Here is a 71,854-nt window from a genome sequence, read left to right as displayed (position 1 = left end):
AGCTGCCTCCCTCTTCCCGCTCCACCACAACCACCCACACATGCAGGGCCTTGGAGTAGGGGTATGTCACCAGGGTGCAGAGGAGGCTACCCCCCCTCCCCCTCTGTCCCCTTCTGGCTGCCTCTGCCTCAATTTTATCCCACAACTTAGACATTCACATTACTCACACTCTCATTACACATACATATAGGATCTTGGGGGTGGGCACGCTACACGGACTCCAAAAGACCATCAGTGTGTACACCTCACCCTTGGCGTCGTTGCCCACCTCTCAATTTTAAATACACATAGACATTGAGGGCTAGCAGGAGGGGCTATGCGCCTACCTGCTGCTCTCTGGCAGGTAGCTCCATGCCCTCCTGGGTTTTAAATGCACCTTAGAACACACATGCATCAACACTACAATGAGCGGGTGGAGGGAGGTTTGGAGTCTTCTCTCACCCCCATTCTCTGCGGCCTGCTGGAGCGGGGGGGCTAGGAGGAGGAGTTGGCCGTCCGACTGCGGTCTGGAGTGTGGGGCCTCCCTGCTGCTGCGGAGTCGGGGCGGTCTGCCTCCCCCCACCGCAGGGAAAAGGGTAACACCACCTGGGTCTGGGTGCAGTTCCCCCCTCCAGGGGCAAGGGTACCTAGACCCAGTTCGTAGAGTACGCTTGGGGAGTGTGATCGTGCGTACAGCGTCTCTTTATGTCTGTCTCCACGTTGGTTGAGTGTGGAGTAAGTGCATATGAGAGCATGAGGGTGGGAATGGATGTTTGTATCTGTGTATGCCTGTATGTCTTTGTCTATATGTCAGGTTGGGTATCAGACGCCACCTCTCTGGGGACATCTCAGGCCCTCCAAGGTTTGGAGGTCTATCTCCCCCCACCACCACTTCCCCTGCCTGTGGCGGACTCCCTCAGACATCGGTGCGTTGGTGGTTCTTTGTGTCTGGGGATGGGCGTCCAGGTACACACCGGCTCACTCCTTGGCGGCCGCTTATCGGGGCCTGGAGCCTGGGGCTCGCTCGGGCCACTTCGGAGGTGGGGTGCCCCCAGCCTCTCGGCCTGGGGCTCGGTCACTCAGGCACAGCTGGCTGCCGGTGGAGCTCACGGGCGCATCACTGCAACTTCCCCTGGCTTCTGCTCCGCGGCTGCTGAGTGAGCCCTCATCTGGGACTCTCCTCAGCTCTTTCTGGGACAGTGGCGCGGCTGCCCCTCTGTTGGTCTTCCTTGGTCTCTTGTGTTCTGGGGGCCTCTGGATGTCTGGAGTTTTGATCTCCTCCATACCTGCTTCATGCCCTGGAGGACGGGGCAGTGGCCCCCCCATACCCTCTAGCAGATCATTACATGAAGGAACCTTTTAAAAAAAACAAGCTCGTCCATGCTCACAGGTGTACACACGGGTGATCACACCCACAAACTACACCCTTTTTGGCTCCTACCTCAAAGCACACTGTGTGCTGTCGATCTTACGTGCTGCACAATAATGTTTAATATTTAGTATTTACTGTCATATTCCCATATATCATTGTGATGTTGTTTATTCTATTACTCTTGCTCTCTTCTGCTTGTTTTCTTTTTTCTTTTTCAACAGGTGATCCAGGTGATCGATATATGCATTTTTTCCCCCCCTGCTTATTCTGTTGGTTTTTGCTTTTTGCCCTTCTCCCCCATCCCTCTTCTCAGCTGTTTCTCTTTCCCTCTTTCTTTCTCCCCTTCTTTCCTCCAGTCAAGTCTGTCCCGTATTCAGCAAGTGAAAATAAAATAAACAATAAAAGGTGAATCAAATGGACCATTATGGCAAGGCTGGGATGGTCAATTTGGTAAAGTAAATCCGTTGGGTATCTTTCTTTGCCTTTAGACAATAATTCTGATGACAAAAGAGCCAAACGGGACAGGCAAAAAAAAAAGAAAAAGAAACAAGAATCTGGTAAAGTGTCTTAGTTTTTACATTCATCGGGTCCCAATCAGCCCAAATATCAAAGCGAAATTAAAAATGCATGCCATGAAAGAGTTCATAGGAGGTTGAATTGAATTGAATTGAATGAATGCTTTATTGGCCATATGCAGGTTGCCCCGCAGAGGAATAGGACCCCCCTAACATAGAGTCATCTCGTTTCTGACACTGTAACAAACTAAAAATATATCCATTTCCTTTTTAATTCAAGTTTCATTAAGAGTTCAATTGGATTTTGGTCAGCCGCGCGTGGGGGCCAGTCAGTGGTATCAATTTACTCAATCATTCAGGAACTTTCCTTCATACTCTCGAGCTATAAATTTATTCTTCTTCCTGCTCCTTTTCATGCATGGAAACAGTGTTACTTTAATTGAAAGGAAGGTTTTGTGTAGGAAATGAACTACTGCTGTATCATGTGTGAAACAAAATAAAAAATGAAATGAAATGACCCACAGCAGCAGGCTGTCTAGCCTTCAGCTCTGTCACCACCAGTCACTGCCCTTACATCAGAATAGCCTCTGTCGACTGGCAACCCTGAAATTGCAAAGTACAGAGAAGTGGAAAAAACTGTAAAAATGTAGCCCGAAAGTTTGCTTGTTTTCTGTTAATTTTTCTGTTTCTTTTTAATTTTTATTTATTTTTATTTTTGGGGGGGTGGGGGGTTAACCCTCTTAGGTCTCAAATGTGTTGATTTTTTAAAATAACCCACCTCATACCATAATAATAAAAAATGTTTATGTTGTTCTCCACCTTCAACTTAACCAGGCCACACCTCTGCAGTGGAGCCCATCACTTCAACAGCCATCGTTCCAGGACACACTCTAGAATCCAGCATGCTTTTGGAATGATGAAGACCAGGTTCGAGGCCATCTTCCTGCAAACAGATGCACCACACCTTGGTATCTGATGTAAGTAATGACCAACCACCACACCGTCACTACTATTAACAGGCAGGTAAGCAAAAAATATATAAATCTAGGATTCCTGTTTTTTCACAGTGCTTTGTTAACCTTTTTTTTGTTGTTTTTGTTGAAGAGTTCCTTGTTTTATATTATAGTAGTAATATTTTGTATCCACCATCTTTTATCTTTGCACTTCTCTGAATCCATCTATGTGATGTGGCAGTGGACAATGGAAAGAAGCATCCCAAACACTCTCTGAAGCCCACCCTGTGTGACCACCCTGTGCTTACCAAAACCAGACTTCCTGTTAGGGCAAATATCAGGTTTGCTATTCTATTAAAATTCAAAGCTTTTTATTCTTGGGATTTTTTTTGTTAGAATTCCATTTCCTTCTCATTCAGCAATCAGCCATTAAAAATGTTTCTAGTTAGCTAACAGATTACTTAGCAAATAATAAGCAATAAACAAATACTGTAAATAAACACACTGATGCAAAATACCATTTGTGTAAATCTGTTTATTCATTAAACATCAGTTAGAAGTTAAAATAACTTCTTGAACTTTTAATTTAATTTAATTTTAAATTAGTTTATAAGAACACAGCTTAATCTGTGTTGAAAATAATCTATCCATGCTTTCCCTGCTGTTTTTTTTAAACCTTTATTTATACAAGCAGTCCCATTGCAGCTCAGTGTCTTCTTTAAAAGAGAGATTTTTTCCAGACAAACATATTAAAACTACAAAAATAACAGATACAATAAAATAGCTCAATTTGTCTTGTGTACACAGACAAAAACAAGTTCCCAGTGATGATTTCACAAAATCATTTGTACGTCTTTTGAAATCTGCAAGTGAAATCATTTGAGCGAGCTTCAAATCCTTCTGCAATGTATTTCATGAAGACGGGACAGAAAAGGAGAATGGCTTCTTCTCAAGCTCTGAATGTAATGATGTCCTGAGGCTGCAATCTATGACAGAAATGTTTGCGTAACATGTACTCTGATAAATATGAGGGAGGTAAACCAGAAATAGATTTATAGATAAAGTGATACCAATGAAACATCCTGCCCAGAGGCCCAGTCAACCAGAGCATATACAGTACAGTAGTGTGTTAAAGGTCTACAGCCAGTTATAAGTATTAATGCTCCATGACAGAATCCAACAGATAAAGAGAGTGAGCAGAGGTATTCATGTAAATTATGTCACTGTAATTCTGGAGGGGTAAAAAAAATTTTTTTTACTTGTGGTGAGAAACATGATCTGTTTCTGAAAATGAACCCGAACTTCAGCCTCAGTTTCTTTCACAGATAGTCAATCTGTGGCTTTAAGAAAAGATTGACATCAATTACAACACCTAGGTATTTGTAGGAGGCTACAGTTTCAATGGAAATGCCTGCAGCAGATACTAGAGAAGGAAATACTGCTGGCACCCTTTTTCTTTTGAGAACATCATGAGTTTGTATTTTTCTGCATTTAAAACCAGTCTAAGCTGACTGAGATTGAGACTGAATACTGTCAAAAGCTTGCTCTTGTTTAAAAACCAACTCGAAAATAAATAATTGTATCATCTGCATAAAAATGGACAGATGCATCTTGATTTCCCCCATTGACATAAATAGTAAATAAAGTAGGCCCCAGGAGAGAACCCTGTGGCACTCCATTAGAGACATTTAAAAACTGGAAGAGAGACCACTGAGCTGTACGCACTGCTTACAGTACGAAAGATAATGTCGTGGTCCGCCAGTCCTTGTCAGTCGAGCTGCCATGTATTTGGATTTGTGTTGTCTACTTTCCTCTGTGCAAGTTTGTGTGTGTATGGCGATGTTCACGTTTTGGTGCAACACTAGGCCTGGATAGTTTTCTTGCCTTGGAGCCAGCCACACCCGTGTAGTAATCACACTCGCCTGATGCTGTTTAGCCTTGGCAAGGGATCACTATCAAACAGAGTAGCTGAGCTACAGACGATGCTGGATCGTTGTTGTACACAGTCAGTACTCCAGCTCGTCAGGTGAAAGTCGTTGTGATAAGAGTACTTACTGCAGTGTCTTATTGTTTCCAGGTGAATTACAGAAACGTGTGGAAGGAGCTGCGCACCATTTTACATAGACACAGCTGTAAGTTGTTTTGTCACCACGGACCATGGTGAGAAGTCACTGCACGGGAGCTGGGAATCATCACAAGGAGAGATCACTCACTGTGATTAATTTGCACCGTTTATCTTGAATTACTGTAAATAAGCACACTTTCAGAAACCTGACAGATAATTAGAGAAACAGCCAGCTGCCTGGTTTGAAAGGCCTATTTCCAGTAATCGTTGGCATAAAGTGCCATGGTCAACAGTGTCAAACGCTTTTGATGGATCATATAAAAAGAGCTGCAGAGTAGATCTTTGCGTCCAGGGCTTCACTGAGAACTTTTAGGGAGGCAGTTACAGTACTGTGCAGTTTTCTAAAACCAGATTGGAAAGGAGATAAAATACTATTTTAATACAGATAATTTTTAAGTTGATTATTTACCAGCCTTTCAAGAACCTTAGGTACGACACAAAGTTTGGAAATTGGCCAGTAGTTATTAGTCATGGAAGAACCACCACCTTTCCATAGGGGGAGTACAAAGGTGCACCTCCACATCCCTGCTAAAGTGTTCTGTTGTATAGAAAGATTAAAAATATAAAAAAAACTGGCTCAGCTATGATATTTGTAGCCAGGCAAAAGACAAAAGGAGAACCGGCTGACCTTTTGGCCGTGCAGTGTCCTTGGGGATAGAAACAATTAGGACAGGAGGCCTAGTTGAAGAGCTCTCTCCTAGCACCTCATTCATAAGGACAAACCAGGTCAGCTGCAGTGGGCTTCTCACTGACTCCCTCTCCTGAACTAGATCCTTTCAATCCTGAAGACAAAGGAAATCAAAAAGGCAGCTGACAAAAAGACTAAAAATAAACATAAACTTCTTTTTAAAGATCATTTGTTCATAGAACTAAAAACAGGAAGAATACTGTCTGGAACAATATATCCTGGCTGCAATGATATCAAACGTTCTGTATAGGATGAGGGTTAATAAAACTGTACTCATGTGCACAAGGTGCTTATGAGTATAGTTTAAACTGACAGATTATTTACTCTCATACTTCAGAACCACAGTGGCAGAATCTTTGGTGAAAAGGAAATTTTCATCTGTCATTTGGATGAAATGAGCTGTTGGAACCTAAAACACGATGTTTAAATTCTTACTTTATATGAGTAAGAATTTAAACATCTAGTATTATCTAAAATGTGTTTCTTCATTTTTCTGGCCAGAGTGAGGTCAGTTTAAAAATAGAGCCTACAAAAAAAATGCTTCATGTTACCCAAAATTCATTTTTTACTTCCATAACGTTCTTCTTCTGTAACAATTATATTATTTGTATGTGTCATTTTTTTTGTATTTGTTATATCCTTGTGTATTTTTGATGATGAAAGTTATTTATTTAAAAAAAATTAATCTGAAATACTTGTTTTGTGAAATCTTAAATAAATGTGAAAAGATGCTAGAGTGTGAACTAATTAACACAAAGAATGAACATATGGGGATAATATGTTAAAAGCAATTTATTACTGCTTAATTAATATTGAGGTAGTGTGCAAGTTATAAACAGTGATAATGGTTATATAATATTAATAACTAGCTACAACAGAAAGTGTTAATAATGTGGCAACTTGTTTGTTAGACAAATGTGTAAACAGTAGAGCCACAGTTTACACAAATTCAAATTTTATTTGTCACACACACAACCAAACACAGAATAACATGAGGTGAAATGCTTATTGCTGTGCAATGCCCGACCAGAACTGACAGTAATATTTACAGATTTAACTCAGAAATTTACAGTAAGATGTGCAAATAACAGTTTGCATAAGAAATTATTAATAAAAATTAATTATAAATCATAAGAAGTGTGCAAAAGGAAAAACTAGAGTGCGTGTGGAGATGCGTGTGAAAGCGTCCAGTCCTACAGTGATGTGATGTGTGTGGGCGAGTTCAGTCCTACACCTGGTTTAGGGCCCGAATAGCTTGGGGGAAGAAGCTCCTCCTCATTCTCTCTATTTTGGGCTTAAGGGAGTGGAAGCGCTTCCCAGACCTCAACAGTGAGAAGAGTCCATTGTTGGGATGGGAGAGGTCCATCATAATCTCCCTGGTGTTAGTCTTAGTGTAAACGGACAGCAGGTCAGGAAGCTCTGATTGAATGATGTGTTCGGCCGAGCGCACCACTCTTTGCAGATCTTGTTTGTCCTGCTTGGTGCTGTTCCCAAACCAGGTGCAGATGTTTCCCGTCAGGACTGTAATATTTCATGTATATAGATATTCTTTGACAGTGCTTTTTTTTCTTGTTCTAATGTTGTCATGGTCCTGGGTCCCCTGACCCAACGTTTTTAGTTCCTTGTGATGTTTGTAATATTGTACTTGTGTGAGTTATTCTATGGTTTCTAGTTTCGATCCCTTGCCCTTCATGTTTCTCTGTGTCCCCTCTGTTCTGTGTAGTCTGTGTCTGCATGTTTGAGTTCCCCTCTGTGTCTCTCGGTTCTTAGAGTCCTCTGCCTTATGGTTTATGTCTCTGTGTTTCTTAGTTGCTGTCTCCACTGTGTCAAGTGTGCGTCTCTGTATGATACTTCCTGTTTTACTTTGATGGTCTGTGTCTTATGTGAATGTGTCCTGCTTCGCTTGTCTCGTCAGTCCTGATTTCTCCCAGCTGTGCCCTCCTCCTGTGTCTCATTCCCCTCGTTACTTCCCAGTGTATTTAAACCCTGTGTTTCTCTGAGTCGGTGTCGCGTCGTCCCTCATGCTGTGTGGATCTCCCTGTGTCTCTCTGTGAGTGCTTAGTTTGTTGTTCCCAGTTTAGTTTGGCTGTTTTTTCCCTGCCAGCAAATAAAGCTGTGTTTTGAGTTTACCTCCCCGAGTCTGTGAGTCCTGCATTTTGGGTCCAACTCCTGCCTGCCGCACAGCGATTCATGACAGTACGACGCGACCAGACATGGACCCAGCAGCACTCAACCCACCAGAAGAACTGCGTCTGGACATAATCTACTCCGTGGAAAGACTCCTGCATCTGTGGCTCGAACATGAGGGGAAGGAATTTCGCCGTGCTGTGGAAACCAGACTACAGCGTTTAATCTCTGGTCTTCCTTGGCTATTCAGTGCGCTCCACCCACTCGAACAGGATTTAATCCTAAATGAGCTCCACCTTCATCCCCCAGCTCCTACTGCCCACCTGCCTGAAGGGCCGGACGTGGAGCTGCTCGGCCCGTCAGAGCCATCATCAAAAAAGAAACGGCGTTCCCACCGCCGACACCCACCGCCACAGCCGGACCCCGAGACTTCTGAGTTGCTAGCTGTGGTGAGTGGAAGGGACAATCAGGAGTTTCCTGACTCTGGGACTGTTTATTCCGGGGCTGTGTTTTTTCACTTAGCTGCCCAGCCAGAAGCGCTAGCTCCGTCTCCTGTGTCCCCGCTAGCACAGTCGTTAACTCCACCACAAGCTCCGTTTTCACCCCTACCATCACTTCAGTCTCCCTCAGTTCAGTCTGCCACTCAGTTACCTCCTCAGTTGACTTTAGCTCAGTCGTCTACTCAACCACCAACTCCACTCTCACCACAACCGTCACTGCAGTCTCTAGTGCAGTCCCCTGCAGCTCAGCTTTCCCCAGCGCAGTCTCCAGTGTCCCCAGTGCAGCCTCCTGCAGCTCTGCTTTCCCCAGTGCAGTCTCCAGTGTCCCCAGTGCAGTCTCCAGTGTCCCCAGTGCAGTCTCCAGTGTCCCCAGTGCAGTCTCCAGTGTCCCCAGTGCAGCCTCCCTTAGCACAGTCATCCACTCAATCACCAGTTCCACTTTTCCCCCAACTATCATTACTACCTCTAGCTCAGTCTCCTGTGCACTCACCTCTGGTTCATTCTCCTGTGAAGTCAGCAACTCCACCGCCTACTCCACTCTCACCACCACCGTTACAACAGACATCAGTGCAGTCCCCTGTGCCAGTGCAGACGCCCTCAGTTCAGTCTCCCGTGCAGTTATCTACTTCACCACCATTAGTAGCTCAGGTCCCCGTGTCTCCAGTAGCTCAGCTCCCACTCTCACCCGTGTCTCCAGTAGCTCAGCTCCCACTCTCACCCGTGTCTCCAGTAGCTCAGCTCCCACTCTCACCCGTGTCTCCAGTAGCTCAGCTCCCACTCTCACCCGTGTCTCCAGTAGCTCAGCTCCCACTCTCACCCGTGTCTCCAGTAGCTCAGCTCCCACTCTCACCCGTGTCTCCAGTAGCTCAGCTCCCACTCTCTGCTCAGTCTCCTGTGTCGCCAGTTTTGCTCATTCACTCCACGCAGGGAGGTACCTTAATTTCTACTCGGGGCACTTTTCATGGTTTAGCCGCTGTTGGCACAGTTTGCCACTCCAGGGCTTCCCCAGAGGCTGGGTCTCAGTCCCCAGCTGATTCTGGACCCCTGCAGTTTAAACAGCCCCCTAAGAACTGCACCATGTTAGCATTGCCTGGGCAGAGTCAGTGCTTGGTGCGGCGCCAGTTGGCCTCATGTCCGCCCCCTGAACTGTTTCCACGTCGCCGCCGTTGCCGTCCGCATGGTCGGCCCCCTGAACTGCACTGTGTTTGGGCTGTTTTCTTGGGCTCCGGTGTTTGCTGTGCTCTTCTTTTGTTTTCTGTCCCGAGCCCTCCGTCCTGGGCCCCCGCTGCCCGCCCTGGGTTGTTTTCTGTTTGGTTTTGTTTTTCTGTGTTTGGGCTGTCTGGAGCCAGCCCTTAAGGGGGGGTACTGTCATGGTCCTGGGTCCCCTGACCCAACGTTTTTAGTTCCTTGTGATGTTTGTAATATTGTACTTGTGTGAGTTATTCTATGGTTTCTAGTTTCGATCCCTTGCCCTTCATGTTTCTCTGTGTCCCCTCTGTTCTGTGTAGTCTGTGTCTGCATGTTTGAGTTCCCCTCTGTGTCTCTCGGTTCTTAGAGTCCTCTGCCTTATGGTTTATGTCTCTGTGTCTCTTAGTTGCTGTCTCCACTGTGTCAAGTTTGCGTCTCTGTATGATACTTCCTGTTTTACTTTGATGGTCCGTGTCTTATGTGAATGTGTCCTGCTTCGCTTGTCTCGTCAGTCCTGATTTCTCCCAGCTGTGCCCTCCTCCTGTGTCTCATTAACCCCGTTTCTTCCCAGTGTATTTAAACCGTGTTTCTCTGAGTCGGTGTCGCGTCGTCCCTCATGCTGTGTGGATCTCCCTGTGTCTCTCTGTGAGTGCTTAGTTTGTTGTTCCCAGTTTAGTTTGGCTGTTTTTTCCCTGCCAGCAAATAAAGCTGTGTTTTGAGTTTACCTCCCCGAGTCTGAGTCCTGCATTTTGGGTCCAACTCCTGCCTGCCGCACAGCGATTCATGACAAATGTGATGTTTTGTGAATACAGAGAAAAGTAGTTACGAGTTTGTGTTACAGAAATTTTTAGGTCTGCACATAGATTCAAGTCTCTCAAATCACCAGCGGCAATCTCCGAATTGATCATGTTTTTTTTTTCTTTTTTTCTTATCTTGTGGAACAAACTACTTACGTGACCTGAGATCTGCCACATCTGCATGCAAATGTAAACTAAAAACATTTCTCAAGGTTCTCATTGGTTACTCTGTCTGCATGCAAGTCTGGGTGGGTGGGGGTCTTTGTGGTTTGTCTTTGGGTTGGATGTGGGTTCTGAGTAAATGTTTTCATATGCATTTGTTTGAATGCAAAGCATGTTAAGATGATTTGAGCGCCAAAAACCGACGTTTTCATCAGGTGTAAACTCACAACCAACCCAGCCAGATTAACTCATTTATCAATACAAACAATGTTTTGGTAAATCTTACAGTTAAAGTTGGATCCGGTGACCCTTAATCCTCTTTTAGTTACGCTGCAGTAGAGGTATGTGTTTATAGACCACTCTGTGTTTAACCATTAGTTATTATCAATAACTCATCCTGGCTCATCCTGTTAATGCAGCATATTTATATTCAGTGGCATTAGAACATTTTTGCTAACAAAATAATATAAATACAGAGGCAAAACAAACAACATAGTAAACGCATTTCTCATACAAGGCATAGTAGATTACAGTCAAACTAACTCATCGGCCAGTACATTTTCAGACCCTTTCTTGTCTTTTATGTCTAAACTGTATTCCTGCAGCATGAGGGCCCAGCACGTAAGGTGCTAGTTGTGATTGAACATGTGTGCCAAGAGTACAAGAGGGTTATGATCAGTAAACACCTCAATAGGTAACGAACTGGACCCTAGGTAGACATGGAAATGTTGAAGGGCCAGCAGCAACGCCAAAGACTAGTGAGCCTCCCTGAAAGCCTGCCTCAGATATGCTTTTATCCACACCTGACTAGGTGTGGCAATTAGCAATATCTGAACACACTGAAGAGATTAGGGGCTGCAGAGGGGTGTAACACAGTTAGTCCCACTGAGACTCAGGGTCTCATTTACGAGAGATACCTGTTGCAAACTTTATCTCTTAAAAAAACATTACATTTGTTGATGAATGTGAGCTGTGTATTTGAATTTACTTAAATACATAAGATATTTTAATTTTGGTTTTGGCATCTGCTGTCTGCTAAGATATTAACATTGTTTTTTCTTTTTATGGCTAAAGACTGTCAGAGCTGTAGTGGTGTTTAACTCAATCAGCTCACATCGCACGTGTGAACATTATTAAATAAATAAAATAAAATAAAGCAGTACGTGTGTGTGTATATGTATATTACTCCGTTGTTTGCTGTCTTGGCTACAGGGCATGTTAATCTGTTAATTACATTTAAAAAATTCAGTTTTGAAAAGATTTTAATTTCTTAAGGATAAATATTTTTTTTATACAAACCTACCCTACCCGCTGTGAAAAAGGAATTGACCTCTAACACTAATAACTGGTTGTTCCACACTTTTCAGCAAAAATCCCGAAACGTTGATTCTGTTCATCTGGGATTTCCTTCCCTGGATGATAACTGGGACGAGTCTGTCACATCACTGCGAAGGATTTTTCTCCATTCTTGTTTGCAGACTTATTCAGTCATGGCTTCAGTATGAAAAACTTGTTTAAGATCAGGCCAAAGTATCTCAATCAAATTTAAGTTTGGAATTTAAATAGACAACTGCAAAAATGTTTTTTTTTAATTGAATTTAATGTAATTTATTTAAGCTCAGGGGTCAACTTAGTCTACAGTAATTAGGTCTGGCGGTAATCAGCCCTGATGCAGCTAGTGAAATGGAAAATTTATTTTCAAAAGATGATTATGTTTTGGTGCGTAAGTTTATTTGTAAATAGTTGCAATTTTATTTATTTTAATTTAAATCTAATAGAAAATAAAGTGTTGAAATAATGGAGGTCTATGTATTTCCTCAAGTGACTATATTAAGGTTTGCACACATCAGTGCACTTTTTAAGGACTATTGTCATTTCATGTGATTTCTTAATCTTTTCTTAATATTCAAATATGTAAAGCCAAGCATTATATTAGTTACTGACAGCTTTATGCAAATAAACTGAGAGGAGAAGATTTAGATAGAGATATACCAGTCATGATAGACTGTTTTAATTTTGTGGTAATAAATACAATGTTGAAAGAAAGCCAGTGTTTTATGCATAAACTATTCATGTGTAAAAGTTAGTTATGGCATATGTGATACATTATTGAATAGTGTGTGTCTCTACAGCGTGTGTTGGAGGACAACAGGGTTGGTTTGTGCATCCAGACAGTCTTGTTTGCTGGTTAGCATGCCCTTTAATTTTGCATTCAGTTTGATACAGATGTAAAGCACTGAAATTCATGAATCTGTTGTTTAAGTAAATATTCAAAACAAGTGAAAGCTCCAAAATCATCTTTTTCCCCCCTTAAACACTTTAAAACCCAGTTCGGAATGGATATTTTTATGTTTCCTGAGAATATGTCTGAAGCAGAAGCATATGTACGAGTACAGTTTCCTGTTTAGATAGACTATCTGGTTTCAAAAATACAACCCAGAGGTTTGTGGCTTCATTTCTGTTAAACTTGCTCCTAACTTGAGCTGATGGTTGAGTCAGTTATGCCTTAACTCTGATCGGTCCACTGATAAATGTGGTCACGACACCACTGTGTGAGTCATACGCTTCAAAGTGAGATCAAGAAGAAATCAAACAGATTTCCAATAAAAAAAGGAATTGAAAAACATTTTGTTACTTTAAAACTAGTTAATTTATTTTTACAATTTTATTTAATTCACTTTATGTTAGTGTCTCTTAGTGAACCAGACAAACACACAAACTGATTTAGAAGGAGTTATAATATGTAACTTGTGTGAACCTTGGCATTCATTATTTGCTTTGTTAACACTGACCTGTAAATCATTCAAGCATAAAAAAGGAAACTAGACTAACTGCATGTGGTGCAGTAAAGGTGATTATATCCATGTTGAACTAACAGCGTCAGAACAGCGGCCCTCGTTCTATGATTACGGTTACTAATGCCACATCAATTACAGCTTCCAACTCACATGACCCCTATTTTAGTTTCTTTACATTGGCTTCCAGTTGATTTTGGATTCTCACGCTTGCATGCAGAGCACTAAACGGACAAGTTTGTGACTACTTATCTGAACTTCTTGGTACAAACACTGCTGCTTGCTGTCTTCCCTCGCAAGCTCAAAATCTAAGACTGAATACTGTAGGTGACAGAGCTTTTCAGTCTGCGGCACCAAGGCTTTGAAACACCTCATCTCCCCGGCTTTATTTAGGTGGCTCCTCGTAGTCTCTTATAAAACAGTTAAAAACGTTTCTGTTTATTCAGGACTTGTGCTGACATTTTTTTTAATCTATGTTATTTTTAATTATTTTCTAACATAGTTCTCTATTGATATTGCATTGTGACTGTTATGTCTGTGTTATATAAACAATCTTACTTTACTATATTAATAAAATCAAACTGAACTGCATTAAAAGTGATTTGATTAATGTGCATCAACGTAGGATGAAAAAAAGTGTTTTCTTTCAACCTGCTGAGACCCCTTGAACAGAGTGTATCTCTTAGAAAATGAGATATCTCTTGGAAGTCTTTTAGTGACCTATTTTGCTTTCACCTAATGTGCGGTTGGGCGTAAATGTATTTCCGCAGCTAACCAAAGGGCACTTGAGAATATTTTTTTCCAGTTACTCACAGCTCTGAAAAGTCTCCAGCCACAAAGCCACAGAGCCATACACTCATTTTCTCTCATATACTCATTTTATACCTGTGACCACAGTTCAGGCAACATTCACATGTAAAATCTGACTGTAAAATAGATGGATAATTTCATTAGAGTGACTAGTAGATATCCATTACCATTCGCTTGGATGTGTTTTTAAAGAAAATCTCTTGTGTTTTTATGCATATTTTATATATTATATCTTGTATATAATCTTTCTACACTCTGCAACATTCACTCCAAATGAATGTTTACTTGCTATATATGCAAAATATTCTTATTTACATTTATTGCACAGCCTTTATAATTCCCCTTCATGTCATTGTAATTTTTACGCAAATGCCATTCTCTCTATTTTAAGGATGCTTTTTTTTTTCAACTTCTAGATGCTGTGTGATAAAATATACCTGGTTTGTTGTTTTCCTGTCTTCTCACTTAAATCTTTCCATTCTAAGAATTATTTTTTTTTTGCTGATATGAGCTGATGTTTGCTCTGCTAATGATTGCTATATGTGCTGCTTCCAGTATTAGTTTTCTAGTATATAATGTTCTCAGACATATAAAAGATCAAGAGGTTGATATTTGGTAGAATTTTATTCAAGAAAAATTTTTGTTGCTGATGATACAGCAACAATTTTTATGGTAATTTGTTCAAATTAAAACTTTAAAATATTTTTTTGATATTTTCTACCTATTAATTTTATTATTTTAGTATCAGAACTTGGCAATCTGTCTTTGCTTGTATTCAGAAAGGATCATGGTCATTTAGTCTGAAATCAACATGGGCCGTCTGCTCAACTGTCCCTGATTTCCATAAAAATGTTATGACCCAACATTTCATCTGTCACGGTTCTGGGTCTTTCTGACTCAGCTTTTTGAGTTCATGTGTTTTTATATTATGGTTTATGTTTTGAGTCCTTTGTTGTACTGTGTTTGTTATTTCCCTAGGTTTCAGTTATGGTTATCATAGGTTTATTTCTTAGGTTTTATAATATGGCTTCTCTGTGTTCTATGTTGTGCCTACTGTGCCTTTCTGTACCACGTTTCAGGTTCCTATGTTCTGTCTCCCCAGTTGCTGTTAAGTTTACATGTATAGAGTTCAGTCAGTGTCTCATGTCAGTGTTTCTAGTTTTGCTTCCCTTGTCTCGTCCAGCCTGATTACTCCCAGCTGTGATCTGCTTCTGTGTCTCATTCCCTCGTTATCCCTCAGTATATTTAAGCCCTGTGTTTCTCTACGTTCACACTGCAGGCGAAAGCGCATCAAATCCGATTTTTTTGACCCTATGCGACCCATATCCGATCATGGTATGACAGTATGAACGGCACAAATCCGATCTGGGTCACTTTCGTATGTGGTACTGAATCTGATACATATCCGATGTTTTAGAAAGCGACTGCTGTTTGAACGGTCATGTCGCATTAAATCCGTCTTTTACGTCACTGACACAAGACAGACGGCAATTATCAGCGCCGGAGAAGCGCCCGAGAAGACATCGCGAACTCCTGGGCGTCCAGCGTATATGTTAGTGAAACTGTTGGGAAGATAATGTTGGAGAAACGTTAACATTTTATTTGTACTGTATAATCTGCAGATTCTGACAGAAATCTGCAACTATCCTTTGAATCACCGCTCCTCTCTTAAACAGCAATAAGGATCATTATTATGTTATTTACATTGTTACGTAAATAACAAAATAACTTAAAGCAAAAATTGGGAAACGTAAAGTCCAAAGTCTTTATATTAAGGGCCATCAGTCAAACAATATTGTTTGCTCTGGGTCTAAACAGAGCGCGTTGTGTGTGACGTCTTCTTTTGCGCATGTGGGCCGCTTTGAGCGTTCACACTAGAGCGCGTTTGCTGTCGCATTTTATTTGTAGTGTGAACAAGCAGACCAAAAAATTGGATTTGATCAAAAAATCGGAATTGAGCATTAAGACCTGCAGTGTGAACGTAGCCCAAGTCAGTGTCGTAGTCTCCCTCATGGCTGTGTTTCCCTGTGTGTTAGTTATCTATGTCCCAGTTTAGTTTTGTTATATTTTTTGTGACAATCTGCAATAAAGCAACTTCATGAGTTTAATGGTGAGTTTTGCGTTTCCTTCTCCTGCCTGCACACAGCCGAAACATGACATCAACATAAATATTCCCCCAAATTTTTGATTCATACTTCTGAATTTTAGATTTTCAATTTTAATTCTTGCAAAAACTAAAAAATGTCATTGTCATTCAATTTTCAAAGTAGATTGAAAAATTATGGCAACATATGCCACAAAAACAAAAATATCAGATATCAATAATCATTACCCAGAAAATTATTTTGTTAAATATGTACACATTTTTCCATTCAAGACCACTCGAATTTCAATATTTTCTGCTCTGGTATATCTTTTTTGCATAAAGATGTTATAGTACAAAGGGTGAATATATATTTTATATATGGATTGCTGTTGATTTTATTTGGGCATGAATATCTCCTATCGTCCTTTCTTACAGTCAGCATGAGTCAGGATGTGTTCTCTGGGACTGATATTTAAAAAATAGAAATCTCTTGGCTATTCAAGATCCTGAATTTCAAGGTGGCACTCGAATTATGATTGAGAAAATACATTTGTTAAACAAATACACATAGAACCATTCTACCTACCTACCATTTTGAGGCCTTCTGTGATGAATACCATAGTCGATAAATACCATAGTGGCCTAAAAGTCGGTTGACTGACCTAAAAAAATAAAAACTGTTTAAGTAAATTGGAGAGGGTTTAACAGAAAATGTTCGGAAATGCTTTGCTGATGTTTAACAAAATTATTATTTTTAAATTTTAGTTAGAATAATCTAAGAACTCCAGAATTGTATTGTTTTCAGACAGTCTGCTCATGTATTTTGATTTTGTGATACAACTTGTCATATTTGCAATCAGCACGATTTTTGTCACTTCTGATGAAGAATTTCTTGTTGAAAAAAAGCATACAACAGGCTTTATTTTGCATTCAAAATGAACTATTTAGAAATTGTCACCATATGTTATCCTGATTCAGTTTTATGGTAAGAATGACTAGTTAAAACAGTAATAGTAATATAGTAATAGAGTAGTACATTTAAAAATCGTTTTTGTGATATTTATGCTCACATATTTCCAAAGTTTTCAAAATGCAAAAAATATAAAGCAAAAATTTCACAGTAATGATCATCACACTTTGGATCAGAGCTGCTTAGATCTTGGGGGGAAATGCACGTGTTTAACGTAATTGTTGTCTTAGTTATAATTAAGGTATCATTGAGAAACTCCTGAATTTCGCTCTATTTGGATTCCATTATAGACTTGAATTTCTTCTATTTTGATTGGAACAATTATTATTTGCTGAATTTAGCTTCAGTCTTCAGTCTGTAAATACCTCATTCAGAAATTGTCGCTGTCTTTTGCAATATTAATTTTTTCATTAGTATGTGCTTACATACTGATTTTTGCAGGAGAGCTAGACTCCAAGCTTTTTTTTTTATTTTTTAACAATAAAATTTCACAGTACTCGTTATGCTTGTAATATCTTCAAGATTTAGACCAAAACGGGAGATGGTTGGGTAGAAAATCTTAAAAAATTGGCTGATTTGAAGTGGAATACCCAATATGACCCTGTTTGAGGCAGATATTATATGATGATTGTGAAGTCTATACTGTAATCAGTAGTCTATGTCATAAATCTGTAATGTGTAAATAGTTAGAACTCTGTTTCTAGATGAGCCTGCGTCAACATTTTTGGAATTAATTAATTAACAGTCAGTTATTAATCATTGAATCAATAGTTGATCAATTCACAATTTTTATAAAATCTCTAGTGTGTGTAAAAGCGTCATAGTGAGTTTGAGTTCAACGAAGAGAAAAGCATAAAAAGGTGCTGCATAAGAAATAAGTGCACTTGTGTGTTAGTTTTCTTTTAAATTAAGACAATATTCGGCAGTCTAAATTTGGCGCGTATGTTGCTCATTTCCATTTTTGGTGGGCGAAGCCACGGCAATATAAAGCTGAGAACATCATTTGTCTGTCTCACTCTCAAGTCATGAGCTGTGGTGATGATGTGGTTCCTCCTCCTGCTTCTCCACCTTGCTCACATTGGGCTGATGATCTCAGGCAAGTTAATTTAATTTATTTCATTCTGAATACGATTAATTATTGTTATTTGTTAGATTTAAGAAAGTATCTTAAAAATGTCTGTGAAGTATTTAACATCTTTGAAATACTGTTTTAAAAAAAGCTCAGTGTGTGTGTGTGTGTGTGTGTGTGTGTGTGTGTGTGTGTGTGTGTGTGGATCTGAAGTGATTTGAGATTTAATACTCAATTTAAAGCCAAAGTAATAAAATAAATATGCTATTTTCTTGCAAAATATATTGAAGTAAGTTTGTGTCGAAGTAGGAAGTGTTGTGTCCTCTAATGTGATATACCAAATTGCACCACTAGAGAGTAGTATTGTGAAAACGTGCTGTGGAGAAAATAGATGAAAAACATCTGAGAGAGCTGATGAATGCGCTTGTAACACCCTACTACATCCAACTATGTAGGTTTATGTGCTGCGATCATTAAAGAGCCACTTGTTCCTTGCAGAGGACTTGTTTCATTATCAGTCACCATTACAGGAAGGAATCTTTAAAATATTTTTGAAATCCTAACAATGTTTTACAATGGGAATCCCCCTCTCTATTCAAAAAGTTATGTGAAATGGTTATATTTCTATAGCTTTTTTTTTTTTTGCAAAGATGAGGTGTTGCGGGAAATTCGGAATTTCAAAAATTCACAGTCAACAAAAAGCTTTAACTTTTCAAATGTATGTGGAGATCTATTTTTTTATTTAGAGAAAAATGACTACTTAAAGAGCAGCATGAGGTCCAGTGATGAGCATTGTCACCTTACAGAGTGCTAGGTTCGAATCAATGATGGGCCTTTTCTTCGTGGAGCTGGCACAGCCGGCTTGTGTCTGCATGGGTTATCTCTGGGTACTCTGACTTCCTCTCACAGTCCAAAGATATCCGTGCAGTAGGTTAATTGGTAAATCTAAATCAGCTGTGGGTGTAAACACGAGTGTCTCCATGTGTTAGCTCTACAACAGATTGGTGACCTGTCCAGGGTGTTATCTGCCTCTTTCCCTATGACGGCTTAATTCCGACTTCCCAGAAGTTTTATAAGCAGACCTGTTTGGATTAAGACTTAGTGGATTCAAAATAATAATGATGATGATAATAATAATAATAATAATAATAATAATAATAATAATAATAATGAACAAAAACAATGTTTAGAAATATCTTGCTAGATATATTAAAATAATAAAGTAAAACATAAAAGCATACAAAACAAAAACAAAATGTTTTGTTATGGCAGGAGCTCAAATTCTTTACAAAATTTTAACATTTTATCCTTTGCAGTTCCCAAAAGTAAGTCAGTCATGAAACAAATCATAATAACAATAACAATAATAATAATTTGCTGTATAAACCTTGTATGTTCCTAGCTGAGGACAAACTGATTCTAAAAAACAAAGGAGGCTACCCATGTGAAGGCTACCTTGAAGTCTACCATAACAACATATGGGGTTATGTTGGGGATACACACTGGAGCAACAACACTGAAAAAGTGGTTTGTAAGAGCACTCACTGTGGGGAACCTGTGGAGAACTCAGTAATAGATACTGTTAAGCCTTCTGAAGACAGACCGATCTGGCTCAATGAACTGGAGTGCAAAGGACACGAGAGCGCTCTGTGGAAATGTAAACATCCTGGTTGGAACTACAGCGATTACTCAAAGGTCACAGTGAAAAAACTTAAGTGTTCAAGTAAGTTTTTCAAATTTTTCTCTGTTTTTGTTATTTATTTATTTATTTATTTTTGGTGAGCTCAGTGACAATGACTCTTAGCTAAAAGTTGTTAAGGGAAATCAATTGTGGTGTTTGTTTGGTTGTTTTGTGTGGGGTTTTTTTGTGTTTTTTTTTTATCTGTGTTTATATTTGGCTGATAATTGAGTGTGCTCTTCAAGGTAATATCACATTAAGCCTGGATGGACCCAAATGTGCTGGAGCTGTCCAGTACTCTGTTGATGGCATAACTCAGGGTTACTTTTGTAACAACAACATTGGTATGTCTTCTCTTTTTGTTAATTATTTATATATATATATATATATATATATATATATATATTTCAAAGGGCAGGGCTGTTTAAATATTTTCAATATTGCTCTCTCTCAATTTGATTTGCAATACGTTCTATCATTTTTTTATGTTTTGCAATGTTTTTGATGAACAAACAATAAATTATTCCTCTCTTAAAAAGGTGAAAAAGAAGCCAGGCTTCTGTGTAAAAATCTCGGGTGTGGTGGACTCAGAGAAATTCCTCCCTCAGAGAGGGGGGATAGGGAAAGATTCAAAAAAGCATCAAAGATGAAGCTTGATTGTTCGGCTTTTAAAAACGGAGACCCAGATCATCTGTGGCAGTGTGCGAATAGCAATGATGATTCAGCATCATGCAAAACTTTCTCTGTCATATGTGAAGGTAACACACACACACACACACACACACACACACACACACACACACACACACACACACACACACATATGGTGAAAGTGTTTTTATGAACAGGTTATACGAGACTGCAGCTCAAAGGAAACCAGTCAAATGTGTGTTCTGGGCAGCTGGAAAAAGAAGAAAATAACAACTGGGTACCTGTTCAACAGGACAACTTTGATTTTGATGTGTGCCAGCAAATGCACTGCGGTAACTCTCTCAGCCCAAACAACCGCACAAACAAAAACCTTAATGTGACATGCACAGGTAATTCAACACATCTATATTCCAACACAAACAACTTCCAAGCAAACACTTCACACTGTGAAACTGCTCTCTCTCTCTCTCTCTCTCTCTCTCTCTCTCTCTCTCTCCCTCAGATAAAGTTAAAGTAGTTCTGAAGGACTCTGGTAAAGACAGCAAGTGCTATGGTACAGTTAATATTGAAGTGAAAGGTTCAGTTAATCCTGTGTGTGCCTCCACCTGGACTAAAAAGGAAGCTGAATTGGTCTGCAAGGAGCTTGAATGTGGGGAAGTGAGTGTTCAAGTTTAGTCAACATAAGTTACCTGGTGTTCTGATACATGGATACTGAGTGTATCAGAAACTGTCCATACAGCAGTGCTATGGACTTTATTGTGATAAGTGTACTAACGTGCACCATTAATACTTAATTAATAATGATTATCAATGAAATAACATAAACTCATAAATGCTCTGTTCTAGCTGATTTATACTAAAGTCGAACGTCAAAATTCAAGAGGGATAATGGACCGTGTGAGCTGCAAAGGCAGCGAGTCCTCACTGTGGCACTGTCAGTCTCAGCATGGCAAGAACATCCAGTGTTCAAACCAACCTTATGTGGTGTGTTCAGGTGAGATACAGCAGTGGAAATGTACAGAGTGGCTGCTGATGGCCTTTGTCTACTTTTATAATGGGATTTTAAATCCTGCAATAAATTCTCTGTCGAGAGAGAAAATGAGTTACTTCATTCAGTGAAATTGTGACATTGTTAAATTCTGATTATATTTTTCCAAAATGTGTTCAGTAAGAGTTTAATTTAATGTATTTATTCTTTTTGTGTTTCGTGGCTGATAAATCTCTTATTGTCGTGGTACAGACAGTGTGGAGGTGAACCTGGCAGATGGTCCTGGAAGATGTGCTGGAAGATTGGAGATAAAGCATGAGGGCCAGTGGAAGAAAGTTCCTGCAAAAGAATGGACAGACGCTCAATTAGCAGCTGTCTGCAAACAACTGCAATGTGGGGAAAAAGGCAAAACTGAAAAGTTCAGTCAGGGTTCTGGTAGCTTCCTGTCAATAACGTGTCCGAGAAATAAGAAGATATCAAAGATATCTGAGTGTTTAACAGAAAACTCAAACAACCAATTTTCGGATCGGGAAGCAGCTGGAATCACCTGTGAGGGTGAGTGTAATGTTATAATTTCTCTGCCCTTCAGTGACATCAGCCGGAAAAACGGTTTCCTTTCTTAAAGGAAGAATTTTTGTATCTTTGGCTTTTTAATTGCTTAACACTGATTATATTGGTGAAGTTTGATCAAAACGGGAAATACTAAATTACTAATATACGACAAAATCTTAGAACCAGGAAAAAGCCATTTTCATTCATCGATGTGAGGCAGAAGAAAAGAAAATGTGTTTTTTCCCCTCAGCTTATTCTTGACCTCATTCAGGCTCAAGAGTCCTTCTATACCTACAGTTTAATACTTGCAAACTAAGAAAGGGATTTTTGTTAATCTGTTTTGATCAGAAAAGTGAAATAAGACACTACAACTTTCATTGATCATGCCATATTACCATTTTTTCTTTAACATGCTGCCTTGACTTTTTACTCAAATGTAATTTACAAAATTATTTTTGGAAAGTCACATGCTTCGTAAAGAAAGTCTTAAAGCCAATGCCCATTTTTTGCTTATAAAGAGAGATAAAACTGAGTATATTTTAATCTTATAAATATTAAATTGGCCTCCAGTTAAATCTTTACTTGATCCAGAATGCTGCAGCGAGAGTACAAGAGAGAGTAGATTTGTCGTATCTTGGCTTCTCTTGATTGGAACCCTAGATCAAATTTAAATCCATCTCTTCACATACAAGGTCTTGAATAATCATCTTAAAGAACTACATTGGCAGTTGAGCACTTCCCTCTCAGACTACAGGCTTGTGGTTCCTAAAAGTGGAATAGAAGGCAGAGCACTCAGATTTCAGGCTCGTTTTCTGTGGAATCACCTCCCAGTTTGGATTTGGTAGACAGACACTGAAAGAAACTACGTCCCGGGTCTGGTCCGTGGATCGGGTTTCTCCAAGGCGTGGGCGTCTATAAGCAGAGTTTTGTCTTTACCCTATAAGATTCAAAATTATTCTTAAGTAACACTCAGCAATATATTCTCAAGTAGCACTCAGGTATGCCGTCAGCGGGTTAGTTACGACGTCGGGAGCAGCTGGGAGAACAAAACGACACAGAGACTGTCCGGGTTGCTTTCCCAAAATCAACTCAAAGTTGTATTCCTTTGCGCAGCGGTATTTATAGACAGAAAGGTTCGTGTGTCAGCAAGTTTCAAGTTAGAACCATATAAGGAAGGTCCCCCCCCGCTCCGAAAGGGGCCTTCTACAATCGTATCTCAACATACCTTTAACAGGTCCGTTAAACACTTAGACAGTTAGAATCCTTTGTTCTACAATTGCAGTAAAATGCACTCTCAAGGCCTATAAATCTTATACAGAGATCTGCTACAACCTGAGTTCTGACACAATCCAGATGGTCTTTACATAAACATCCTCTGCAAGGGAGTGATAAGTAAAAGAGTGATTTGTTGGTGTTTTCCTTCCAACCTTAGTATCTACTTTCACACCATAAAATCTTCAGTTGACACAGCAAGAGGAGATGAGGTTCAAACAAAGGGCATTGCAGAAACAGGGTCCTTTGTATAATATCATCAAAAGAATACCCAGTACATGCTCCAATAATACTAAATTATCTAACAGACACCTTCTCTGCTTTTAAGATTAGGCTTCAAACCTTCCTTTTTGATAAAGCTTGTAATTAGTGCTCAATAAGGTGACCCCGAATAATCACTTAGTTATGCTGGAATAAGCCCAGACTGTGGTATATCTCCATTCAGCTTCTTTCACCAAGTATGTATTTATGCACCACTTTCCTATTTTTGTGTCTATGTCTTTGTGAACCACTGACCTTTCAACAGGTAGACGACCTGCACAGCCACTTACTGTATATCATGTTTCTCTCTTTGTGTCCATCAGGTCACAAGGTGGTGTTTTTAAGTGGAACCTGTTCTGGTCACGTGGGGATAGAGCATGGCAGAGAAATCTACTGGCTCTCTGGGTCTAAAGAGACATGGAACCAAGAGTCTGCAGACACAGTGTGTCAGCAGATGCATTGTGGGAACGCTTCCAGGTTTTCTTTCAATTCTAGGGCTGATATGATTAATAAAGTTTGGAAAAACTCTTTTAGCTGCTCATCCAGAAAAAAGTCTCTTTTTGAGTGTAGCCGAACTACACCTCTGCCTCCTGACCACCATAATTCTACTGCCTATGTGAAATGTTCAGGTAATGTGAAATATGAATGAGTTAAAGTATAAAACTAAGAATAAGGTCATTATGGAATTGATTTATTGTGTCACAGAAGAGACAATTTATTTATAACAGACTTTACCTTTTAATGTCCATAGATGTACATTCACCTCCTTGTTTTCTCTCAATCAAATTTCTACTATTTTCTATTTTTTCTGAAACCTAGCTTGGTCTAAGAAGTTGTGAAATATCTGCTGATACTAGTTTCCTCTTAAATTTAACTTTTTCATGTCACAACAGGAAATATTAAGATGAGGTTGACGAACAGCTGCTGGGGAAAAGTCAGGATTCATGTAGAAGAGAAAGAAGGAGATATGTGTGCAGACACCTGGACAGAAGACAAGTCTGTGAAGCTGTGTGAAAAGCTGAACTGTGGGACACCCATAAAAGCCCACAACAGTTCCAAAGATGGTGATATCCTCTTTAAGAGTTTACACCCGACAAATCAGACTACTGACCTGACACAGAGCATCTTTGTCAAAAACCAGGACAATGATAAGTCCTGTAAACAAAAACCAGCCTATGTTGTTTGCTCAGGTAATTAATTGGTTTTTTTTAAAAACTATTTTTAGATTGCAAACATATAATAAATGTTGTGACTTTCCTTGGCAGAATGTTTCATTTTCAACTAATTTGCCTCCTTTGGAAAAAAGTCCCAGTTTTATTGTTGCAGTTTATTGGATTGTTGAATTTTTGTCACTAAGTTACAGGATACCAGAATTTAAAAAACAAAAAGAGACTGATTTTTGCTTTAACATGAATCTGTTTTTAAATATTCCTTCAAATCCTTTTTGTGTTAAAGAAGCAAATTTGAATTTTTCTGAAGTTACCTTTTCATCTTTTCACTATGACTATGATGGATAATTAAAAATAAAGTGACAACATTACTAATTTGTTTCAGGTAGTGTCAAGCCCAGATTTAGCATTCCCAGTTACAAATGCTTTGGAAACGTAGAGGTGGAGTATGAGGGGAAGTGGATCCCTGTGTGCGAGGATGCTCTCAAAGACACTAACAATGGAAACACCATCTGTCAGGAGCTTAAATGTGGTGATGCTGTGGAGACTCTTCCCTACTTTGGACCTGCACCAGCAGATAAATTAGCCATTTCAAACCTAAACTGCACTGCAAATGCTAACAGTCCATTATCTGCATGCAGCAGTATTACTGCTTCTACAGCTGCCTGCAAACACAGTGGCCTCCGATGCTCTGGTGTGTATAATGATCTTTGTGTCAGCAGTTTCTGAATTATTCTTTGCTCCTTCAGCCTAATTTTAAAATAAAGGCTTTGAAACTGAATTGAAATTGAACCAAACTGAGACTAGTTTGTATTTCAGAAAAATGTTGAGATAAAAATAATGCTGCGTTCAAACTTTGACATGCTCGCCTTGAAAGGTTACTTTTAGTGAAATAAAGGGTAGAATGTTAACATCCTCACCTCCATTAATGATATTTGTTCTACTCAGTTTTACTCTTTTCTTCTCTGCTTGTTGTCCATGTCACCAGTACGGCTCTGCCACACAGTCTGACTCACTTAATGTCTGGAATCAGCTGGAAACAGCTGGCCTGTGCAGTCTGATGGTTATAGAAATATCGCTGTCATCAGTTGTCATCTCTTTGTTATCACTCTATAAAATCATTTTATTTACACAGCAGTCAGAAGGGTAGCTAAACTTCAAAAGTGTAAAACTTTAAGTTGATGCAGGATCATAATGTCATTTCTGTGTGCAGAGTGTGTTATTTATATCATTCAGATCCTGTTGGTTACATCATGTTTTGTGAACTTTTTATTTCTCTTGTCTGTCTCAGAATGGAGGACGATGGTACCTGACAAAAAGGCCTGTAGTGGAACAGTGTTGGTTCACTGGAGACAGGGACTCAGTGCTGTTTCCAGAGAAAACTTCAATGAAACTGAGAAGGAAAAGCTTTGCCAGAATATGGACTGTGGTGGATACCAATCAACAAATGAAATCCACCCCCAAACAATTGAAATAGATTCTTTTTGGAACAAAAGCTTCAGCTGTGGTGAAAATCCAGGAAGCATTTGGGAATGTGAAAATAAAACCACACCCTCAAGGAAGGAGCCCGTCTTTATTGAATGCAAAAGTAAGATTTATATCAGCAGGACTGATCTTAAATGATCACAGACATTTTACATTTGCACTGGAAACACTGAAGAGTGAAACAAGACACTCGGAGTGTGAAGGAGAATTATTCCAGATACACTGGATAAAGTAACAAACCAAAGCTAAAAGTGTTAAATGAACTATTTGATTATGGACTTGTGCTTCATATTTTGACTTTGCAGTGCAGAGAAGATTAACTGATCATTTCTACCTCAGTGCTTTATGTCTTTATCAATACTTGACTGCAGTGTTTATTGCTTTCCTTCCCAGAGGAGCCCAATGTCAGCCTTTCACAGGGCTGTCGTGGGGAAGTGAGGATAGATGGCGTTCCAGTGTGTGCTAGTAACTGGGATCTATCCTATGCACACAAAGTTTGCCAAGAAAACCTTTGTGGCAATGCTGTCTTCATTGAATCCAAAGCTCCATCAAAGGGTTCAGGTAACATTTACCATGTCAGCTGTGAAAAGTACCATTCCATCATTGGCCAGTGCAGGAGGACTAAAGGAAAGTGTGACAAAAATGTGGTGTTCATTACTTGTAGTGGTAAGTGTGAGTCCATACACCTCTCTTTCCATAAACTCATCCCTATATACAGTACATACATGTATGTCCTCTCTTAATTATGGTAGTATTTTAATTCATTATCTTTGAGTAATTTTTCTTTCTTTCTTTTTACAAAAGGAAAGTTGTTTTTTTAAAAAAAAAATAAAATAAAAATGACATTTTCATGTTGTTTATGCCACTGTTAAGGAACTTATTCTAGTTTCAGTAACAATGACCATTTGGCTGGTTCAGTAGAAAAGTCATCTCAGAAATTTTAAAAATGTACAAGTTATTTTTGTTCATTTTTTAAACACATTATGAACACAAGCAGACCATCTCTAACATCATATTTGCCAGACAGAAGTGGATGAGCTTGTTTCCTTCTTTAAACACAGTTTCTTTGCTTTTACAGAAAGTGTAAAGTTCCGCACGACTGAAAAACATGGAGGTGTCCTTTATGTCAATTATCGAGATAAGTGGGAAAGAGTATGTCCATTTAGGGCGGAAGAGAAGGAGTATGTCCAAAACTTAACGGCAAAGCTCTGTGAAGAAATTAATAATGAGACCCATAGCGGCTCTACGGAAGACAAACAGGTAAATCTTTACATTCTGTTTCTTGAAACCGGTCACTAATTTATCTCGTATGCTACAAACCAATATCATGGACAGTTTCCTGGCTCTGCGTTTCAGCTTATTTAAATCTAATAATGAAGAATGGAATGTGATTTTTATATTATTTAGGTTTATGAAATGGAAAGAAATCTATGGGAGGTTTAGCTGACTAAATACAAAATGCTCAAAGATTTTTAAGTTAAAAACTTACTGGACACTTTGCTGACACGTAATTTGCAGAAATATAAAATAAATTGAATGTCCCAATACTTTTGGTCACTTTAGTGACTTCTTTTGCTGTGTGTTGCTTTGATGCTTCAGTCAGGCCTGTTTTTCACTGCCAGAGAAATTTCAGTGTTTTCTATTCCGGCTGTATCTCTAAATGTGAAAAAGTTTAAATTTGATTCAAGGTCAGCTTAGAAACAACACTGGAGTTCACTGATGTTACCATGGATGTCAAGCGCTCTGTCAAACAACGTTCCTGCGGAAACGTTTCTCCAGCTGAAATACTTTGTAAGACAAACCACAAATCCTTTCTCAATAAGTTCTATTGTTTTCAAAAATATTCATTCAACATGTTTTGCAGAGAAGAGATTTTTTAAAATGGGTAACTCTGAGCTTACTTACCTTGAGGTGGTGCAGATAAACAAGATGAGTCAAGTACAGCTCTCAGTGTGACTGAATCCAGAATAAATAAAGTGGTTGTTTTTGATTTCAGGCTACGAGCCACCCCCTACACCTCCACCACCTCCTTCTACACCAATAGCACCTATTATCGTGGGTGTGGGATTTCTTCTTGTTGTTGTGATCTTAATTTTGGTATTTTTACGATTCTATCTCAAGAGAGCCAGGAAGTCCAACGTTTCACGTGAGTATCTTTATTACATGACTTAAACACATGGCTTGTTTCACTTTTAATGAATTACTTTAAAAAGTGTAAAAAACCTGCCTGAACATGAGAACATAATCCAGAAAAAGGTGTTTGAGAGTTTTTTTTGCCACAAGAGGGCAGTCTCCAACATACTGACTGAATTCTGAATTCAAATAGTGTCATCGCTACTGCTGACAAAACAAGGAACGCATCATCTCATTCAAACATTGCTCACTTTAAAAACTTAGGGAAACATTGTGAAAACTACCCAAACTTGTGCTTGTGTCTTGTATTTCCTGCTCGCATACTCAGGACTGGACTGTTACAAAAAATCAGCCCTTAGTTTTTCTTTTTAATCTCCTTGCTAAAGTTGTTTTTGGGTTAGTTCTTAGTTGAACTGCACTACAGTATGTGACAATTAATAGCTAAACTTTATCTGTTGACAGTGGCTCATGGACAAAGTGGCCATTCATTTTACTTTTGTTGGGACTGCTGTCCCTCCCCCTGCACTTCTCCACGGCAGCCTCCTGTTACTGTGAGGGTTTGTTACTACAGCAGTTGTTGCTGGAACAGCAGCAGCCCCGATAACAAGTGGCCTAATATGATATATTTTGCTGCATTTATTTTTACGTTTCTTTTCCTTTTCTCAGCTTTTCAGCTCCACCTTTTTGCCACTTCGTCCATACTAAATTCTGTTCTGCAAGTTGTGTGAGCACACATGGAAAGTAGGGGAGGGCCTAGTTTAAAGATTTGAAAACAACAACCTGAAAGGAAAATGTAACCCTGTTTTTTCATAACAAAAAGTAATCTTATCTGAACAATAACACTGTTGCTTACATTCAAAGTGCCTGTATTAAAAATGAATAAATTGCCTGCTGACAGTGCTTTTATGGCTGATTCCAGATTAGCGCACCAGTCTTTTTCTGTACCCTGGTACATTGGTACATCACTGGTACATTAACACAGTGCACTGTTGTTATGTAACACTGTAACCTTTCAGCAAGAATGCTGCAAGACAAAGAAATGGAGTTTGAAAGTGGGGAATATGAAGATGTCACGAACAAAGAAAATGAGATGGAAGACTTAAGTCATGGCAGTGAGTCATTCATTTATTAATTTGTTTATTGATTGATTGATTATTTTTTTCATTCATTCATTCATGTTTTCTAAATACTTTATTGCTTCTGATCACAGTGCCCTTTAAATACTGTACACCATGTTTGTTTGTTGTAGGTCTTGCTACTTCTTATATTTCTATGTCCATGGTTATATTTTAAACAAATATTTCTTATCACTGCATATCAATATTCCATTTTTTCTGCTTTTGCAAGTTATTTCTGCTTAATCATACTGTGTCAAGAACAAAACCTTACCTCAGTTAAATCTGGATTTTACCCCGTCTGATGTCGTCTCTTTGTGCAGCCCTACTGCTCCCCCCTGCTGACTACTTGAAGGCGCACAATTTCAATTTCACCGTGGACTTGAACAGAGATATAAAACATATATGAAATGAAAAATTATCTTTCAAACTGACTTTCATGGCAGAGATCATTGGTAATAACAGTTAAGCCTCTGGATACAAAGAGCAGCAGTTTTTAGTGAAAGTCTATGGCTGTCAATCTTAAATTACATGGTAGGCCACTTACAGGAACCAGTAAAATCCCACTTTCTATCAGCCTAAAGAAATGTAACTACACATTTAAAATAATAATAAGGGCAATTTAAATAGTATTTCTTAGTTTTCTGCATGATAAAAAAAAGAAATGCTGCCGTAGTAAATGTCAAATTTGAATTGCAATCATCAAATGTGTAATATTACAGAAAAATAGAAAGTTTCTATTAATTCACAGGAAATACCGTGATGGGTTTTTTTTTTTTTTTTTCAATTTAGACCGACTGCAAAAAATGAAATAGTAAATCATAAAGACAGGAACTTCTCTATGATTTAATGGTTTATCTTTTGCAGTACTTAATTCATTTTGTGCAGTATAAACATCCTTGGGGGACCTATTTTTCAGCATGAGAAGCTGCAAAAATTAATTAATTAAATAATTGTTTTTCTAAAACAATTTGCCTGTCTTAGATTTATCTCAGATTGTTTCCAAGTGGGAGTTCTTTTTAAAAAGCCAACATGATGTAAGTGTTCTCTTGCTATTTTTCATTCAGGAGCCAGATCAGAGGCTGAATTAATCTCAGAGAAGGATGGGCAGAATGTTTCCTCTTATGAGGATGTTGAAGCAGATGAGGCTCGACCCCTGACCTTTCAAGGCACTACTGTCATCAACATCAACACGCATGAAGGTGTCCATAATGAAAGCACTGGGGTTCTAAACTAGTTCGATCACAGTGTTTTCACATTTCAATAACAGTAAATGGCAATTTGGAAAATCAGTGAGTCTAATCTCTGTTTAACACACGTCATCTGTTTTTCTTTGTGACAGACGGGGTGACCTACGAAGTGGAAGATCCACAGGAGAATTATGACGACATCGATACAATCCCTGGAACCACACAGACTACAGCAGAGGTCCATGAAAGCCTTGAAACATCACATGACTTAAACTCAGCTGCCCCAGGATTGGTGGAGAGAGATGAGGACTACCTAGAGCCAGATGTGGATGGGTGAGCCGAATGTGGCTTTAGAAACTACTTTTAAAAATCAGTCTCAAAAAGTGGCTCATGTCCAAATTCACCTTCATTTCTCTCAAATAAATATCAAATGAAAAGCAATATTAAAATCTTTAAATTCAACATACATTTACTGAAATGGGTGAAGGAAACTTCCATTTGATGGAGGAACAGTGCAAAACGACTGAAAATCTATCTTTTGATACTGTATAGCAAAAAAACTTAAAATGTACAATGTTTTATAATGCCAGCCGCTTCTTCCTGCTTCTAGTCTATAGGCTTACCTAACTGTCTTGTTACTTTTATATTCAGCATAGAAATGTGTGTAATATCAATATTCTCATCAAACTCTGAGTATAAAAATACAAGTGTATTTCTCACAATATTAAGCTATTGTTCTAAATATAGTATATTCTTTAAAGCATAAATATAAAGAATTCAATATCTTGTGGTTGTCGTCTTTTTGTGATATTGTTTCATTTTAATGCAATGTGTCATTAAATGGTCCAACATGAAATACCAATGCAGTTGGTATTTCTTAACTGGTCTGTTAACAGCTTATCTTAACGATGCTCAACTTGACAAAAAAACTAAACAAAAAAACCCAACACCCAATTATTATTATTATTATTATTATTATTATTGATTATTTCCCCCATGACTACAGCTTTTTTGTGGCTAATTTTCACATTCCTGACAACTGTTCACAGTGCACATTTTTCTATAACTCACCCAATTTGTGTATTGTTTGTATTGAGACTTAATTACGGCATGATTAAGGTTGTGATTGATGTGAATGACATGTTTCATCCTGTTTAGCTTCTCTGGGTAGGTACATTTTGTTTTGAAACTAGTCAACAGTAGCATGTGATTAGAAATCTCTGTGAATTATGGATGTACATTGCTAACAGAACTAACTAGCTAGCATGACCGTTAGCTACTAACTCATTATTTTGTTCTTACCATGAGTCACTGGAGTGATGAATAACACTGCTTTACTCACAGAGCTTTAAATTATTGACATTTTTAGGTTTAATAATTAAAGAATATCTAGTGAAGCCTCGGAGACTCTGGGATTTTGGAAATGGCTTAGATGTTGAGTATCAAACTGTATGTTATGTATGCCATATATAGTTTGATACACAGCACAATAAGCCGTTTTATCAATAGGACAACGCTTTAGAGTCTCTGAAGTTCTGAAACTTGTTACGTTCCATTCTTACAGGTTGTTGACTCTTTCACCAGTGTTTGGGTTGAAAATATTTTGAATACAGTTACATCATCATGCACTTTAATGTTCTCTATTGCAATTTATAATTTTCCCCAGTGGTTAAACTTGGAGCAACTGCTTGCTGCAAATGTTAACATGGGTAAGCTCATCATTGAGGTGCAGCTTTTAGGACATTGACAGATTTACTAAGGCCTCAGATGTTTGGTCAGAGCAAAGGGCCAGTGAGAAGAGAGCCAAAGGGACTAATTGTAAAGAGCATTCTGTCACAAGCAGCACTGATGTCAGATGCCTTGCTGAGGAGCCATGATGTAGGATTAAGTCTGCTGTGTAGTTGAAGTTGAAATAGATTCAGCATAGTTGTCTGCAAAGGTGGCAAATCCATTCTGGACTTAAATATTTGTGCAAAGCAAACTTAACCTTGTGTTATACAAATGCAATAAAATGTTATTAGTACATGATAATACAAACTTTTATAGAGTTTGTATGTAAGTTTTCATTTTAATCAATGTATTCAGTTTGAATTAGTTATATATAAACACGAGCAGAGAAAAGGAAGGAGAATTTTTAAAGATACCTTTATATTCTTTTCCCTACATCGCTCAGGGTGACTTTGCCTCTGTGGATTCCCATTCATTTCCTATGGCGGAACACCACAGATGTAACAAAGTTGATTAAAACACTCAAAATTCAATGAAAGAGGTGCTCATCGCTTTTAGATGTTCAAGTGCATAGTGTGGAGGATGTCATAAGGCCTCGAGGCAATCGGATGTAACCCCCCCCCCCCCCCCCCCCAATATTTATGACTGTTTCATTTGTAAATTGGTCAGATTTGACCCGAATACAACGGGAAGGTAAGAGGGAGAATAAGCAGATGAATGCATTTTCCTTTTCATAGAATGATACAAATAACCATAATAACTATATAACATATAATCATTAATTGCAGTTAAAAAAGAGTGTGTTTATCCAACACACACAGCCTTCTTCAGTTCTTAGGTTTTACATATGACAACAAAAAAGAATCAATTGAGTTTCTGCAAGCTATAAAATTAGTTCAGAACATTATATAACATATTATTACACCATGCTACTGTTTATTTCACAAAAACTGAATATAAATATGAAAGCAGTGCATGAAAAACGTCATGACTCCACAGCTTGTAGAACTACCTCATAGCACCAGGAGTAACTTCAACTAATTGTTTTCTTTTTCAAATAATTTACAGTGAAAAGCGTGATGAGTGCCCCCAAGTGTCCTTTTCTTGAGACATTTTTTTATTTATTTGTGTGTATGTGGAGTCCTGCCTGTGCCCCTCAACAATAACATTTAACTATTAATCACAATTTTGCTAAATAAAAGGATGTGCTTGCATCAGTCACATGATGACCATTAACCAATGCTCACCCTTGACATTAGAGCGCGCTGGCTAGTTAATTAATGATGTGACTGATGTTTTCTGAGGTGTTAGGAGACACACTGTCTGCTCAAATCCAGCTAAATACAGTCAAATTGATTGGGTGGCATTTTATTTCATAACATAGATGGACAGTCACCTTAATATACAGCCAAAGCAACCCAGCAGTTTATTAAAGCAAAGAAGGTCAATATTCTTAAATGGGCAGTCAGTTATTTGATCTTAACCCAATTGAGCATGCATTTCACTTGTTGAAGACTAAACTTTGAACAGAAAAGCCCACTATGTCTAAATAAATAAATAGATCTGGGTAAATTCCTAGATGATTAAACATGCAACTATTAATAACTGACTAATGACTAAAGAAAACCAACAGCCTATTTATGCAAGATAATTCATAATTTTATTGGGTAGGGGGGGGGGGGGGTCATTGTAATTATTGTTATTTAACTCTGTCATGCATGAATTATGACAACCTCATTTTTTCTTAAGTATTTTTATTCATCTTTTCATGCCTAAAGATGAATAAAAATACTTGATTGAGGTTGTCATAATTCATACACGAAAGGTTTAGAAATGAAAATGTTATTTTTATTTATTACTTTTGAGCCCCTGAAATGAAGACATTGAGTTAAAAAAATAGTTTCTCACATTTCGGGGAGGGGGGGTCGAAAACACATATAGATCTTGTGTGTTGCTCAGTAGCATTCAATATTTATTATTTACGGTTATTTATGCTTATCTTGGTTATTGCTGTGGTTTCCCTACTGTGTTGTTCTGTTCTTGCTTGTTTTCTTTTTTCCCAGCAGGTGATCTAGCAGATTTTTTGTGTCTTTTCTCACTGTCCCGCTTCCCCTCTGTTTTTCTTTCCCTCTCCTTTTCTTCAGCTTCCATTGTCTGTCTTTCCCTTTTCTATCCCCTGGTCATGTCTGTTCCGTTTGTAATAACTTAAAAGATAAAAATAAACAAACAAACAAACCAAATAATAAAGATCAATCAAGTGGGCCAGTCTGGCAAAGCCATAATGATAAAGTGTTTGTGAGTTTGTGATAAAGTCATACAATCTATTGTAAAATATTTTTTCCAGTATCTTAGACAACTGCGGTGGTAAAGAGATGGGCCAACAGTTTGTGAGAAGACGTTTATCTTCAGGTTTATATATTGGAAATAACCTTTGCAATTTTCATCTTATCAGATAATAAACCATTCTGTAGTGACTGATTACAAATGTAGGTACATTTGTAATCAGTCACTACAGCAGTGTCTAATCTATTTGTTTTAGTTCCTGTTGAATATATTATGTTTTATGTTCTTTTTATAAATTTCCCGAATGTCCTTTCTATCCCTGCTGCTTAACTTATGAATGGAGGGCACTTGTACCACCAGTAATAAAAGTCAGTAAGACCTGTGGTGGACTAGTAGTCAGTTACTCAGGAGGAACAATAAAAACCTGTTTCCTAAAGTGCTAAAACTATGAATCCTTTCCCAGTCACTCATAATGGTTTTCAAAATATTCATTCACGTGTTTACCAAGGTGTGTATTCTGTAAATCTGAACTTGCTTACTTTGATTGATGTGATATAGATAAACAAAATAAATCAAGTCACAGACTCACAGTCATTGTGAGTGAATGTAGAAAAATTAAATAGGACTATGTTTGATTTCAGGCTATGTGATGACATTTCCACTACAACCAGTGCCCCTTTTCTATATTCATATCACCTGTTATTGTAGGTGTGAGACTTCTTATAGAGACACCGTTTTGTATATATAAAATTCTGAGTGTTCAAACACCCAAGAAGTCTAAAGTTTCACGTGAGTATATTGATTGCATCAGTTAGAATTAACTGACTAATAGCTTGTTTCAGTTTTAATGAATTGCCATGAAGTGTAAAAACCCTTACTGAGCAAAAAGTTTATCCTAATCATCCAAGTTTAAAGTAAAAGTGTGTTGTAGGCTTTTTGCCAGGAGAGGGCAGTCTTTCAACATACTGACTGCATTCTGACTCCTCTGTACTCCTCAGCTTACAGCCATTTCTAATAATACCTTTACTGCTGATGACTGAACAAACAGCACAGGTCAGCCAATCATTTGTTTACTTGATTAAAAATGCAAAAACACAACTGGGAAAATGACCCAGACCTGTGCTTGTGTTTTTTATGTTCTTGTGCTGTGTACTGGTGCATTAGCACAGTGTATTAGTGAAACAGTTGTTATGTACTATATCAGTAAATGTGTAATACTGTAACCTTTCAGCAAGATCGCTGTCAGGGAAAGAATTGGAGTCTAAAAGTGGGGAATATGAAGATGTCTGAAGAAAGAAAATGAGATGCACAACTTCAGTCTGTCATGGCCTGTGGCTGCAGGGTGCGTGTTGTAGAGAATGAAGACCCAAATGCTGACAAGCAGAGGTTAACTTAACAAAAAGTGAGACATTTTGTTTATGTTAGCTGATTACAAACATAAACCAGACAAGAAAGCCAACACTTGGAAATACCTTGACAACATGGAGAAGGATTAACAAACTATCCAACAAAGGGCTGAGAAAGACAGAGACAATGTGCACACTGAAGAGTGACGAGGGAAGTGGAAACACATGGGAAAACAGCAAGAATGCATTAGAAATAACAAGACAAGGGAAGCAAAACTGAACACACTGAACACAGAACAAGTGAATGTCAAAATAAAACAGAAGTACGCAAACACGCAAACACTGACAGGAACACACAAGGGGAGAAACAAGGAAACATATAAGGGAGACGAAACACATACGTAACTAAGAGACTGAGTCCAAGGGAAGCGAGGAAAACAAACATGAGATGTAGAGGGAATAAACAGAGACGTGACTGGGGAAACATATACACAGAGGACATGACAGACTCTTACAGGAGACACAGCGATGACACAAAGACAAGAAAAAGAAATACAAAAAAACTCACAGACATAAAAGAACTAAACTCCAGGCTAAACTATATAAACGTGAACTTAGAACATCTGCATAATGCAACGGAAAGAATCATGTATACAAAATAAACTAAAAATGCTGAGTCAAAGACCAGTCGTGATTGAGCCAAACCTTGTTGTGATTTGACACTATATAAATAATACTGAATTGAATTTAAAGTGCTACTGCTCCTCCCTGTTGACCACTTGAAGGTACATAATTTCATTTTTGCCTCCATTTTACCTTGTGTCATAACAGAGAAACAGATATGACGTGTAAAATTGATCAATTTGTTCAGTTTTTCTAATCTGCATTTTTTAAAAATTTTTAAACATGTTATTGATCAAAGTCTGGAGCTTTGTATTATTTAAATACTGTACATTATATAGGTAATTATTATTACCTATATATCTATATATATTATTTAATGTGATAAGAATAGTGCTGTTAAAATTAACGTGTTAACATAGATGGATCGGGGTGGATCGTCTGGCTGAGTGGTGCGACAGAAACAACCTGCTGCTTAACACCGAGAAGACCAAGGAGCTCATCGTGGACTACAGGAGGAATGCTGACCCACATCCACCCATCCACATTAAGGGGATGGCTGTGGAGCGTGTGAGCAGCTTCAAGTTCCTGGGAGTCCACATCTCCGAGGATCTCACCTGGACGACCAACTGCTCCAAGCTGGTCAAGAAGGCTCACCAGCGCCTCTTCTTCTTGAGGACTCTGAGGAAGAACCACTTGTCCTCAGACATCCTGGTGAACTTCTATCGCTGCACCATCGAGAGCATCCTGACCAACTGTATAACAGTCTGGTACGGGAACTGCTCTGCCTCGGACCGGAAGGCGTTGCAGAGGGTCGTGAAAACTGCCCAGCGCATCGCCGGAGCACCACTTCCTGCCATAAAAGACATCTACAGGAAGCGGTGTCTGAAAAGGGCTGGGAAAATCATCAAAGACCCCAGTCACCCATCACATGGACTCTTCACCCTCCTGCCCTCTGGGAGGCGCCACAGGAGCCTCCGGACTAAGACCACCAGGTACCGGAACAGCTTCTTCCCCACAGCTGTCAGACTCCTGAACTCTGCCTCCTGACATCTGACCCACGTTAAACTCATGGACTGAACATACACACACCCACAATGGACAACTGTACCCTCAAACACAATAATAACATGGACTGAACCACCACTCACAACCACTAGCACTTTATATAGCCGCTGTAGAAACGATCTACACCCTCACTTATCTTAACTGCACTACTGTATAGCTCTGTGTAAATAATCATTCTGTACATTCGATAATCTTTAATCCTACAACTGTTTACAACTTGCATAGTTCCCATTTCTGTATAGCTGTATATCCCAGATTCTGTAAAGTTATTTATTTCATATTCTGTATAGTTTTTCATATTTATATCCTGTTCATATCCTGTACATAGCTTGTACTCACTACAGCCTATACATACTTATAGTTATAGAATATTCACAACATACTTCATACCGTGTACATTATAACATACCATAATAGACCCATTTCTGTAATATACTCACATATCTATATTATTGCTAATATATATTGTAATATATCTATATCACTAAAGCATTTCTGGATGGATGCAAACTGCATTTCGTTGCCCTGTACCTGTGCATGTGCAATGACAATAAAGTTGAATTCTATTCTATTCTATTCTATTCTATTCTAGATTAAGCGTCATCACAATTAACGCGATAAAAAAAATGAACGCTATCAACGCATCTGGAGTGCAGCATGACTCAAAATCCCTGAAATGTTTCTGTCAACGCATTTCGGGCAGTTTGCCCAAGTAGTTACCTTCTCACGGAGCATCGGGGGCTCAGTAAGAACACACACTTTACATAGCTTTGGTTCCTCGTCTCAATGACTTGAAGTGCCTCCCCAAGAGTGACAGAGAGAGAGTGGATAAATGTTTACAGAGCTTTTTTGAATGTTCAAAATGTTCAGTGTTTTTACTCTGTCTGTTTGCTCATGCAAAATGAAATGTTATTAATATAGAATAAAAATGAATGATATTTATTCGTGATTAATCAAAATTAATCCACAGTAACTGTGTGATGAATCTCATTTAAAATTGTAATTGTTTGAGAGCACTAATATATATATTATATATTAGTCTATGCTTACCTACTAGTATGTAGGTTTTTTAAAAAGTTGTATTTCACAGGAGAGAACCTGTGCAAAAAGAAAACTATTCAAATTCTCTTGGAATTTAAGCACACATTCCTTGTGTTTATTCTCCATTTAATTCGTTATATTGTATAAATGTCTGTTACAAGCTTAAATATAAAGTTGAAGTGTAATTGCAGCCAGGCTATTGATCAAGTAATAGTGATTAATCGTGATTAATTACAGAAAATTGTGAGATTAATTTGTTATTTTTTTTAATCTATTGACAGCATTAGGTAAGAAGTAAAATCTTTGACACTGTTTAATTTGACATTGAAAATATGCCATAAACTGCTGTCAGTGTCGGGTCATTTCTACAAGGAGGAACAGGATGAGCACTGCTAGAGCTGCAAAATTACGTCCATCAAGTCACTGGTGTGAAAGTCCCTGACCAAACAATCAAAACTTAAGTTCAAAGGGATTTGTGTCTCCTGGTGGGATCAAACTAGAAATCTTTTTAGGCAAATACTACGCTATGAAGCCACTGGACCATAATATTTCTTATTTATAATTATTCCTTGACAGTTCTTTCATTTTTATTGTTTTAATTTGATGTTTTATTGTTATATAGAGAGACATATGGAAAAGGGTTAGGGCCACTGGGGAAAAAATTCTGAATTCTGAGAAAAAAAGTCAAATTCTGACTATTTTCTCAAAAAAAAAACAAACTAAAGCTGTCTCCAGTTTGTTTGTTTCTTCCAGTGGCCCTAATCTTCTTCCAAAGAAAAATACTGAGATGTTTATGTTTTCAGAAAGTTTGAAACCTGCTTCTAGACTGAAGTCTCTCAAGTTATCAGTGGTGGGCTCCAGACTGATGATGTTATTGATTAGTTTGGTGTCTGTTCAGTGGAACAAACTGCCTACATGACCTGAAAGCTTCCACATCTGCATCTGCATTCTAGAACATTTCTCAGTGTTATCGTTACTTACACTGTGTTTGCGTGTGTGTTGAGGGGGGGTTCATGCTTGGGTTAGATGTGGTTTCTGGGTAAATGTTTTTAAATGCATTTATCTGAATGCAAAGCACGTTAAGATGACTTGAGATAAAACGTGCTGCATAACAAAACTGACTTGTTGTTTAAACAGTGGTTCCTGAACTTCAGATGTAAACTCACAACCAAACCTGGCAGATGTTCCCCTTCATCAACAGGAATGCTTAACAAACATGTTTTTTTTTAATTTAATATTATTTAACCAATCACAAAATCTCATTTAAGCTGAATCACAAGTTAATTGTAATTAACAGTAACATTTTTAATGGTTAGCTCACCACAGTGATTATACTGTTAAAACACGTACATGTAGGTCGGCACACACTCAGCTTTAACATCATTCTGCGCTCCTGGCTGTCTTTGTATAAGCATGCTGTCTGTGCAGATGCTTGCATGAAGAGCCGAAGTTGTGTTAGGTGTATAATTCAGCTGTATCTTTCGTGGATGTAGTTGGCACTTCAGGTGAAAGAAAATGTGTCTTTTATCCTTGTGTGCAGATAACTGAAGAACCTTTGCAATCCAAGTAACGGCACAATTGTGACTGGAATTTAATTAATTTAGTACAGAAATTAATTAATTTTAGTAATTAATTTAGTGTGATATTACTAAATTAATGACACTGTAAACTACTAAAAAGTAATTTAATGCTACAGTAAATAACAGAAAAGTATTGTTGTACTTTTCTGTTATTTACAGTGTCCTTATTAATTCATTTTCTACTATCTTTATGATAATGCCATTTTTTTTAAGTTTGTCATGGACTGATTTGTTTAGATGATGGTGATTTGTTCTTGTCTTGGGAAATTTGAGGTAACTTATGTAGTTATCCATTATCCTTTTAATTTACAGAACTTCTATGTGGAGTTCTTCAAGGCTCCATGCTGGGACTTATTCTGTTTTTAATATACATTCTTTCTTGAGGCCAGATGATACAGCAGTTTCCTGATGTTTCTTATCATCTTTTTGCTGATGATATTCAGCTATACTACTCAGCCTTCTGAAATTCATAAAAGAATTTGTGTAAAACTTTCCAGACCAATAGATGTAATATCTTTGTTTCTCAATTCATCTTGAGTTTCTTTAGATTGTGGAATGATGTGTTGACTTTTGAGATTGTTCACCTTGCTACACTTTTTAAGACAGGTTTTATTTAACTGAACTTGTTTGGCAGTAATCAGGCCAGGGTGTGGCTGGTACAAGAGAAAATGCATTTTTAAAACATTATTATGATTTTTGTGCATGTTGTAAAAGAGGATGTCTGAGTAACTTCTGAAGTGACTCTATCAAGGTTTGCACAGATATATACATCATCACTGCACTAATTAATTTTTGTCTTTTCATGTGATTTTTTTTCATTTTTAAATACTTGAAACCAAGCAATGTATTAGTCCCTGGCAGTTGCTACAGTTTGTGGTAATGTATGGTATGTGTAAAAGTCACACAGTTTTGTTTAACACTGTGTGTATCTGTAGTGTGTTGGGGGCTGTGCACACAGAGAGTCTTGTTTGCTGGTTAGCGTGCCCTTTAATATTGTATTCAATGTCATACAAACATACGAATATTGAACGAATATTTACAGTAAATGTTTAAAGCAAATTAAAACCCAATATAGGATCTATTTAAAAAAACAACAACTTTTAAACACAGGTACAGTAGGAGTTGATACTTTCATATTTTTCTGAGAATATATCTGAAGCAGAAGCGTATGTGATCACAGTTTCCTGCCTAGATAGTCGTTCTGGTTTCAAAAATACAACCCAGAGGTTTGTGGCTTCATTTCTGTTAAGCTACCTCCAAACTAGAGCTCATGGTTGTGTCAGTTATGCTTCATTTCTGATCACGTCACTGGTAAATGTGGTCAAGACACCTCTGTGTGAGTCTTACACTTAGATGTAGGATCAAACAGATTTTCCCACCAACAATTTATTAAAAAATAAATAAATAAATAAAAAAAGGCAACCTTTCTTTTAGGGGGCATGCATATTTGAAAAAGTCACCCACTGATGTCAAAACTTTATGTTGCATTAACATTAGTGTCTTAATTTTTAGACACTAGCAAAATAATGTAAAGGAAGATATAGTATTTGTATTAACTCCTCCGAACCTTGACATCACTTTTTTGATTTGTTAAACTACCTGTAAATCATTTAAGCTCAAAAAAGGCACCTAACTCAAAGGATGAACGACTGTGCCCACACGTAACATACAAGTGAGCATAAAAATGCATATTTAGACACCATGTTACTGTGTTTCCATTTCTTTGGCTGCATTTAATTAAATTTGACAAATATAGCAGTTTATTAGACATCAAGCAATATTTCTGCAGCAACACTCTAAGTCCCAGAGAACTTTTTGGTGAGAAGAAGTTTCAGGCCTAAATAATTATTTATTGTAGATGAATAGTATCTGAAACACATGTCATCAAGAGACAGGAAAAAATCCAGGAAAGACCTGATATCTGTGACCTGACTGATGCATCTGCCACTTCAGTTGTTCTTTTTACTGTTTACCAAAGTTTAATCAGTGGAAGGGTGACTGTCAGGAAGCCATAAGGAAACAGGGAGAAAACTGTTGAGGTATGCCAAAGTACACAAGAACTAGAGTAAAAATCAGTGGCAAAAGGGGGTTATAGAGCCATAAACCAATATGAAGAGCTTGGTTCGAATCAAAGAAAAACTTTGTATGTCCTTCAAAAAGCTTGGAAAACTATTTCTCTACACTAAATATTCAAACTACAAGTTCATAATTTGTTGAAGACTAAAGGTGGACATATCAAATATTGACCTTCAAGCTTTTGAGAATTCTACATGCTCTCTTTTTGCCTCTTTATACCGTATCTCCATCTTGTCATGTTTCATGCACCCATTTTCCAAGCAAAATAAAGACTTTTACACAGCAGTGTAGTAACATTAGAGACAGACTTGATAGGTGTGTGTAATGTGTTCCTCCTTGTGTTCTACAGTTTCTGAAAAAAGTAGAAATAATCTTAATGACAGCTGGGATAGGCTCCAGCGCCCCCCGCGACTCTGAAAAGGAGAAGCGGAAGCGAATGGATGGATGGATGAATCTTAATGCTAAAAGTATATCAGTTAGCAGTTGCTAACAGCAGTAACCATTCTAGCACATGCAGCATATGGCACAATGACAGTGATTGCATCCATACACATGCTGCATTAAGGGCAAGCATAAGTCTTGTTCTACTATTATTACTCCTGCCGCCACACTAATATCTTCCAATTAATCCTAACATTATCCTCCAATTTTACACAAAAGGCAGTTAAACAACTACTTGGTGGCCAGGACTCCAGAGTGGATGAGGTTTACTAGTTTATAATGAAGGTTACTGCAGCCACATTAGTTACAACTTCCAACTTTATCCAGAATCCTGTACATTTCGTATGTTTGGCACGGTATAAAAAGTATGACGTGTTTTGATCCTTTGAGACAGCTAGCATCAAGCAGATAATTCTTAAAAAACAGATAACTCCTTTAATGACTTATTTCTTTTCTGTCTAATGGCACCAGTAGCACCTGGATTTTTGTTGCCCTGGTGGTGAATGTAGTTTAGCAAGTTACTAAAGTGCACTTGAGAATATTTTTTGCAGTTAGTCACAGCTCTGAGAAGTCTCTAGCCACAAACCCACAGCCCTGTGCAGTTCTCTCATACTTTCAGTTTACACCTGGGACCACAGTTTAAGCAAATTCAAATGTAAAACTTGTAAACATCAGAATGGATATTATCATTAGAGTAACTGTACTCACAGCTTATCATGATATGCATGGATAGCTATTTACTTCTCCTAAGGCTACATTATATAAGGCTACATAAGTCATTTTCTTTCAACATTTTTACACAAATTTTCTGCATTTTGTGCAGAAGAGACAAATTTGGACAATTTCCAAAAGTTATGTAGCAGAATTTCCCAAGTACAGTAAAATGAAGCACTTAGAATACTTTTTAATATTAAATTCTAAGTCTCATTTAGTAGGATGAATGTGACACGTGTAACACAAAAACAAAAATATTAATGGATTACCCTGCGCGCCCCCCCCCCAATTTTGGAGTTTTCAGATGGTACACTTGTTTAACTCAGAAAATAATTGACTAACTTGAATGTATGCAAATTTACATTTTAATATTTTCTTCTCTGCCACCTCCGATTATTTAAAAAAATAAATAAATATGGTTCAAAGTTTGAATATACAGTCTGTGTAAATTACTGTTAATTTTAGCTTCATATATAAAATACCTTTTTACACATCTATTTTTTAAAAGACCTGTTGACCCTCATTCATGGCATTTTTCTTGCACATTGAAATCGAACGTAATGTTTACTGAATATTAAAGACAAAGATCTGTATCTGTATTTGGGTATTGCCTGTGTATTAGCTAATTAAATTATACATATATATAATAATAATAATAATAATAATGATTGCATTTATATAGCGCTTTCGGGACCCCTCAAAGCGCTTTACAATTCCACTATTCATTCACTCTCACATTCACACACTGGTGGAGGCAAGCTACAGTTGTAGCCACAGCTGCCCTGGGGCAGACTGACAGAGGCGAGGCTGCCATATCGCGCCATCGGCCCCTCTGGCCAACACCAGTAGGTGGTAGGTGAAGTGTCTTGCCCAAGGACACAACGACCGAGACTGTCCGAGCTGGGGCTCGAACCGGCAACCTTCCGATTACAAGACGAACATTATTTATATATTAAAAAAGAAATAATTCAAGCAGTTTCGTATTTGAAAACACATGAATAAAATACAACTTCACACAATTTTGAACAGTATAAAGTTATATTTCATGATAATGCTAAAACAGAATATTTTTTTACATTTAATAGTCACAATATCAAAGGCTGCACCACATGCAAACAAAAAATGAATAAATAAATTAGTACATAGTCTAACCTGAATTTTCCAGTTAATATTCAAAATCATATTCTGTTAATTATGTGTATATTTTTCATTTTCAAAACCTATTCTGCCTACCTACAATACTGCCTACTACTGCCATCAAGATAATTTAGACTAAGAGGCAAATATTCATATATTTAGCAAAATATTTCCTCAGTTACATCGAGAATAGTTGTAACAATGTGTGAAGAAATGGACCGAAAGGTTTTGTTTTTTTTTGTTTTGTATTTATGTTTTTTTAAATATGTATCTTGGAAAGTATAAAAGCTAAAAAATTAACCGTAATCATTATGTATGTTCAACAGTTGACATAAAAACTGTCGAAGGTTTAACAGAAGATGTTCTAAAAAATTTCATAATTTGAGACAAGTGACCCAGGTCTCCATAACAAAAAATACGCTAATTTGTACCAGAAACTGATTCATGCTGAGTGTAAGAAAAACCAGTGAAAATTGTAGGCTTTTCTCTAAAAGACTTTTTCATCTTCAAACATGGTTTCAGATTTCGATGTTCCAAACAATGGCCTGAAAGGGGCTCAATGTATAAAGGAAAATTTCACAGCACTTGTTTTACATGTTCAAACTTTGTGCAATAGAATGTTTATGTGAAATGGACAAGTTGAAGGAGAAATTTGGCTGATGTGAGATGGAATGACCCGCTTCTAAAAAATCTGATATTTCTCTAAGATGATGTTTGGTTTTCCTGATGATTACTGTATTTGCTGTTCCCTAAAGCAGCCTTTGTATTTAAGGACATAATGCTCTTACATATCAGAATTACTGAAAAAGGTTGATATTCAACTTTATTGAATTTATGTTTTATCAATAGTTGACCAATTTCACATTCTTATGGACGGTATGTTCTACCGTTGATATGTTTAAACATTTTTTCAATTTCGCAGCATCATAGCGAGTTTAAATTGAAAAGGGTATTGTATATGAAATCAGAGCACTTTTGTGTTAGTTTTCTTTTAGCCTAAGATAATATTTGTAACTTTGGCGCGTATGCTGCTCATTTCCTTTTTGGTGGGCGAAGCCACGGCTATATAAAGCCCAGCACATCGTTTGTCTGTCTCACTCTCAAGTCATGAGCTGTGGTGATGATGTGGTTCCTGCTCCTGTTTCTTCACATCGCTCACGTTGAGCTGGTGATCTCACAAGGTAAGTTTAGTTTCTTTAATTCTGGATGTTATTAATAGTAATAAATATTATTATGAATTTGAATTACGAATGAGTCTTTAAAATGTCTTTGAAATTTACGGGAAAAAAACTATAGAAATTAATAATTAATAAATTAATTAATTGATAATTAGTATACAATATTAATACTTTAAAAGAGTTAGAATGTAGATTTCAAACAAAGAAAACAATCAGTGTTATTTGTTTACACTCGCTACAATATCTTTCAAAGCTTAATGTAAAAATTGGTCTTTTTTGTGGGGCTAAACATAAAATACAGAATGGCAAAAATTCACAACCGCTAAAAGCTTCCATTGCTAAATCTATGTATGTTTCTATTTATAAAGACGTATAAACAAACATAGTGGGAAGCATGGCGGTGAAAGAAAATACCGGGTTCCAATCTAGTCTGGCGTCCACTTTAAGCTTTTTTTTTTATTGTGATTTTTGCATAATCCTTTCTGTGTGGAGCTGACACAGCCACCTGTGTCTGCATGGGTTATCTCTGGGTACTCTGACTTCCTCTCACAGTCCAAACACATACATGCAGTAGGTTAATTGGTAAATCTAAATTAACTGTGTGTGTAATGTAAACACGAGTTTCTCCATATGTTAACAGATTGGTGACCTATCCAGGGTGTTATCTGCCTCTTTCCCCATGACAGCTGGATTCCGACCGCCCAGAAATTTTATAAGCAGAATTGTTTGGATTAAGACTTAATGGATTAATAATAATAATAATAATAATAATAATAATAATAATAATAATAATAATGATACACAAAAACAATGTGTTTAGAAATATCTTGCTAAATATATTACAATAATAAAGTAAAACGTAAAGGCATACAAAACAAAAAATTATTATTATTATTATTTTTACTTGTATTCAGATGTTATGGCACAAACAAAGGTTTAAAATTTTATCCTTTGCAGTTCCCAAAAGTAAGTCATGAAACAAATCATAATTCTTATAATAATACTTTGCTGTATAAACCTTGTATGTTCCTAGCTGAGGACAAACTGATTCTAAAAAACAAAGGAGGCTACCCATGTGAAGGCTACCTTGAAGTCTACCATAACAACATATGGGGTTATGTTGGGGATAGACTCTGGAGCAACAACACTGAAAAAGTGGTTTGTAAGAGCACTCACTGTGGGGAACCTGTGGAGAACTCAGTAATAGATATTCCCAAGCCTTCTGAAGACAGACCGATCTGGCTCAATGAACTGGAGTGCAAAGGACACGAGAGCGCTCTGTGGAAATGTAAACATCCTGGTTGGAACTACAGCGATTACTCAAAGGTCACAGTGAAAAAACTTAAGTGTTCAAGTAAGTTTTTCAAATTTTTCTCTGTTTTTGTTATTTATTTATTTATTTATTTTTGGTGAGCTCAGTGACAATGACTCTTAGCTAAAAGTTGTTAAGGGAAATCAATTGTGGTGTTTGTTTGGTTGTTTTGTGTGGGGTTTTTTTGTGTTTTTTTTTTATCTGTGTTTATATTTGGCTGATAATTGAGTGTGCTCTTCAAGGTAATATCACATTAAGCCTGGATGGACCCAAATGTGCTGGAGCTGTCCAGTACTCTGTTGATGGCATAACTCAGGGTTACTTTTGTAACAACAACATTGGTATGTCTTCTCTTTTTGTTAATTATTTATGTTTATATATATGTATATATATATATATATATATATATATATATATATATATATATATATATATATATATATATATATATATATATATATATATATATTTCAAAGGGCAGGGCTGTTTAAATATTTTCAATATTGCTCTCTCTCAATTTGATTTGCAATAAGTTCTATCATTTTTTTATGTTTTGCGATGTTTTTGATGAACAAACAATAAATTATTCCTCTCTTAAAAAGGTGAAAAAGAAGCCAGGCTTCTGTGTAAAAATCTCGGGTGTGGTGGACTCAGAGAAATTCCTCCCTCAGAGAGGGGGGATAGGGAAAGATTCAAAAAAGCATCAAAGATGAAGCTTGATTGTTCGGCTTATAAAAACGGAGACCCAGATCATCTGTGGCAGTGTGCAAATGGCAATGATGATTCAGCATCATGCAAAACTTTCTCTGTCATATGTGAAGGTAACACACACACACACACACACACACACGCACACACACACACACACACACACACACACACACATATGGTGAAAGTGTTTTTATGAACAGGTTATACGAGACTGCAGCTCAAAGGAAACCAGTCAAATGTGTGTTCTGGGCAGCTGGAAAAAGAAGAAAATAACAACTGGGTACCTGTTCAACAGGACAACTTTGATTTTGATGTGTGCCAGCAAATGCACTGCGGTAACTCTCTCAGCCCAAACAACCGCACAAACAAAAACCTTAATGTGACATGCACAGGTAATTCAACACATCTATATTCCAACACAAACAACTTCCAAGCAAACACTTCACACTGTGAAACTGCTCTCTCTCTCTCTCTCTCTCTCTCTCTCCCTCAGATAAAGTTAAAGTAGTTCTGAAGGACTCTGGTAAAGACAACAAGTGCTATGGTACAGTTAATATTGAAGTGAAAGGTTCAGTTAATCCTGTGTGTGCCTCCACCTGGACTAAAAAGGAAGCTGAATTGGTCTGCAAGGAGCTTGGATGTGGGGAAGTGAGTGTTCAAGTTTAGTCAACATAAGTTACCTGGTGTTCTGATACATGGATACTGAGTGTATCAGAAACTGTCCATACAGCAGTGCTATGGACTTTATTGTGATAAGTGTACTAACGTGCACCATTAATACTTAATTAATAATGATTATCAATGAAATAACATAAACTCATAAATGCTCTGTTCTAGCTGATTTATACTAAAGTCGAACGTCAAAATTCAAGAGTGATAATGGACCGTGTGAGCTGCAAAGGCAGCGAGTCCTCACTGTGGCACTGTCAGTCTCAGCATGGCAAGAACATCCAGTGTTCAAACCAACCTTATGTGGTGTGTTCAGGTGAGATACAGCAGTGGAAATGTACAGAGTGGCTGCTGATGGCCTTTGTCTACTTTTATAATGGGATTTTAAATCCTGCAATAAATTCTCTGTCGAGAGAGAAAATGAGTTACTTCATTCAGTGAAATTGTGACATTGTTAAATTCTGATTATATTTTTCCCAAAATGTGTTCAGTAAGAGTTTAATTTAATGTATTTATTCTTTTTGTGTTTCGTGGCTGATAAATCTCTTATTGTCGTGGTACAGACAGTGTGGAGGTGAAACTGGCAGATGGTCCTGGAAGATGTGCTGGAAGATTGGAGATAAAGCATGAGGGCCAGTGGAAGAAAGTTCCTGCAAAAGAATGGACAGAGGCTCAATCAGCAGCTGTCTGCAAACAACTGCAATGTGGGGAAAAAGGCAAAACTGAAAAATTCAGTCAGGGTTCTGGTAGCTTCCTGTCAATAACGTGTCCGAGAAATAAGAAGATATCAAAGATATCTGAGTGTTTAACAGAAAACTCAAACAACCAATTTTCGGATCGGGAAGCGGAAGCAGCTGGAATCACCTGTGAGGGTGAGTGTCACGTGCCCTTTGACCTTGTTGCTGTGTATAACTGTTATAAGTAATTACACATGTGTCACAAATGATAGTGCTTTCCCAAAGTAAACATACTGAAATATAATAAAATGCTAGAACCAGGAAAAAGACATTTTCATTCATCGATGTCAGTCAGAAGAAAAAAGTGTTTTTTCCCTCTGCTTAGTTACATGCTTCTATTTATTAAATCATCAAGTCTAAGGTCTAAATACACTTACCTGTGAAAATCCAACTAGAAACCCAGATAAACAATTTGTCTTTTTGCAGTGTTGGTCCACGGTATAATTGGCCATTTTTGACTACTTTTGATGTTTCCTCTACATTTCACCTTAAAAACTATTTACTTTGCCTTGTTTGGTATCATTGTTTTCAGCACAGCCTCACGTGTCTGAATTTACAGTTATGTTTTCATTTTGACATGCTGTATTAACACAATTGATCTAAAATCAGACAAAAAAACATAAAATCAGAGTAGAAAAAGTTATATTTTTTACTGTAACAACCACAAATATGTTTAATGAATCATATTTCATAACTTTAAATGCAAATATAAATTGTCAATTTTAAAATTCTATGCACAAGTTTTGCAAACAACAAAGTTATTTGCATCCATTTACCTTGACTTTTTAAATAACAATTTCAAACTATTTACATAACAATCAGCTGTTCTGCCTTCAATAAGATGCCACACAAATTATTTGTGCCACTCCAAATATTTCTGTCCACTATAAAGGAGAACATCACAGCCTGATACCTGCAGGTCTGACAGCAGCAGGTGTATCACTCCTGTTTCTACCTGGAGACAGCAGTCGCCTCATTGTTCTGACACACAACACAAAACTATCCACAACACTACACACTAACTACACAAGACAACACATTAACTACACACTCCAAACACACTAAATGTCACAAATCTCTCTCTCTCGCCGTCACTCCTAAAACCTCTGTTTTTGTTTTTTTGTTTTTGTTTTTGCTCATAAGCAGAGAGTGCTTGCTAACGCTGTCCTTAGACAGTAAACGTGACAAAACTATTCAGGAAAAAACGCCACGTATATATTGTTTATCATGACTCTGGTTTTACGTGGCCTATCAACACAATTTAAAAACTGGTATATATCACCTTGTTGCTTTGTCTTTAAGTGGTCATGTGATTGGCTTACCACGACTACCTTATTCTTCCTCAGTCAAACAGCAGCACTCATGTGATTGTTTTGCCCCCTTAGCTCCAGGTGTTGTGCTAGACAGCGATCGTGATTACCGTCCGCGGGAGCGCGCGCAGCTGCTTAAAGCTGTAGCGTCCAGATTACTTACAGCTACTTCCATGCAACTGATATAAGATGCGGTAAGCTGAAGACAGCTTCAACCGTCTGTTTGTTGAAAAATAGTAACGGACCGCGTTTTCTTCTTAGTAACTGTAACGGCGTTGTAACGATTGGAATAGTAATTAGTTAGATTACTCGTTACTGAAAAAAGTAACGCCGTTAGTAACGCCGTTACTTGTAACGCCTTTATTCCCATCACTGGTCTTTTGTGAAAAAGTCATTAGGCTTTTTTGGGTGCCAAATGTCTTTGTCAGTAGATTAGCAGACTAATTACAGACAAAACAATGTTTTCCCAATAGTGGAGTGTTTACCAGCCACTCACACCTTGGCCAATAGAATAGAATAGAATAGTCTTTTATTGTCATTGTAAATTTACCACAAAATTGTGGGGGCTCCTCGTCAAGTGTGCAGAAATAAAATATAAATAGTAAGACAACAGGAATAAATAACAAGCATTCTTCATTGCTTTTAATGTCTTTAAATTTCCTTCACCTTAATTCTAAAAAATCTGAGGTTGTCAGTTGTTACAGTAAAACCGAATCATCATTTAAGAGCCTTCGTATCATTTTTGGTACTGATTTGAAATTTGAATCTCACATCTCAACGCTCACCCAGTCTATTTCTCTCATTTAATTAGGAAACATCACAAATTTCAGACCCTTACTGACACTTAGCTTTGTGGAACTTTTATTGCACGCTTTAATTTTCTGTTGTCTTGAGTACTGTGACTCACTTGTCACATGCACCTCTCGGTCCTCTTTAGCTCGTGTTTAGCTGGTCCAGAATGCAGCACCTACACTGCAAACAAAAACTAGCTGGTGCTCATACATATATATAATGCTTTTCTACTCCTTTAGAGCACTGTGGTGGATACAAATCAACAAATAAAATCCATCCCCAAACAATTGAAATAGATTCTTTTTGGAACAAAAGCTTCAGCTGTGGTGAAAATCCAGGAAGCATTTGGGAATGTGAAAATAAATCCACACCCTCAAGGAAGGAGCCCGTCTTTATTGAATGCAAAAGTAAGATTTATATCAGCAGGACTGATCTTAAATGATCACAGACTTTTTACATTTGCACTGGAAACACTGAAGAGTGAAACAAGACACTCGGAGTGTGAAGGAGAATTATTCCAGATACACTGGATAAAGTAACAAACCAAAGCTAAAAGTGTTAAATGAACTATTTGATTATGGACTTGTGCTTCATATTTTGACATTGCAGTGCAGAGAAGATTAACTGATCATTTCTACCTCAGTGCTTTATGTCTTTATCAATACTTGACTGCAGTGTTTATTGCTTTCCTTCCCAGAGGAGCCCAGTGTCAGCCTTTCACAGGGCTGTCGTGGGGAAGTGAGGATAGATGACGTTCCAGTGTGTGCTAGTAACTGGGATCTATCATACGCACACAAAGTTTGCCAAGAAAAGCTTTGTGGCAATGCTGTCTTTATTGAATCCAAAGCTCCATCAAAGGGTTCAGGTAACATTTACCATGTCGGCTGTGAAAAGTACCATTCCATCATTGGCCAGTGCAGGAGGACTAAAGGAAAGTGTGACACAAATGTGGTGTTCATTACTTGTAGTGGTAAGTGTGAGTCCATACACCTCTCTTTCCATAAACTCATCCCTATATACAGTACATACATGTATGTCCTCTCTTAATTCTGGTAGTATTTTAATTTATTATCTTGGGGTAATTTTTAGGTATTTATTTTATAAAACAGAAGATTATTTCTTTAAAATAAAAATGACATTGTCAAGCTCATTATAAGATATAAGAAATCTGAGTTATTTATTGAAAATATTTTAAAAATATGTTGAACACATGTTTTACACTTCAACTTTAATAAATGCAGAGTGATGACAGGTGCTTGCTTTGCTCCTAGTGATTTTGCTAAAGCTAAGGTGACCATCTCTAACATCATATTTGTCAGACAGAAGTGGATGAGCTTGTTTTCTTCTTTAAACACAGTTTCTTTGCTTTTACAGAAAGTGTAAAGTTCCGCACGACTGAAAAACATGGAGGTGTCCTTTATGTCAATTATCGAGATAAGTGGGAAAGAGTATGTCCATTTAATCGTTCCCCAGTGTTAGAGACAAAGCTCTGTAAAGAAATTAATGAGACCCATAGCGGCTCTACGGAAATCAAACAGGTAAACCTCTCCATTTTACGTCTTGAATCGGTCACTGATTTGTCTCATATTCTACAAACCAAAATCATGGACAGTTTCCTGGCTCTGTGTCTCAGCTTAATCTAATAATGAAGACTGGAATCTCACATTTTAAATATTTAGGTTTATAAAATGGAAAGAAATGCATGAGACTTGTATCTGAATAAACACAAATTGACCAAATGTTTGAAGTTAAAAACTTTCTGGACACTTTGCTGACACAAAGTTTGCAGAAATATAAAAGAAATTGAATGTCCCAATACTTTTGGTCTGGACTTCTAGTGACTTCTGCTGTGTGTTGCTTCAGTCCAGCCTGTTTTTTACTGCCAGAGAAATTTCAGTGTCTTTTATTCTGGCTGTATCTCTAAATGTGAAAAAGTTTAAATTTGATTCAAGGTCAACTTAGAAACAACACTGGAGTTCACTGATGTTACCATGGACGTCAAGTACGCCGTCAAACAACGTTCCTGTGGAAAAGTTTCTTCAGCTACAATATTTTGTGAAGGTAAGATAAACCATGAATCCATCAATCAATTACTTGTTTTTGACAGAAAGACACTTTTTGTATTCTGTAAATCTGAGCTGACTTACTTTGATCAGTGTGATACAGATAAATTATGACTGAAACTCACTGTGACTGAATCCAGAAAAAATAATAAACTGGCTGTGTGTGATTTCAGGCTATGAAAAATGGACTCCCACACCACCACCGCTGCCACCACTTTCCTCTATATCCATAGCACCTATTATCATGGGTGTGAGATTTCTTCTTGTAGTGATCTTGACTTTTGTATTTGTACGATTTTGTGTCAAGAGAGCCAGGAGCTCCAGAGCTTCATGTGAGTGTATTTATTACACAACTTACACACATGGCTTGTCTCACTTTTAATTGAAAACCTTAAAAAGTGTAAAGATCCCGATTGAACATGAGATCATACTTTATATTCCAAGTTTAAAACCAAAAAGGGTGTTGCAGACTGCCACAAGAGGGCAGTCTTTACAGGCATTTCAAATATCACCATCACTGCTGCTGACTGAACGAGCAGCCCATCAGCTCAACCAAACATTGCTTGATTGAAAATGTAAATACAGAAGAGAAAAATTAAGCACACCTGTTCTTGTGCTGTGTTTTTCCTGCTCTTGTGCTCCTTGTTACCTCACTGGTACATTAGCACTGTGCATTGGTGAGACAGCTGTTGTTATGTACTGTATGAGTAAATGTGAAATGCTGTAACCTTTCAGTAAGAATGCTGCCTGGGAAAGAACTGGAGTTTGAAGGTGGGAAACATGAAGATGTCATTGACAAAGAAAATGAGATGGAAGACTTCAGTTGTACTGGTGAGTCATTAAGTCTTTCATTCGTTTTTTCTTGTCTATTTTTCCCTAAACAAATCTTTAGCTTAGTGTCATTTACATACTGTACATCATTAAGATCATATTTTAGTTTGGAAATATAAAAAGCAGTAACACCTTTAACACTTTTTTACTTTACACTGATAATTTTACTTATCATTAGAGATATTATTTGAACAAATTATTATTATTATTTTTGCTTTTGTAAGTTATTTCTACCTAATTGATTTGCATCAAGAACTTCAGGCTCTCTGCTCATAAAAAACAAAATCTCACCTTCTGATGTTGTCTCCTTGTGCACTGCTACTGCTGCTCCCTGCTGACCGTTCGAAGACATACACTTTCAATTTAACCAAAATTTGAACAGAGCTGAACAGAGATATAAAACAGATGCAAATGCAAAATTCTCGTATCATTGGTGAGGAGAGTTAGGTGTCTGTCTGTAGTCCAGAGTGTCAAAACCCCAGAAATCGTCAGGAGCATGACCACGAACAGCGCTTATTTGATTAATTGAAAATATGTCAAAAGTGAAAACAATCTGCCAGCCAATCAGCCACCATGTTTCCACTCACAGTCCAGTGAAAATGCAAATATTTTTAAGCTGTAAACACACAGCTTTCCCTCGCCAGATGTGCCTCATTGCAAAGCAGCACTTTTTAACATAATGCAGTCTAAGTCTGTGATAATAATCTTAAAGTAGTCATTTATTATCTTTTGTGTTTATTTCTTCTCATGGTTGTAGCTTTTTTTTCTGCAGCTAATTTAGGGCTAATTTTCACAGTCATGACAACTGTTCACAGAACACATTTTTCTATAAGTCACCCAATTTGTTTATTTTTCTTAAACTTAAGAATAATTAAGGTTGTGACTGTTGTGAGTGTCAGGTGGGTGATCTTTCAGTCTGTTTAGCTACATTTTGTACATTTTGTTTTAAGACTAGCCTCTTGAGCCCCAGCACCTCCGGTGCCAGGGGCAAAAAGGGGTGAGATCTTGTTTATTTGGCTGTAACAAGAGCTTGGTAATAAAAGTCCCATTAACCTCTGAATCTCAGCTAAGAGCTCATATTAACCATTTCTACAACCTCCAAACACAGTGAAAGCAGCAAACTAGTCAAAGCCTGGCACATTTGTCAAAAAAATCAACACACTGATTCAGAAACTGATTCAGAAAAGTTTGTTCACTCTCACCCCCGTTCTCTGTGACCTGCTGGAGCAGGGGGGCTAGGACTAGGAGGAGGAGTTGGCCGTCCGACTGCGGTCTGGAGTGTGGAGCCTTCCTGCTGCTGCGGAGTCGGGGCGGTCTGCCTCCCCCCACCGCAGGGAAAAGGGAAACACCACCTGGGTCTGGGTGCAGTTCCCCCCTCCAGGGGCGGGGGCACCTAGACCCGGTTTGTAGAGTACGCTTGGGGAGTGTGATCGTGTGTACAACGTCTCTTTATGTCTGTCTCCACGTTGGTTGAGTGTGGAGTAAGTGCATATGAGAGCATGAGGGTGGGAATGGATGTTTGTATCTGTGTGTGCCTGTATGTCTGTGTCTATATGTCAGGTTGGGTGTCAGGCGCCACCTCTCTGGGGACATCTCAGGCCCTCCAAGGTTTGGAGGTCTATCTCCCCCCACCACCACTTCCCCTGCCAGTGGCGGACCCCCTCAGACATCGGTGCGTTGGTGGTTCTTTGTGTCCGGGGATGGGCATCCAGGTACACACCGGCTCACTCCTTGGCGGCCGCTTATCGGGGCCTGGAGCCTGGGGCTCGCTCGGGCCACTTCGGAGGTGGGGTGCCCCCGGCCTCTCGGCCTGGGGCTCGGTCACTCAGGCGCAGCTGGCTGCCGGCGGAGCTCACGGGCGCGTCACTGCAACTCCCCCTGGCTTCTGCTCCGCGGCTGCTGAGTGAGCCCTCATCTGGGACTCTCCTCAGCTCTTTCCGGGACAGTGGCGCAGCTGCCCCTCTGTTGGTCTTCCTTGGTCTCTTGTGTTCTGGGGGCCTCTGGATGTCTGGAGTTTTGATCTCCTCCATACCTGCTTCATGCCCTGGAGGACAGGGCTGTGGCCCCCCCACACCCTCTAGCAGATTATTACATGAAGGAACCTTTTAAAAAACAAAAAACAAGCGCGTCCATGCTCACAGGTGTACACACGGTTGATCACACCCACAAACTACACCCTTTTTGGCTCCTACCTCAAAGCACACTGTGTTCTGTTGATCTTATGTGCTGCACAATAATGTTTAATATTTAGTATTTACTGTCATATTCCCATATATCATTGTGATGTTGTTTATTCTATTACTCTTGTTCTCTTCTGCTTGTTTTCTTTTTTCTTTCTCAGCAGGTGACCCAGGTGATTGATATATGCATTTTTTTTTCTCTGCCCGTTCTGTTGGTTTTTGTCTTTTGCCCTTCTCCCCCGTCCCTCTTCTCAGCTGTTTCTCTTTCCCTCTTTCTTTCTCCCCTTCTTTCCCCCAGTCAAGTCTGTCCCGTATTCAGTAAGTGAAAATAAAATAAACCAATAAAAGGTGAATCAAATGGACCATTACGGCAAGGCTGGGATGATCAATTTGGTAAAGTAAATCCGTTGGGCATCTTTCTTTGCCTTTAGACAACAATTCTGATGGCAAAAGAGCCAAACGGGACAGGCCAAAAAAAAAAAAAAAAAAAAAAAGTTTGTTCAAAAAACAAACATTTTAGGCATGTAAATAAAGTTAAATCATTTCTGCTGTTCAATAAATTTCAACTGACATATATTGCCAAAATGTAGCAAACTGCAAAAAGCCTGGCTTTCTATTCATTAAAAGTGCTGCAGTCTTTGACTGTTTCACTTCAGGAGCATTAATCTCTTCACAGATAATGTCGATATGTTGATTCCTTTTTTTCTGGAGTTAAATGTGAACCGAAGCATATTTTCAAACTGTTTATGTGCAATAAAATCCAAAAATAAATTATACTTACTTTTTCTTTATTCCAGCCTCTGTAACTTTGATCTAGTAACATTTGCTGTAATATTTACACCTCTGATGAAATCTCACAAATATTAGCTTTATTTTGATACCAAGATTGTTTAAACAGAGTTTGTAATTGCAGAAAAATACAGGCTCAGAAAGCCACTTGGTGAATAACAGGCTAGTCAGCATTAGCATGCCATTTGAAATCAGGATGAATTATGGGTGTATTGCTGACTAAAACTTACTTGCCAATATTACTGTTGAGCTGACATTACATTTTGTTCTTACCATGGGAAACTGGATAGATGAATACCACTGACATAAAATGAGTGACATTTTTAGGTTTGCTCCTCTGAGTACATCTAATGCCTGAGAGATAAGCTGTTTCATCAACAAGACGTTTTGAGAGTCACTGGAGTTCTGAAACTGAAACAACGTTCTCTATTATGACTTAAGAATTTATGCCAATGGTCAAAATTAGAGCAGGTGCTTACTACAAATGTTAACCCGAGTCAGGCCATCGTTGAGGCACTGACAGACCGGCTAGTGCAGCTTTTATAAGACTGACAGACCTACTAAGGCCTCGGATGCTTGGTTAGGAGTTAGCCAAGGGCCACTGAGAAGAGAGCCAACGATACACCCAAAGGGACTAATTTGTAAGCAGTGACCCTCATGTCATATGTAAACATCACAGCCAGCATTGCTGTTAGAGGCCTTGCTGAGGGATCATGGTGTAGGATTAAGTCTGCTGTGTAGCTGAAGCTGAAATAGATACAGCAGAGACATAGTGGTCCTCAAGTGATCCCGATGACAATTACCGTACAGAGTCTCAAGTGTCATATGTCCAGAGAAGGAACCAGTTGGGACTTAGAAGCCATATACACAGTGTTGTTTATTTGGAAATATAAAATGAGAAATCATGTTTCTTAACAATAGAAATCATGTCTGTCCACAGCCTGTTTGTTTGTTTGTTTTTATTATTGTTGTTTGGTTTACACACTTGTTACCTCCAAATCATGCTTATTGTAGATGCTGTCCACACACACACACATGCACACACACACTTATTGGAATCAATGTTTTTAAAAATAGATAAACCAAATGTAACTTCTCATAAAATTTCCACTCTAAAAATCTAATATGTAGAAAGAACAATAAACATAATAAAAAGTTTACTGCAAGTTCTGAAGTCTGCAGAATCACGAACTTGGTGTGATGCCTTGTTACATAGAACACACATGAAAATATTATTTTAATCTTCTTTTCATGTATGTGAGAAGCAGCACATACATGTGAAAAAGTGTAAGCCTCCTTTCATATTACCTTAAGTTTTGAATATTTATCACAGTCACATGTTTCAGATCAGCAAAAAAATTTAAGATTAGACAAACATAACCAAAGTAAATATAAAATGCAGTTTTTAAATGACGATTTCATAGATTAATGCAGAAAGGTTATCCAAACCTCCCTGGTCCTGTGTGAAAAAATTATTGCCCCTCTTGTTAAAGAGTTATTCACAGATGAATTAACTGTGAATAACTACATTTTTTGGAAAGCTCAGTTCAGTTTGACACTCTGGCCTGATTACTGGTAGAATTGGTGAATCAAGTAATCAGTTAAATAGAACCTGACTGACAAAGTGAAACAGGCTAGAAGACCTCAAAAATCAACACATCATGCCACGATCTAAAATAACACCTGAGAAACAAAATCACTGACATCTGTTAGTCTGGAAAGGGTTACAAGCCATTTCTAAGGCTTTGGGACTCCAGCGATCCACAGTCGGGGTCATTATACACAAATAGGGAAAACCTGGAACAGTGGTGAGCTTCCCAGGAGTGACTAGCCGACCAAAATTACCTCAAGAGTGGAGCTAAAATTCATTCAGGAGGTCACAAAAGACCCCATTGTGGCTGAATTATGAAAATTCTCCAAAGATGAGTGGCCCAAAATTCCTTCACAGCGCTGTAAAAGACTCATTGCTAGTTGTTGCAAATGCTTGATTGCAGTTGTTTCTATTAATGGTGGCCCAACCAATTATTAACTAATAAACACATTTCATTTAAAATGTGGATCTGAAAAAATAGGAAATTAGGAAGGGGGCAAAAACACACCACTCTACAGTCAGTGAGCCAAATTCCTCCACTGGCTTTGCTACTAATACACTGCCTGTATTAGTTTTTGTATGACAGGCCTGGAAGTGCACTTGGGTCCCAGAGTGAATTGAAAGAAGACCCCAGTTTGTGTACTGTCCTAAAAATATAGTAAAGTTGGAGTAGAGTTGGAAAAACACATTAAAGACTCTGGTCAGTCTGGTTCTTCCATCCTCAGATCCTGAAACATTCCAATCAGAAAGCAACACTGGTGTCCCGTGTATGTGAACAGCAACAGCAAGACATCTATCAGTGGAGAACAAGCTGCATGAGATTATGCATGTAACCTTGTTAAAGAAAGGTCAATAAAGTATGGCAGATGGGGTACAAAAAATAACTCGTGAGGTCATGAATTTGATCTGTTTTATGTAACTGTGTGTATTTCAGCCGTGACCTGCAATCACAGCATTGTAAGATGGTGAAAGATGTCTATCTGTGAATGGTACTCATGACCAATCGTCACTGATCAGTGGTCATGACAATTTGCATATTAATGATCGTCAGTGGTGCTAGTTTCATTCATTATGCAGATTTACTGTGTATAAATTTGGGGAAACCTGCATTCAGCTGAGACTGAAGAAGAATGTTTCTCCCGCTGAAAACGCTGCGTCCAGATAAACAGAATCAACTTCTTGGGGTTTCTCTTTGTACATAAGACAGAAATAACCATATAACTACAGAACATATAATCATGAATTGTATATTTTTGCATGCTAGGTACACACACTTTTTTTTAAATGTTTAGTTTTTACATATAAGAACATAAAGAAAAATCATCTGGTCTTCATCATTATTACACCATGTCATTGTTTATTTCACAGAAACTAAGTGAAAATACAAAAGCAGTGTATGAAAAACTAGAAGCACTCTGCTGCAACTGCGTTAATTGTTTTCTGTATGTCAGTTTCTCATTGTTTCGGTTTCTCTGCAACCGTCTCTGTTCCCTCCTTTTTTTATTGTTTTGCATCTGTTTTCTCATTTTATGCTGTTTTTGCAGGAATCAAACATAAATTTCATAGATGAAGCTGTTGAGCAATTATTAGGTCATTTGTATTTCTGGTGGACGTAAATTCAAATAAAATTCAACTCTGTCCCTGCAGGCACAGTCTATGTGTTATACTACTCAAAACCTCAAATATACTGTATGTACTAGTGGTGCACGGTTTTAAGTCACGGATCGGATTTTTGGATCAGCAAAAAAAGAAAAAAGACATAAATTTAACATTTACTTATTGAATTATTTTTTGTCTGTTAAAAACATTCAACTCAACACTCATTCCACTCAATTATTTAAAAAAATATGGTACAATATAGGGCAGTACAGGGCTTTGTATCTACCACTAAATTCAATTCAATTCAATTGTATTTATAAAACACCAAATCACAACAACAGTTGCCTCAAGGTGCTTTATATTGTAAGTTAGACCCTACAATAATACATACCGCTCATTCTATCGCACTCTGCTGTGATATAATGAGCTGTCACGGTCACGTAGCTTTCCATTGCTACACCCATTTGTAGTAGTTAAGGCAACAGAAGATGCCTGGGACAGTTCAGCCATAACTTTAAACACCCCAATAGCTTTTGTAATAGCTTTTGTAATAGCTTTAGCCTGGTCAGATTGGGCAGCAAAGGGCTGCCTAAATACCGCAAACTCCTCTGCTCCGCCACTTGGACCTAAATACCGCAAACTCCTCTGCTCCGCCACTTGGACCTAAATACCGCAAATTCCTCTGCTCCGCCACTTGGACCGCTAAGCTGGCCATAACTATCGCTTGACAGATCCACCACGCGCACCCTACACATACTTTTTTTTCTTCTTTTTCGAATCTTCTGATCACGTGCATGCCGACCTGTGGAGTGGGATCAGTTCAGATTACGAATCAACCTTGATCCGTTGCACCACTAGTATGTACCATAAGGTACACGTATTTTAACATACAGTCTGTATCATCCCATATACAAAAAAGACATTGCCTTAAAAATAATTAGGTTGTATTGTTAACTTTTATTTAACTTAAATTTCTTTAGTAAGAGTAGCCTGAGCCAAGATAGGCAACATGAATCAGGAACCTCAAAGACTTGAGGAAAGCCCAGAGAAGCACAGGGAGAACATGCAAACTCAAAACACAGGGCCATCTTCTCCTGAGGCACCTCTGCCAATCACCACGCACCAATTTACTGTTACTATATAATTTTTTTATTAGTTAAATGCAACAAATACATACAGAAAACTCCCGTTTTATTTTTTGTCTGTTTTGCGTACTAGCAGCAAGATGGTGCTGCTTCCTCACAGCAAGAAAGTTCTGGATTCACAGAGTCCTTTACCTCCATATCTGGTGGGTTTCTTTAGTTTCCTTCCACAGTCTAACGATGTTCCTGGTAGTTTTATTGATGATTTTCAGTTCAAATGTGAGATGGATATTTTGAATGGTCAGTAAGACAAGACATTTGCTAGTCTTAGGATGCTTTTACACAAGGACAAAGGCATCAGAATGATATTAAAGATCACTGCAAACCACACGCTGGCTTTGAGCTACATCATATATTTTTATTGTTTTTAAGCAATAAGGAGCTACAAAATCCAGAGAAATGCTGCTTTCTTTTTTCCCTTTTCCCCCGACTTTTACTGCTGATCATTACCCGGTACCTTCTTCAGCCAGTCCTTCTCCACATATGCTCTCACATCTCCCACTGAACACCTTTTTCCTGCATCCAGAGCCAGGAGTTTACCAAACATCTCCATGGCTACTGGAGTGAACCTTTTCCACAAAGGAGGGATGTCCTCCTCAGCGTTAGATCGATTTTCCATTCTCCACCAATCTGCAAACTCTTCGTAGAAGTCATCCGAGTCCACACAGCGTTCCCAGGGGAAGTAGCCTGTGAGGATGCAGAAGATAACCACGCCAAATGCCCAGGTATCCAGACTTGGCTCCACACTCAGAGGTGGAGCAGTCACCTCTTTCTGGCCCTCGGGCAGAGCTACAGAACAAAGTTCAGGGGCCATATAGGGAAGGATTCCTGTGATAAAACGTATCAGGGTTCCTCTCTTCTGGGCAAGTCCAAAGTCCGCCAGCTTCACCTGGCAGCAGAGATTGTCCAGCAGAAGAATATTTTCAGGCTTCACATCACGGTGGACCAAACCATGGGTGTGGATGAACTCCAAAGCACTGGCGATCTGAAGGACACAGCGTTTTACTGAGGATTCTGGGATACCCACCTAGAACAAATGAAATTGGAGATGGGCTTGTGACCCTAATATAGAAGCTGGATACAGTCGTTTTTAATATATTTCTAGTGCTCATCATTTCTTTCACCAAACATTAAACATCTAAATGTTTTCTTCTGATGAATGTGAGTTCAAGAAATTTGGAAAACCATTCATATTGGTTGTGAAAGGTTTAATTCAGTCAGCCTAAGTTCAAATTAACCCGGTCCGTTAGAATCTTTTAATTCTGTATATTTGATGGATCTGCCTCTTAATGTTGTAAAATGTCCCAAGTTTATCTTAGGAAGATTTGAATACAGCCATGGCTTATGGACAGTGCTGAAGGGGTCGTCCCCAGATTTCCAGGGCCAACAGCAGAAATCTACTGATTTTCATTTTGATTGACTGTTTTTTTTTTTTTTTTTTTTTTTTTTTGAGATACAGTGAGATACATTTTCCTTTACATTCCTTTGGTGGCCAGAAGATACATCTTAAGTACATTATTGTATCAACTCTGTCCCTGCAGAGGGACTCAAACATCTTTAGAAAACACACAGAAACACAGGAAACACACATAAACCCGTCAAATGCAGGGCCCTTTTCTCCTGAGGCAACACTGCTAACCACTGAGCCAATATGTTGGCTTACGACAAAATACCTGCAAAACTAATAATATTGCCATCAAATTCAACTGCACTCTGTAGTTCAATTCACAGTTGACGTCTTAACACACTAAAGTCAGATGGTGCACATGTGACAGTAAATTCAAGTAAATGCTTACATTACATTACAATCTTACAAACCCACTATTATGGCTCTAGTTGTAGTCTTATTTTGCAATTGTTTGACTCACTTTTGGTTGAATGACAGCAAAAAGGTCCCTTCCAATGATCAGCTCCTGGGCAAAGCAGTAATGCTCATTAGACTGGAAGGCGATGCCAAAAAGACCCACAATGCAGGGGTGGCAGGACAGGTGCAAGGAGATGCAGTACTCTCGCAGAAAGCCCTGCAGCTTAGTTGAAGTTTTGGGCATCACTTTCAATGCCATGGGAGTCCCTGCAGATCATTCATGTTTTTGTAATTAGTATCCCAGTTCATACACATGTTTGTGTTACTTTGTTAAACAGATAAATCAAACTGATGACAGTTGAATATGATAATTATTTAAGACACAACAACAGAGTATTTCCAAAACGTAGGCTAGCGTGTATGGGTCACCCCCATACACGCTAGCTGTTTCCAAATTGAGAACCTCCAGGCCTCAAGCCAGCCACCCTTTGCAACCCCATGCTATGCATTCAGGCTGTCTACTTTGTCTCCACTGACACCTTTATTGCTCCGCTTTGATTTGACTCAATTGCACTGGGTCATTCAGGTTTCAAGATTTGCACAGAATCAGAAGACATCATACACCTTATGTTTTCTTCAAGTAGCAGTTTTCCCAAATTTTTAACCTGAGGTTTCTTCACTAAAGCATTCTCTCTCTCAGTAGCTTTTATTTTATTTCAACCCACAGAGATGTCTGGCATGACAAAAAGAACAACTTTGGTGACTTTTGGTAGACTATAAATGACTACGTGTTTTTGGTCTTAAGTCTGTTGAATATATACTTTTCAGAAACATTATATGTCATCATATATTGCATCCTTTTGTGATAATACAACAGCTAAGTGCAAATAAAAAACAATTTTCTGCCATGTATTAAGAAATTTTAAAACTCCTAACATTAAAGAAGGTAAATTATGTAACTGATTTCTCCTGGGAAACAAAAGATTTTTATAACACATAGAAGGAAACCGGTTATACTCTTCTTTAAGAAGAATAAGTGCAGTCATACCTCTAAAGCGATGTGTAACCAGGAGCACTTTCCCATATTTCCCTCGTCCGATCTCTTTGATGACATTGAAGTGTTCTTGGATTTCCAGGTGACTGAGGCTCTGTGCTGTCAGCTCCATCAACTCATCAATCAGGTTGCCATCAGGGAGGCCCAGCTCAATCATCTTTAGCCAAACATAAAGCAAAAACAAAGCAAGTGCTTTTTCAAATTTAAAATTGCTCTCCCACGAAAAAACAAACAATCAAAAAAACTCAATCCCTTGTTTGTGCAAGCAGCTTGTTGCATGCCATCGAAATTTTGGTCAGAGCTGATGTGATAGAGCCACATAGGGTGTGTGCACAGCCATTAAATACTTTAAAAATATTAACTATGTTAAGATTTTGTTAAAGTTTGAAAAGATAAAAATACTGATTTAAATCCCAAGTTAAGAACATAAATGAGCATATTAAACAAAAGTTTGACTCTGAATCTTTATCCATGGTTAAATCAAAAGCCAGAGCTGAAATTTTTAACCTGAGGTTTGAGACGCCAGCACAATATTCTGCAAGAAAAACCAAATCTACGATTTCAGGTGAAGTAAGAGTGCAGTTTTTTCAAGAAATGGCTCTTTTGTTTCTGAAAAACTTTAATTTCCAGTGTCAAATAAAATTTATACTATCATTCATACTATTAGGGTATTTTTTGATCAAGAACATCTACCAATCCAGTCAGATGGTTGTTATTTATTTATTTTTTAAATCACACACATTGTTATACTTGCTATGCATGAGTAAAACTTTTGAATGACATTTACATTTTTCGCCGAAAACAAAAAATGGGATTGCAGATTTTTTTAGTACCTGTTTTGTCAGTGGTTTGCCATCTTTAGCCATGATTATCATATTAACCATAATAAAATCTTACCTTTGCTCTTTACTGTTCTTGATAAAGTCACTGGAGTTTAAAAAATGGCAATCCAAACAGACACAAAAAATGCATAGGCTTAAACCACCATTCTTACAACTGACAAAATGCAGCTAATCAATATCCTGAACAAGTGCAGGTTAAATGTCTGTGCTGCCTGTCCTTCACTTTCACTGCTGCTGCTGCACGAGTGGACTTGAAAGCTTTTCGTTTCCCAGCATGCAGCTTTCAAATGCTGCGATGGGGTCAGTGCCCACTTTGACAGCTGATTACAAACTGCCACTGGGGAGGGCACGCCCACGTAAACACACATACACGATCACACTAAAACCAACTGCACATGTGCATGTAGTATAAATCTATGAAAAACACAAATTTAAACACATTTTCATAAACCTTACTCAATCCTTCTTTTAATGGAAAAAGCAAATGAAATTACAGTTTCAATATTTGTGGCTCTGTCACACACACACACATACACACACACACATCCTCGCCCCAAACACACACACACAAACAGTGACTTTAGCCTTTTGACAAACCCCATGCAGAAACATGTTTCTTTGTGGTTGAATTAAAATCATCATAAATATAAGTATGGAAATAACCTGGAAATAATATTATTTTTTATTCTTTCCCAGTTACTCTGAAGCACATAAAACATTTCACCCAAATCTAGTTTTAATGGAGGAATGTAGCAAGTTGTGGATACTAGTACTTTTATATCTACCAGTTTTTGCCTGCTTCATACTTCACCAGTGTAGTTTAGATGAAAATATTCTTCTTAAACATATTAAACTCACTGACAGTTGTAAGTGCTTTAGAAAGTAACTTATTACAGGTTGAACTATACAAGAATGATAACAATATCTAAAGTTTATCTTCACTGACTGTAACTGTATCGAGGAAACTGAAATGAATGGACTTTTATTTAAGTATTTTTAGTGTGGTATTGCTACACTGACCTTTTGACTGGGATTTGTTACCACTTTACAAATGAGGCTGAGGTGTCCAAGTAAATATATCATATGACACATGGTTATGATACTCTGATTACATTGCAGATTGGACTCAGTGATCTGTATTTGGAAGAGAGAAAGCAGTTCGCTCTCGAGTTGCATGTTATTTTACTGTGCATGTCTAATGAATGTTGCCATACAGGGTTTGTTTTTACAGTAGCATAACTATAATGAGATTTTTCCTTCTGTACTACAGGAAATAACTAGAGCTGAATGTTGTCTGTGAAGGTTCTCAGTCATCCAGGTCATCGTAGTCAAAGGAGCTTGCAAAGAAAAGCGTCTGGACTTCTTTAAGACTTCTTTAACTTAAAGAAGTCTTAAAGAAGTCCAGACGCTTTTCTTTGCAAGCTCCTTTGACTAGAGCTGAATGTTGCTTTAACTGTATTGTAACTCTATATTTTTAGGGATATAAACATTGTGTCCTGCAATAGGGGGTAACTGGCTGCCATGATATGAAGTCAGACATGTGAATTCAAACTAATACTTTGCAAAGTCATCACGTGTGTTCCTAATGTCAAATAAAACACTCCTGTCCTGGACAGTTCTGGTGGAATGGCCTATGTTTTTATTATGTTGGCTGTCTGCTCCACAATTTTTCTTGCTAGATGAATTTGCACCTGAAATGTAATGAACACATTGATGGTTTTTAGAAAGTACTAATTTTGGTCAACACATGCCTTCATCTAGTGTGATCGTGTCAAGCACCTGTAAAGCTATCAGATGATTTGGATTTTAGTGATCCTCTAATTTTCCATCTATCGTCATCAAAAGGATAAAATTTTTATTTATGCATTGCTTTGGTATTAAACAGTGAATACTTTCTGGTAGAAAAGGCCGGCTCATAACCGGCATGCCTCACATTTTACCTGTCTGTGCTCAATGTGCCAGGGTTGGTATGCATTTTTTTTAATCCTCCATTTTTAGACTTAGCTGACCAAATTGTGAATATTTGGTGTAGACTCTGCTTATTTGCAAACATCTACAATAGTTGAACGGTCAAAATTGAGGAAACCTCTCAGTTGTTTCTTTTCTTTTCTTTCTTTTTAAAAAAAACAAACAAACATTGTTAGCGTGCTATTCTGGGCATTACACACTAATACAACCCCAAAGAACTACCTGTTTGTCTACGCGATTCCTTGATTTGGTGTGCAAATATGCAGCTTTTCTTTCTTTTCTTTTGTTTTTGTTTGTTTTCTTAAATTTAATCAGTTTACAATAACTGACAGGTTTTTCATGTTTATTAAATTTTATATGGGCATAAAATAGCCTGTTAATCATCTGTTCTGTGTGCAGAGCCTACTCGTCAAAGCAGAGCTGATAATTATGATTATAAAGGATTTTTATTTTAATAATAAATGCGTTGATATATGTTTGAAATAAGCGTAGCCTTGGATGCATGTTGTTGAAACTTTCACGTGGAAGTGGGTCTTTAAGGGGAAGACAGCACCAGCCCGGTGGGAGGTTTACCATTGTGAGCCATGAATGCACTCAAGCTGTGGCACTTGAACAAACAAATCCTCCAGGCTGTCATCTACAACCCAGTGATGTGTCTGTGGTGGTTTTGCTGCACCTGTGTCTCTGTGACTGTGTGTGTATGTGTTTGTTGCCCCGTGTCATGAACACTTAATCTGAGGGCACAGAGCATCCATGCAAACAGAACTAACAACACAAAGAAACAGATACATTGGCGTGTTGGTCTCTGCAGGGCTACGGTGGGATAATGAGGTGTCACTCACTACTAACCGATTCAAGCGGTTCACACCAGGACAGGAGGAATGGTAACTGAACGTAGTATTTAGCACTTTTCCATCTTACTTGTTTTACAAAGTACTTGTGCAAGCTTGTGTCATTTACCCTGTCACACAAAGTTTTACAGGGTTTTTTTGTTTTGTTGTTTTTGTAAGTATGTGGACCTGATGAAACTATATATAGTGTATCTATTTTTTCACTTCTGTGGATTCCAAAAATATCCTGCTATGTTTGGCAGTAGTCAGCGAACATCATAGCAACGCTCTCTCGTCCTCAGTCACGCTGCCATCAGTGATTAAAGTTATGTAGTGGAGCATGTTTGAAGTTTATGATCATCATGTTACGCTGTCACCACTGACATGGAGTCATGTCATTTCTGGGATCTTTTTCATCCCAGGATGGTGCGCAGTAGTCTTCACGGCACCAGACTGAATCCATATTACAGCTTCCTATCCCGTCTTTGATGCCCTCGTGTACTCACAAGAATTAAATTACAGAGCAGAGGAGTCTCACTTCTCAATATTCCTTTCACAGTTTGTAATTATTTCTAATAAAGATGTAGCCTTTAGCAATCATCACATGGATGCCAGTAGCACAGATGCCAGTAATATTACAGAGACTTTCAACAAAATATATGTTTTACCAGCAGGTAAAAATTATGCCACCACTATCATTACCAAATAAACTGCAGGAAAAATTCATATAGCCCACAGTTCTCTAAAGTCAGTGAAAATCTTTTAGGAACACATGGACATTTGGAGAATTCTGTTTATTTGCCATGTTGCACAGTCACACATGACTTCATACAAGATCACTTTCAGCCTTGTGATTCCAGAACTGAGAGCAGGTCTGGGATATGACTGGCTTTTGCTTAACAACCCAGCCTTGAAGTGGGTGAACTCTTTCACTCCATTAACAGTGAAGAACAGCTTGCAGCAGCAAGTCTGTCCAAATCAGCCGATAAGTTTATAAACTTTTAAACTCATCAGCTTCTCCCTTTGAAAGGTTTCATTTCACACATAGGAAAAATCCAAGTAAACTCCAAGTGAACCAAATTGCTTCCGAGTGTGATTACTGTGTATACATCTGCACAAACAAACTACACCAATAGGGAAAACAAACCAGAGTTTGATTTAAAGGGACGAAAGACTGTAGGCCTGAAAGTACCCTTATTTAATCCTGTGAGCTCCCAGACATCATTGGCAGTGAAGGTTCCTGATGTTGGTTATCATTGTATGATCTTTACCTTACAGTATAAAGTATGTTGAGTTGACTGTTTTTGTGATATAAATACAATTAGCTCCATAAATATTTGGACAGAGACAACTTTTTTTAAAAATGTTTGTTCTGTACATTACCACAATGAATTTTAAATGAAACAACTCAGATGCAGTTGAGGTGCAGACTTTCAGCTTTAATTCAGTGGGTTGAACAATTAGAATGCATAAAAATGTGAGGAACTAAAGAATTTTAACACAACCCCTTCATTTCAGGGGGTCAGAAGTAATTGGAGAAATTAACTGGAAAAAAAATTCATTTCTAATACTTAGTTAAAATCTCTTTGTTGGCAATGACAGCCTTAATTCTTGAACTCATGGACATCACCAGATGCTGGGTTTCCTTCTTCTTAATGCTCTGCTGTTTGTTTGTGGGACTTTCTGTCTGAAGTTTAGTCTTAAACAAGTGAAATGCATGCTTTATATTCCACTGCTTTGCTTTAATAAATTCCTGGGTTGCTTTGGCTTTATGTTTTGGGTCATTGTCTATCTGTATTATGAAGCGGTACCCCATCTGACTGTATTTTGATTGCCAGACAGTATGTCTCTGAACACCTGAGGATTCATTCGGCTGCTTCTGCCTTGTGTCACATCATCAATAAACACATCATTACTAAGTCATGCGTGTCGAAGCCATCACACTGTCTCTGCCATATTTTACAGATGATGTGATATTCTTTGGATCATTAGCTGTTCCACACCATCGCCATACATTTTTCTTTCCATCATTCTGGTAGAGGTTGATCTGGGTCTCTGTTCAAAGAATGTTTTTTCCAGCAGTGTGCAGGCTTTTTTGTCTCTCATGGACATCCAATATTGTAGCAATTTATTTATTGTAGCAATGGGTTTTCACAGCTTAAGTATGGCTAATTTCACCAGCAATTTGACAGCATTTTGTCTGTTCACAGCAAAATCTTCTAAACTGCAAATTGCATATTGCAGACACCACACCTCAAATCAATTTCAGGTCTTTTATTTGCTTCATTCCATTATATAACTATAACTGGAATATGTATCAGTTAACAGGTAAAAAAACAAAAAACTGTCAGAGTCTAAACATATATGGACCTAAGTTGAAAACTTGTTGAAGTTGAAGATGTTAAACCCAAATCAGTGTTATTAGAACATTGGTTATTTTTTTTCATTACTTTTTGAGCATTATTTCCTTTATTGGATAGTGGAGCAGTGAAGATAGACAGAAAGACACACAATAAAGGGCTCATCAGTATCATGAGTGACATTTCACTTCTCTACCTTGCCAGAACCAATGCAGTAATAATATGACCGGATAAACATCATAAACCTGAAGGTAGCTACAGAAATGGATATTTCTGATAACTCTCTGTGGGTTCAAGAGCTTCCAAATATTCTGAGGCAAATATAATTTAGAGAAGCTTTAATGAATCAGTAATTTAATCTATATTGTAACTTTGAAAACCCTGCAAAAACTGTGTTTTTTAAATGAGTGACATTTTTTAAAATGTCTCAGAGTGACACTGAAAAACTAGTTCATGCATTTATTACTTCCAGGCTGGACGACTGTCATTCATTATTATCAGGATGTCCAAAAAACTCACTGAAAAGCCTTCAGCTAATCCAAAATGCTGCAGCAAGAGTACTGACAGGGACTAGAAAGAGAGAGCATATTTCTCCTGTTTTGGCTTCCCTTCATTGGCTTCCTGTTAAATCCAGAATTGAATTCAAAATCCTGCTCCTCACATACAAGGTCTTAAATAATCAGGCCCCATCTTATCTTAATGACCTTGTAGTACCATATCACCCTATTAGAGCACTTCGCTCTCGCTCTGCAGGCCTACTTGTTGTTCCTAGAGTATTTAAAAGTAGAATGGGAGGGAGAGCCTTCAGTTTTCAGGCCTCTTTTCTGTGGAACCAACTTCCAGTTTGGATTCAGGAGACAGACACTATCTCTACTTTCAAGATTAGGCTTAAAACTTTCCTTTTTGCTAAAGCATATAGTTAGGGCTGGACCAGGTGACCCTGAATCCTCCCTTAGTTATGCTGCAATAGACGTAGGCTGCCGGGGGATTCCCATGATGCATTGAGTTTTTCCTTTCCAGTCACCTTTCTCACTCACTATGTATTAATAGACCTCTCTGCATTGAATCATATCTGTTATTAACCTCTGTCTCTCTTCCACAGCATGTCTTTTATCCTGTCTTCCTTCTCTCACCCCAACCGGTCGCAGCAGATGGCCCCGCCCCTCCCTGAGCCTGGTTCTGCCGGAGGTTTCTTCCTGTTAAAAGGGAGTTTTTCCTTCCCACTGTCGCCAAAGTGCTTGCTCACAGAGGGTCATATGATTGTTGGGTTTTTCTCTGTATCTATGAAGCGCCTTGAGGCGACTTTTGTTGTGATTTGGCGCTATATAAATAAAGTTGAACTGAATTGAATAAAAATAAATTTCTTCCTTAAATCTATTGTCACTTTTAGGTCAGAGTTGGTCCTCTGGTATATAAATAAATGTCAG

At 38.1% G+C, this 71,854-nt stretch overlaps 3 protein-coding genes and 1 long non-coding RNA gene across 5 annotated transcripts in view; 3 read left to right on the top strand and 1 right to left on the bottom strand.

The window, feature by feature from the left end:
- The window catches only part of LOC146550538 (uncharacterized), an 8,704-nt gene extending 2,524 nt beyond the window's left edge, over nucleotides 1-6,180 (top strand). Inside the window, exons 2-4 of the long non-coding RNA XR_014890270.1 lie at nucleotides 2,701-2,843; nucleotides 3,061-3,160; nucleotides 4,897-6,180. This is a non-coding gene — a long non-coding RNA (uncharacterized LOC146550538). The remainder of the gene's footprint in view (nucleotides 1-2,700; nucleotides 2,844-3,060; nucleotides 3,161-4,896) is intronic.
- An 11,918-nt stretch (nucleotides 6,181-18,098) lies between these two features.
- On the top strand, nucleotides 18,099-31,408 carry LOC146550537 (scavenger receptor cysteine-rich type 1 protein M130-like). Its single transcript, XM_085260638.1, has 19 exons — nucleotides 18,099-18,163; nucleotides 19,539-19,859; nucleotides 20,060-20,158; nucleotides 20,354-20,572; nucleotides 20,663-20,854; nucleotides 20,968-21,122; nucleotides 21,312-21,459; nucleotides 21,706-22,008; nucleotides 23,862-24,167; nucleotides 24,432-24,728; nucleotides 25,093-25,401; nucleotides 25,999-26,295; nucleotides 26,586-26,858; nucleotides 27,271-27,452; nucleotides 27,881-27,983; nucleotides 28,189-28,338; nucleotides 29,342-29,437; nucleotides 30,508-30,642; nucleotides 30,783-31,408. The coding sequence occupies exons 1-19, from the start codon at nucleotides 18,106-18,108 to the stop codon at nucleotides 30,965-30,967; spliced, it is 3,828 nt and encodes a 1,275-aa protein (XP_085116764.1). The 5' UTR covers nucleotides 18,099-18,105; the 3' UTR covers nucleotides 30,968-31,408.
- A 14,377-nt stretch (nucleotides 31,409-45,785) lies between these two features.
- Nucleotides 45,786-55,175, top strand: LOC146550536 (scavenger receptor cysteine-rich type 1 protein M130-like). Its single transcript, XM_085259906.1, has 15 exons — nucleotides 45,786-45,846; nucleotides 46,877-47,197; nucleotides 47,398-47,496; nucleotides 47,758-47,976; nucleotides 48,067-48,258; nucleotides 48,360-48,514; nucleotides 48,704-48,851; nucleotides 49,099-49,407; nucleotides 51,614-51,781; nucleotides 52,072-52,344; nucleotides 52,749-52,912; nucleotides 53,327-53,435; nucleotides 53,611-53,769; nucleotides 54,173-54,268; nucleotides 55,168-55,175. Exons 1-15 carry the CDS (start codon nucleotides 45,786-45,788, stop codon nucleotides 55,173-55,175), a joined length of 2,481 nt encoding a protein of 826 aa, XP_085116032.1.
- Nucleotides 55,176-61,558: 6,383 nt separating this feature from the next.
- Nucleotides 61,559-65,531, bottom strand: LOC146550535 (serine/threonine-protein kinase SBK1). 2 transcript variants are annotated; one of them, XM_085259630.1, is made up of 4 exons: nucleotides 65,325-65,531; nucleotides 64,422-64,584; nucleotides 63,438-63,640; nucleotides 61,559-62,596 (listed from the first exon to the last, which is right to left on the bottom strand). In XM_085259630.1, exons 2-4 carry the CDS (start codon nucleotides 64,582-64,584, stop codon nucleotides 62,003-62,005), a joined length of 960 nt encoding a protein of 319 aa, XP_085115756.1. In that variant the 5' UTR covers nucleotides 65,325-65,531; the 3' UTR covers nucleotides 61,559-62,002. The 2 variants fall into 2 exon arrangements, with proteins under 2 accessions (XP_085115756.1, XP_085115757.1); XM_085259631.1 differs by having other exon boundaries at nucleotides 61,559-62,554.
- Between the last annotated feature and the right edge of the window lie 6,323 nt (nucleotides 65,532-71,854).

This window comes from Mchenga conophoros, linkage group LG20, assembly GCF_057382185.1.
Source record: "Mchenga conophoros isolate Kocher_MC1m ecotype Shallow Benthic linkage group LG20, M_conophoros_male_GT1.1, whole genome shotgun sequence".
Taxonomy (NCBI): Eukaryota; Metazoa; Chordata; class Actinopteri; order Cichliformes; family Cichlidae; genus Mchenga; species Mchenga conophoros.
This window is presented reverse-complemented; position numbering and strand designations above follow the sequence as displayed.

Bases quoted from the DNA above. Each gene is read 5' to 3' on its own strand.
- LOC146550535 (XM_085259630.1), bottom strand. From the start codon at position 64,584: ATGATTGAGCTGGGCCTCCCTGATGGCAACCTGATTGATGAGTTGATG. The intron at 63,641-64,421 runs GTATGACTGCAC...AATGATCTGCAG, and splicing joins GGTTACACATCGCTTTAGAG to GGACTCCCATGGCATTGAAA. The intron at 62,597-63,437 runs GTGAGTCAAACA...CATTTGTTCTAG, and splicing joins TTGCTGTCATTCAACCAAAA to GTGGGTATCCCAGAATCCTC.
- LOC146550536 (XM_085259906.1), top strand. From the start codon at position 45,786: ATGATGTGGTTCCTGCTCCTGTTTCTTCACATCGCTCACGTTGAGCTG. The intron at 52,913-53,326 runs GTAAACCTCTCC...ATTTGATTCAAG, and splicing joins GCTCTACGGAAATCAAACAG to GTCAACTTAGAAACAACACT. The intron at 53,770-54,172 runs GTGAGTGTATTT...GTAACCTTTCAG, and splicing joins CAGGAGCTCCAGAGCTTCAT to TAAGAATGCTGCCTGGGAAA.
- LOC146550537 (XM_085260638.1), top strand. From the start codon at position 18,106: ATGATGTGGTTCCTCCTCCTGCTTCTCCACCTTGCTCACATTGGGCTG. The intron at 26,859-27,270 runs GTAAGTGTGAGT...TTGCTTTTACAG, and splicing joins GGTGTTCATTACTTGTAGTG to AAAGTGTAAAGTTCCGCACG. The intron at 27,984-28,188 runs GTAAGACAAACC...TTTTGATTTCAG, and splicing joins TTCTCCAGCTGAAATACTTT to GCTACGAGCCACCCCCTACA.